Genomic DNA, 70,825 nt, shown 5'->3' with positions numbered 1-70,825 from the left:
ATGGGGGAAGGTGTCCTCACCTCTGTTCCCAAGTACACATCCAGGGAAGGCAGTGCCTGGAGGTCAGGTGAGGCCAGGCCGGCCTGGAGAGGTGAACTAAGGCTGCCGAACTGAAGGCATCCTGGAGGTTTTTGGTGCACCATATGAATGCCCCGCCTACAGCCCCCTCTGAGAGAAACTGAGCTTCTCCCCGGCTCCCTGCTGCCCGTTCCTAGGGCGTGCATTTCCTGTCCTGACCCACATGGCCCTGTCCCCTCTGACCTCAGCTGATTGGCCCAGCATTGGGCACCCTGCCCAAGGGCAGCCCCATCATAGCTGACCAGGGGTCCCTGGGGGGCTTTGGTGTCTGAGCGATGTGATGAACTGGGCCTCCTGGTAGAGGGGGCAGAAGCAGGAAGACGCACAGAGAAAGCAGAAAAAGAGGTAGCCCACTGGAGAGATGGCCATTTCAGGCCTGGCGTGGGCGCCTGGGCGCCGTCTGCTCTCTGAATAGGAGGCTTGCTGTATGGCTCCTCCTGGGGCCCTGAACTCTTCCGTCCCTTTGTGCTGTCAATTCTGGACAAGAATCTCTTGTTTTTTAAATTTTTTTTTTTTTTTTTTTTTTTTTTTGAGACGGAGTCTCGCTCTGTCGCCCAGGCTGGAGTGCAGTGGCCGGATCTCAGCTCACTGCAAGCTCCGCCTCCCGGGTTCACGCCATTCTCCGGCCTCAGCCTCCCGAGTAGCTGGGACTACAGGCGCCCGCCACCTCGCCCGGCTAGTTTTTTGTATTTCTTAGTAGAGACGGGGTTTCACCGTGTTATCCAGGATGGTCTCGATCTCCTGACCTCGTGATCCACCCGTCTCGGCCTCCCAAAGTGCTGGGATTACAGGCTTGAGCCACCGCGCCCGGCCGTTTTTTAAATTTTTTATTATTTTTAAATTAATTTATTATTTTATTTTTTAAAATATTAACTTCCCATATAACTTCCCATACCACACTGATGTATATTTTTAAGTTTATACTTTTTTTTTTTTTTGAGACAGGATCTTGCTCTGTCACTCAGGCTGAAGTGCAGTGGTGCCATCATAGCTCACTTAACTCCTGGGCTCAAGCAGTCCTCCTGCCTCGGCCTCCCCGGTAGCTGGGACTACACCTGTGCTCCACTGCCCTATTTTTATTTGTTTATTTATTTGAGATGAAGTTTTGCTCTTGTCACTCAAGCTTGAGTACAATGGTGCAGTTTCGGCTCACTGCAACCTCTGCCTCTCAGGTTCAAGCAATTCTCCCTGCCTCAGCCTCCTGAGTAGCTGGGATCACAGGCGTCCACCACCACGCCTGGCTAATTTCTGTAGTTTTTAGTAGAGATGAGGTTGGCCAGGCTGGTCTTGAACTCCTGACCTCAGGTGATGCATCCACCTCGGCCTCCCAAAGTGCTGGGATAACAGGCGTGAGCCACCGCGCCCGGCCTATTTTTGTTTTTTGTAGAGACAGGGTCATGCTATATGTTGCCCAGGGTGGTCTTGATCTACTGCTTAAGCAATCCTTCCACCTCAGCCTCCCGAAGTTCTGGGATTATAGGCATGAGCCACGGCACCTGGTCTCCCCTCTTTTTCAGTCTAGCTTGAGTGGGAGCAATTGTGATAACCCAGAGGCAGACAGGACAGTCTAGGCTGCAGAGCCTGACGTGGTCTGTCCCCTGTCATTCACGAGGATCGTGAAGCTGGGGCCTGTGGCCTCCCACATATGTGCCTAGGGCCACTGGTTCCTGTGGTTCATATGGATGCCTCAGGGCCAGAGCCTCAGGGAGGGGCAAGGATGTGGGCTGGAACCTGGAACCATGGGGAGGGAAAGGAGGGGCTTGGGGGAACGTGGTTTTCAGTCGTGACATCACAACATACCTTAGTCGTGGGTGTTTTAAGTAATTTGTTACTCATAATAGCCAAAGCACTTGCGTGTATTTTAAAGCACATATTTGCTTTTGTAACCATGTCAAATTTCCAAAGGCCCAGACGGGTACACACTGAAAAGTCCCCTTCCTTCCCTCTGGGCAGCTCCCTCCCTTGAGGCACCCATCCTTACCAGAGTTTGGGCATCCTTCCAGAAACATTCTGCGCACCTGTAAGCAAACACTCTTGTATGCATTCCTCCTTTCCCTTGTTTAGTACCCAAATGTTAGCATATTATTCCCATTACCCTGCACCTTGTTTTTTTCATTTGTGAATAATTAACTTTCCCTCCAGTGAGGGCAGACGCTGTCACCTGTAGGACAGCCTCACTTGGAAGACCTAGGTTTAGGTCTAAGGCCCCACAAACACGCCCAGGGCCTTAATCCCCCTTGGGTTCAGTTTCCTTCCCCCAAACAGGAATGAGGACGTGTTAAGAAATTGTCTTAGGCCAGTTCCCTGGGGCTGTTGAGGATGGAATGAGGACGTGTTAAAAAACTGTCTTGTGAACTGTCTAGTCCTAGGCAGTGAGCAGTTATTGTCAGCCGGACAGATTGAAAAGCTTCTCATCCATTTTCCCTTAAGGATGTGTCTGGCCTTCTCTGCTTACTCCCAGCCACCTCCCCATTCCCAGCTGAAGGCGTCATCTCCTCATGCAGCTTCCCTCCCACACAGACCTGCCTGTTTATGGGCATCCGCCACCCCCTCTTGGGCACCTGAAACTGCGTCTGCTGGAGTGCAGCGGCGCAAATAACAGCTCACTGCTGGCTTTTTTTTTTTTTTTTTGAGATGGAGTTATGTTCTGTCACCCAGGCTGGAGTGCAGTGGCGTGATATCCACTCACTGCAACCTCTGCCTCCCGGGTTCAAGTGATTCTTGTGCCTCAGCCTCTCCAGCAGCTGGGAGTACAGGCATGAGCCACCAAGCTCAGCTTTTTTTTTTTTTTTTTTTTTTGTAGAGACAAGGTTTCCCTATATTGCCCAGGCTGGTCGTGAACTCCTGGGCTCAAGTGATCTACCCACCTCAGCCTCCCAAAATGTTGGGATTATAGGCGTGAGCCCGTATGCCTGGCCCCTTCATATGTGCTTGCTTTTTTTTTTTTTTAAGACGGCATTTCACTCTTGTTGCTCAGGCTGGAGTGCAATGGCGCAGTCTTGTCTCACTGCAACCTCCACCTCCCAGGTTCAAGCAATTCTCCTGCCTCAGCCTCCCGAGTAGCTGGGATTACAGGCATGCACCACCACGCCTGGCTAATTTTGTGTTTTTAGTAGAGATGGGGTTTCACCATCTTGGCCAGGCTGGTCTCAAACTCCTAACCTTCGTTAATCTGCCCACCGTGGCCTCCCAAAGTGCTGAGATTATAGGTGTGAGCCACTGTGCCCAGCCTCTTCATATATTTTAATTGAACATTTAAGGAACCTTTTGTGTCAGATGTTGTTTTAAGCACTGGGATGTGCTAACTCCGTTTTCCCAACTACAACCCAAAGAGGTAGGTACTGTTACTATCCATTTTGTTGTGTTTTGTTTTGTCTATTTCTTTTTTAGAGATGGGGTCTCCCCAGGTTGTCCAGGCTGGTCTTGAACTCTTGGAGTCAAGTCATCCTCCTGCCTCAGTCTCCCAAAGGGCTGGGATTATAGGAGTGAGCGGGTTTACTAGTCATTTTACAGATGAGGAAACTGAGGCTGGAGGAGTTAAGTGCAGCTGCATTCAGTGCATCAGGCACAGGCAGGCAGTGCCGGTGCTGGTTTCAAAACCAGGCCACCTGCTCTAGAACCTGTGTGCCTGGCTCTCTCTCACCCCCTGCCCTTCCTTCCTTAGGTAACTCCTTTGTAGTATTAATACTTTGGTCTCAGCTTAAATGTCACTTTCTCAAGGAAGTGTTTCCTAAGGCCCCTCCTGCAGTGTAAGTGGCCTTCTGAGTGCTCTCGGGTCCTCTTGTGTATCTCTTGATCACTTCTTGTTTTGTACTGTCATTGCTTATGTATTTGTCTGTGCTTGGTCCCCTGGGTTTGGGCAGGTTTGGGTTCGTTTGTTTGTCCTTAGATCTAATCTGCCTTGCATACAGAAAGCATGCCATGAATGTGAGCTGAGTGACCTTTCCGTGATGCAGCGCTGCCTGGAGCTGTAGGGAGAAAAGAGTCCCCAGTGGTGATTTGGCCCAAGAGGGAGGAACGTGAAACTAGAAACAGACTGGGGGATGTAGCCGGGCCAATACATGTGTGCGCTTGGGTGTCTCTGCCTCCCTATAGAGTGGTGGTAAAGATAGCATGGGTTTCAAAGTGTGGTGAACCTGGTTCAAATCCCCACTCCACCACCTGCTGCAGTATGATCTACAGAAAGTTCTGGAACCTGTTTGTTTCTCATCGACCTAAGTTACCTGAAAGGGCTGGCACAACGCCAGTGGGCCCTGCTTCTGCTGCTGCCACCAATGTCCTTTTGCAAATGGCCTCCGCCTTCTGCACCTCTGTTCCCATCTGTAACACAGGAGCCTTGGCCAGGGCATTTCTAAGGCCGCTTCCCTGTTTAAGCCACTTTAGCTCGATGGAAGCATCTCAGGTTTTCTGCTCTGGAACATTTGGGTGTAGCTGGGAATGTCTCTCCTGGAGGAAGCAGAGCGTGATGTTTCACCCAGCAATCCTGCACCCATGGGAAAGCCTGTCCCTGGTCCGCAGAAGATCACTCAGAGAAGCTGCTTATGAAGATGGAGTAGCCCCTGCCACGGAGGTGCCTTTCTAAAGCTGCTTGAGAATCAGGTTACAGTGGTGCCCTCCTGCTAGCAGGGAGGCCAGAAGTGCTGATAAGACCTCACAGGTTTCTGTGCAAAGCTGATCTCCATTCAGCTTCACCGTGACTGTGAAGCTGGAGACAGTGACCTTGAGACAGTGACCTTGACTAACCATCTGCCAATGCTGGCCACAGAGAGGGGCTGTGTTCATCAGGGTTCTCCAGAGAACAGCCAAGAAGATACGCGTGCGCACGAGTGTAGACACATAGATGTATATATTCAGAGATTTACTTTAAGGAATTGGCTTGTGGGTTTTGGAGTCTTGGTGAGTTCCAAGTCCGTAGGGTAGGCTGTCAGGTGGGAGACCCAGGGAAGACCCCTTCTTGCAGTTCACCGCAGAATTCTCTCCCGCGGTGGGGAGTCAGTCTCGTTCTCTTCAGGCCCTTGACGAGTTGGATGAGGCCCATCCACATCATGGAGGACAATCCGCTTTACTCAAAGTCCATCACTGAAATATTTTTTTTTTTTAGACGGAGTCTTGCTCTGTCACCCAGGCTGGAGTGGTGCAATGGTGTGATCTAGTCTCACTTCAACCTCTGTCTCCTGGGTTCAAGCGATTTTCCTGCCTCAGCATTCTGAGTAGCTGGGACTACAGGTGCCCACCACCACACCCGGCTAATTTTTGTATTTTTTTTTTAGTGGAGACAGGTTTTCACCATGTTGGCCAGGCTGGTCTCAAACTCCTGACTTCAAGTGATCTGCCCGCCTCAGCCTCCCAAAGTGCTGGGATTACAGGCGTGAGGTACTGCACCCAGACTTAAATCTTATCATCCAAAATCACCTTCAGGGAAACATCCAGAATGTCAAACTAAATATCTGGTTACTGTGGCCCAGGCAAGTTGACACATAAAAGTAATCATCACGGGGACTTTCTCTTTAATCCCTAAGACCGGGAGTAGGTGCCAGATTCCCGTTTCCAATGAGGAAACTGAGGCTCCAAGGAGTGCAGAGGTATCTCAGGGCACGGAGCTGCGGTGGCATGCCATCAGAAGGCAGGGCATGAGAGTGCTGTCTGCGTGTCACCTGGGTGACCAGAGAAGAGGTGTGTGAGGTCACTGACCACTGGCAGGTGTACGTATGACTGTGTATGGAAAGGGAGTGATGGGCTGGGGTGTCCCCACCCTTCAAGATCTGAACAAGAGTGCTCAAATCTTCATCTCCCACATAGCAAGTCTAATGTCTTCCTAAGGTGCCTACGTTGTCTGGGATATGCTGGAATGCATCTTCTTGGTCATTCTGGCCCCTGAGTTCCTGCCTCTGCCCAGAGAGCCATCTTAGCCCATTTGTCCACTCAGCAAACTTCTTCCTTTATTTCAAAATCCGCCCACTCCCCCCACCAATCACGTTGCACCTGTGTTTGTGGCAAGCTTTGCTGATGGTCTGGAGAGATGGAGGGAAATTACAGAGCAGCAATGACAACTGCAAATGGGATAGTAGACAACGTGCTCTTATAAAACCAGCCTCTCTTGGCCATTTCTACAGCTCTGGTGCCCTGTTACTTGGTGCTCCACCCCTTTCTTCTTCCTTTCTCTGCCCTCTCTTATTGCTACCCTCTTCCTCTCAGAAATGCAATCAAATTCCTCCCATTTTATTTTGCAGTGAAGTTCTACCTTCTCTCATCCCAAGTCCTTATCTTGGCTCCAGGCTCCCGCTGGGCGTCCTGGGGGTGGATAGATGTTTTATGAGAGTTCTTTACACCAAGAGGCGGGCCTCCTCCTCCCCAGGTGCCCTTTCTTTTTTTTTTTTTGAGACGGAGTCTCGCTCTGTCGCCCAGGCTGGAGTGCAGTGGCCAGATTTCAGCTCACTGCAAGCTCCGCCTCCCGGGTTCACGCCATTCTCCTGCCTCAGCCTCCGGAGTAGCTGGGACTACAGGTGCCCGCCACCTCGCCCGGCTAATTTTTTGTGTTTTTAGTAGAGACGGGGTTTCACCGGGTTAGCCAGGATGGTCTCGATCTCCTGACCTTGTGATCCGCCCGTCTCGGCCTCCCAAAGTGCTGGGATTACAGGCTTGAGCCACCGCGCCCGGCCTCCCAGGTGCCCTTTCGAGGGTGGAGTCTGGTTCCTTCTCCCACAGGAGTGGGAATGGGGCAGTGTCTGAAGCCAACTGCAGCATCGCCCTTCCCAGGACTGGCCAGGTGAGGCCATCTCCATCTGTCTGGCCCGAGGCAGGTGCCTGTGTTGTGGGGACAGATCTCCAGTCACCTCAATGGCAGACTCCAGGCTCTGATGCCAAATAGCCCTGCGATTCATCCTGCTCTGTGACTTGTCCACAGGGAGCAGTGCCCTGGCCAGGGGCAGGAGGGTCTGGTCTGGAAATTGTACTTGACGCTGGTGTGTGTTAGTCTCTGAGCTCAGGTGCACTCAGACACCCATCCTGGAGTCCACGGCGTGGCCCTCCACTCGGGATGCTTTGGGTTCTTGGGTTCTCAGCCCCTCCTTTGCCTCTTAGGTATCTGTTCTCTATTCCCTCTAAGGGCCATTCAAGGCTGGAAATCAGGTGCCCTGGAGTTTGGATTTCCAGGTTCCAGAAACCTTTGGGCTCCCGAGAGTTTCATGGTATGAGAGGCTGGTCCTGTGGGCTTTGAAGGCAAACAGACAGGGTTTAAATCCTGACTCCACTCATTACTGTGGGATTTGGGTAAGTTACTTAACCTCTCTGAGACTTAGTTTCTTCATTTGTGAAAATGGAGATCATAACACCGTCCTCATGAGGGCTGCTGAGGGACAAACACTGAAGCACTTTGCATAACTCTACCTGTTGGGGTCAGAGTGCGGGGAGCAGAGGGGCCGGCCCTGCCCTCCATAACCTTTGGCCTCCAAGGGAAGTGGGGCCTCCCCTGGTGCCCCCACCGTTCTCAGCCTGGCCTCCACAAGGGCTTGAAAGCCCCTCTGGATGCCACTGGGAGATGTGACCTGTGGCTTTAGCCAAGATCACTAATGGAGGCAGTGGGGACTGTATCATCGCATAAATAGTTGTAGGCTGACAACCTGAGTCTCAGGTCCAGAAAGCCTATTCATGGAAGTGGAGCTGCTCCAATTCCCTGAATGATATCATTAAAAGACTCAGGCTGGGTATGGGCAGGTGCCCCCTCTGTTGCTCTCTGCCTCTCTCCACCCTCCCTGTGAGCTGGCAAGCTGCACCCAGCGGTGGGAACGTTTGTTTGGGTAAATGCTTCAGGTCTTTCAGCCAGAGAGTTTGGATAAAAGAGGGAGGAAGGGAAAAAAACCCAGCTCAGTGCATTCATTCCATTATCTGTAACGAGTGTCTTCCATGTGCTAGGTAGTGGCAGTTTTAGACTTGGGTCCCTGTCCCCACTTCCCCACTCCAGCAAGCTCTCCCACCATCCATCCGTGTGTGGACCTGACCCCCACGGAGCTCTGAGATTCACACCCAAGCCTCTGTTCCAGGAGACAGCTCACTTCTGCTGGCTGGTGTAGGACCACACAGGATAGAGTTGCCAGATGGGGTTGATGTGCTGGCTGTGTGAGACTCAAATTGTTTATATAGATGGGGTGCAGAAAAGCAACAGGCATAGATTTCTCACAGCCCTGGAGATTGGAAGTCTGAGATCAGGGCACCAGCATGGCTGGTTCCAGTGAGAGCCCTCTTCCAGGTTGCACACAGCAGACTCTCATGTGTCCTCACATGGCAGAAAGAGGGTGAGAGAGCTCTGTGGGGTCCCTTTTGTAAAGGCGCCAGTCCCATTCATGAAAGCTTCACTCTCGTGACCTAATTACTTCCCAAAGGCCCCACCTCCTAATACAATCACACTGGGGGCGAAGACTCCAAAATATGAATTTTGGGGGAATACAAACATTTGGTCCATTGCAATTATCAAGCCATTTGGTACAGGAGGCTCATTTCGATACAGTAATCGGCTCTTTTTTTTTGAGACGGAGTCTCCCTCTGCCGCCCAGGCGGGAGTGCAGTGGCCGGATCTCAGCTCACTGCAAGCTCCGCCTCCCGGGTTCACGCCATTCTCCTGCCTCAGCCTCCCGAGTAGCTGGGATTACAGGCGCCCGCCACCGCGCCCGGCTAGTTTTTTGTATTTTTTAGTAGAGACGGGGTTTCACCGTGTTAGCCAGGATGGTCTCGATCTCCTGACCTCGTGATCCGCCCGTCTCAGCCTCCCAAAGTGCTGGGATTACAGGCTTGAGCCACCGCACCCGGCCAGTAATCGGCTCTTTTGTATGTGGCTAGTAGAAGTGTAAATAGGTACAATCATTTTGGAAAAGAATTGGTATTTTTTAGATGACATTACAAGATGTCATACAACCCAGTGATCCCTCTCCTAGGTATCTACCTAACAAATGCTTGCAGGCGGCACCAGGAGACATGTATGACAATGTCCTTAACAGTGTGGTTTATTATCGCAAAGAGCTGGACAGCTTGAGAGCTCATTGACAGAACAGTGGTTATATTTTCTTCACACAGTGAAATATTACACAGCATTGAACATAAATGAATCTCAGAGTCATGCTTGTAAAAATAGAAGTCAGGCTGGGCACAGTGGCTTATGCCTGTAATCCCAGCACTTTAGGAGGCCAAGGCAGGCAGATCATGAGGTCAGGGGTTCAAGACCAGCCTGGCCAACATTGTGAAACCCCATCTCTACAAAAATACAAAAATTAGCTGGGCGTAGTGGCGGGCGCCTGTAGTCCCAGCTACTCGGGAGACTGAGGCAGGAGAATTGCTTGAACCCGGGATGTGGAGGTTGCAGTGAGCTGAGATCGTGCCACTGCACTCTAGCCTGGGCGACAAGAGTGAAAGTGTATCTCAAAAAAAAGAAAAAAAAGATTAAGATTAACCTCCATCCTCACTGAACTTGACCCCACCCACAGCATTTGACCTGGGTCCTCACTCCCGCCTTTGAGAAACCCTTTCTTGCGTCTCTGGAGCTTTCATTCCTAATTCTCTGCTCACCCCAGCGACTACTCTCTACTGGTCTCCTTTGACCTCGTTCTCCTGTTTCACTTGTTCCCTAGGTCTTTCTTCCAGTCTCATGGCTTTACTATCAAGCATATGCTAGTATCTTCCATTTCATAGCTCCTTCACCGAAGCCTCTGCCTGAACTTCATATATTTAACTTCCGATTCCATATTTCTCAACTTGGATAGCTAACTTGATATGGCTGAAATTCAACTTCTGATTCCCTCACCCCCATACTTCCTCTTGAAGTCTCCCCGTATCTGAAAAAGGCAACTCCCTACTTTCTGCTGCTCAGGCCCAAAACCTTGAAGTAATCCTTAAGTCTGTCCCACTAAAGCTAGTAAGTCCCACTAGCTTTATCTTCAAAATTTCATCCAGATCATACCACTTCCTCCTCCTTCTCCCCTGCTAGCTTGGTCCAAGCCACTATCATATCATCTCTCATCCAGATTAATCCAACAGTATCTTAACTGGTATCCTCCTCTGTGACCCTACAATGTATTCTCCAGACAGAGAGCCTTTTAAGACATAAACCAGATCAAGACACTCCTTCTGTTCAAACCCTGCAATGAATGACTGCCATCTCGTTCAGAGCAAAACCCAAAGTTTCTTGGAATGGCCTATGAAATCATCTTGTCTGTTGCTTCCCTTCTGCTCTCCTCTTGATTATTCTCTGTCATATATATACACACACACACACATATATGCACATACACACATATATACACATATACATATGTCTGTGTGCTGTATGTCTATATATATATATATTTTTTTTTTGAGATAGCATCTCACTCTGTCACCCAGGCTAGAGTGCAGTGGCATGATCATGGCTCACTGTAGCCTCGTCTTCCTGGGCTCAAGCAATCCTCCCACCTTAGTGTTCTGAGTACCTGGGACTACAGGTGAGAGCCACCACATCCAAGTAATTTTAAATTTTTTGTAGAGACAGGGTCTCACTATGTTGCCCAGGCTGGTCTTGAACTGCTGGCCTCAAGTCATCCTCCTGCTTCAGCCTCCCAAAATGCTGGGAATACAGGCATGAGCAGTGTGTCTGGCCTACTCTTCCTCCTGCTCACTCTATTTCAGCCTATTTGGTCTCTGTGCTGTGCCTGGGACCTGCAGGCACCCTCCAGCCTCAGGGTTTTACATTGGCTGTTATGAGCACACCTCATTTTATTGCGTTTTGCTTTTTTGTACTTTGCAGATACTGCTGTTTTTTTTTTTTTTTTTTTTTTCCTGAGATGGAGTCTCGCTCTGTCGCCCAGGCTAGAGTGCAGTGGTGTGATCTTGGTTCACTGCAAGCTCTGCCTCCCAGGTTCACGCCATTCTCCTGCCTCAGCCTCCTGAGTAGCTGGGACTACAGGCGCCCGCCACCGCGCCCGGTTAATTTTTTTGTATTTTTAGTAGAAACGGGGTTTCACCGTGTTGGCCAGGATGGTCTCGATCTCCTGACCTCATGATCCGCCCGCCTCAGCCTCCCAAAGTGCTGGGATTACAGGTGTGAGCCACTGCACCTGGCCTTTTCTTTTCTTTTTCTTTCTTCTTTTTTTTTTTTACAAATTGAAGGTTTGTGACAATCTTGTGTCTAGCAAGTCTACTGGCACAATTTTTCCAACAGCCTGTGCTCACTTCATGTCTCTGTCACATTTTGGTAATTCTTGCCGTATTTCAGGCTTTTTCGTTATTAATATATCTGTGACGGTGGCCCGTGACTGGTGATCTTTGATGTGACTAATGGTTTTAGGGCACCACGAATGGTGCCCAGATAAGATGGTGAACTTAATACATGTGCGTGTTCTGACTGCCCCACTGACCTGGCCCTCCATTTCCTGTCTCTCTTCCTCTCCTCTGGCCTCCCTATCCCCTAAAACACAACAACATTGAAATGAGCCCATTAATAACCCTACAGTGGCCTCTAAGTGTTCAAGTGAAAGGAAGAGTCACACGTTTCACACTTTAAATCAAAAGCTAGAAATGATTAAGCTTAGCAAAGAAGGCTGAAAGCTAGGCCTCTTGTGCCAAAAAGCCAATTAGTGTATTAAAAATAAAAGTTCTTGAGGGAAATTAAAATGTGCTACTCCAGTAAATACACAGATGATAAGGAAGCAACACAGCCTATTGCTGATAAGGAGAAAGTTTGAGTGGTCTGGATTGACGATCAAATCAGCTACATTTCCTTAAACCAAAGCCTAATCCCTAACAAGGCTCCAACTCTCTTCAATTCAATTCAGTGAGGCTGAGTGAGGTAAGGAAGCTGCAGAAAAGTTGGCAGCTAGCGGAGGTTGGTTCATGAGGTTTAAGGAAATAAGCCATCTCTGTAACCTAAACATACAATGTAAAGTAGCAAGTACTGATGTAGAAGCTGCAAGTTATCCAGAAGATCTTGCTAAGATAACTGATGAGGTGGCAACACTAAACAACAGGTTTTAAATGTAAACAAAACAGGCATCTACTGGGAGAAGATGCCATCTAGGACTTTTGTGGCTGGAGAGAGGTCAACACCTGGCTTCAAAACTTCAAAGGAAAGGATGACTCTCTTGTTAAGGGCTAAGGCAGCTGGTGACTTTAAGTTGAAACCAGGCCGGGCGCGGTGGCTCACGCCTGTAATCCCAGCACTTTGGGAGGCCGAGGCAGGCGGATCATGAGGTCAGGAGATAGAGACCATTCTGGCTAATACGGTAAAACCCCATCTCTACTAAAAAAAAAAAAATACAAAAAACTAGTCGGGTGAGGTGGCGGGTGTCTGTAGTCCCAGCTACTCGGGAGGCTGAGGCAGGAGAATGGCGTAATCCCGGGAGGCGGAGCTTGCAGTGAGCTGAGATCCGGCCACTACACTCCAGCCTGGGCGACAGAGCGAGACTCCGTCTCAAAAAAAAAAAAAAAAAAAAGGCCGGGTGCGGTGGCTCAAGCCTGTAATCCCAGCACTTTGGGAGGCCGAGACGGGCAGATCACAAGGTCAGGAGATCGAGACCATCCTGGCTAACACGGTGGAACCCCGTCTCTACTAAAAAAAAATACAAAAAAAACTAGCTGTGCGTGGTGGCGGGCGCCTGTAGTCCCAGCTACTTGGGAGGCTGAGGAAGGAGAATGGCGTAAACCTAGGAGGCGGAGCTTGCAGTGAGCTGAGATCCGGCCACTGCACTCCAGCCTGGGCGACAGAGTGAGACTCCATCTCAAAAAATAAGTTGAAACCAATGCTCATTGACAATTCTTAAAACTGCAGGGCCCTTAAGAATTGTGCTAACTCTACTCTGCTGTGCACTATAAATGGAACAATGAATCCTGGATAACAGCATGTCTGTTAACCATTCTAATACGGTTTACTGAACATTTTAAGCCGTCTGTTGAGACGTACTGCTTAGAAAAAAATATTTCAAAATATTACTGCTCATGGACAGGCACTTGGTCACCCAAGAGATGTGATGAAAACATACAAGGAGATTAATGCTGTTTCCATGCCTGCTAACACATTGATTCTGCAGCCCATGGATCAAGGAGTAATTTGGACTTTCAAGTCTTATTATTTAAGAAATACATCTTACAAAGCTATAGCTGCCATAGATAGTGATTTCTGTGATGAATCTGGGCAAAGTAAACTGAAAACCTTCTGGAAAGGATTCACCATCCTAGATGCCATTAAGGACAGTTCATGATTCATGGGGGGAGGCCAAAATAGCAACACTAATAGGAGTTTGGAAGAAGTTGACTCCAACCCTCATAGATGTCTTTGAGAGGTTCAAGACTCCAGTGGAGGAAGTACCTGCAGATGTGTTGGAAATAGCAAGAGAACTAGAATTAGAAGTGAAGCCTGAATATGTGCCTGAACTGCTGCAATCTCATGAGAAGACTTTAATGTTAATATTAAACCATTCAAGGTAATGGCAAAACACAATTACTTTTGCACTAACCTAATAGATGAGGAGTTACTTCTTTTTTTTTTTTTTTTTTTTTTTTTTGAGACGGAGTCTCCCTCTGTCACCCAGGCTGGAGTGCAGTGGCCAGATCTCAGCTCACTGCAAGCTCCGCCTCCCAGGTTTACGCCGTTCTCCTGCCTCAACCTCCCGAGTAGCTGGGACTACAGGCGCCCACTACCTTGCCCGGCTAGTTTTTTGTATTTTTTAGTAGAGACGGGGTTTCACCGTATTAGCCAGGATGGTCTCGATCTCCTGACCTCATGATCCGCCCGTCTCGGCCTCCCAAAGTGCTGGGATTACAGGCTTGAGCCACCGCGCCCGGCCGAGGAGTTACTTCTTACGGATGAGCAAAGAGAGTGGTTTCTTGAGATGGAATCTACTTCTGGCGAAGATGCTATGAACATTGTTAAAATGACAACAAAGAATTTACACATATTACACAAACTTCGTTGATAAAACAGTGGCAGGGTTTGAAAGGACTCCAATTTTGAAAGAAGTTCTTCTATGGGTAAAATGCTATCAAACACCATTGCAGGCTACAGAGAAATATTTTACGAAAGGAAGAGTCAATCAGTGCAGAAAACTTCATGTTGCCTTATTTGAAGACATTGCCACAGTCACCCCAAACTTCAGCAACCATCATTCCGGTCCGTCAGCAGCCATCCATTAAGACAGAAAGATATGACTTGCTGAGGGCTCAGATGATTGTTAGCATAATTTTTTTTTAGCAATAAAGCGTTTTTAAATTAAGGTATGCACATATTTTTTAGACATAATGCTATTGCACATTTAATAGACTACAGTGTAGTATAAACATAACTTTCTTTTTTTTTTTTTTTGAGACGGAGTCTCACTCTGTCGCCCAGGCTGGAGTGCAGTGGCCAGATTTCTGCTCACTGCAAGCGCCGCCTCCCAGGTTCACGCCATTGTCCTGCCTCAGCCTCCAGAGTAGCTAGGACTACAGGCGCCCGCCACCTCGCCTGGCTATTTTTTTGTATTTTTTAGTAGAGACAGGGTTTCACCGTGTTAGCCAGGATGGTCTCGATCTCCTGACCTCGTGATCCACCCGTCTCGGCCTCCCAAAGTGCTGGGATTACAGGCTTGAGCCACCGTGCCCGGCCAAACATAACTTTCATATGCACTGGGAAACCAAAAATTTGTGTGACTCACTTTATTGCAATATTTGTTTTAATGCAGTGATCTGGAACCGAACCTGCAATGTTCTCTGAGGTATGTCTGTACACTGAAATAGTTTAAACGTTCTTGTTTATTTTTCTTTTTTTCTTCTTTTTTTTGAGGCAGAGTTTTGCTCTTGTTGAACAGGCTGGAGTGCAATGGCGCGATCTTGGCTCACCGCAACCTCCACCTCCTGGGTTTAAGCGATTCTCCTGCCTCAGCCTCCTGAGTTGCTGGGATTACAGGCATGCGCCACCACAGCTGGCTAATTTTGTATTTTTAGTAGAGACAGAGTTTCTCCATGTTGGTCAGGCTGGTCTCGAACTCCCAACCTCAGGTGATCCTCCCGCCTCAGCCTCCCAAAGTGCTGGGATTACAGGCGTGAGCCACTGCGCCTGACCCTTGTTTATTTTCTTAATGTCTGTTTCCTTCCAATAAAAACACATTCACAGGCCAGTCTTTTGTTCACTCCTATATCTTCAGTACCTTAGAACAGTGCTTGCCACAGAGTGGGTCCTCAGTAACTATTTTTTATGTTTGTTTTTTTGAGACAGAGTTTCACTCTATTACCCAGCCCGGAGTACAATAGTGTGATCTCTGCTCACTGCAACCTCCACCTCCTGGGTTCAAGCGATTCTCCTGCCCCAGCCTCCCTGGTAGCTGAGATTATAGGCGCCCACCACGACACCCAGCTAGTTTTTTTGCATTTTTAGTAGAGACGGGGTTTCGCTATGTTTTCCAGGCTAGTCTTGAACTCCTGACCTCAGGTGATCCACCCACCTTGGTCTCCCAAAGTGCTCGGATTACAGGCATGAGCCACCACACCCGGCCAGTAACTATTTATTAAACAAATCAAGTAATGGATTATTATTATTATTTTTTTTTTTTTTTTGAGATGAAGTCTCGCTCTTGTCCCCCAGGCTGGAGTGCGATGGCGCAATCTTGGCTCACTGCAACCTCCGCCTCCTGGGTTCAAGCGATTCTCCTGCCTCAGCCTCCTGAATAGCTGGGATTACAGGCGCCTGCCACCAAGCCCGGCTAACTTTTATATTTTTAGTAGAGACAGGGTTTCACCATGTTGACCAGGCTGGTCTCGAACTCCTGATCTCAGGTGATCCACCCACCTTGGCCTCCCAAAGTGCTAGGATTATAGATGTGAGCCACCACGCCCAGCTGAAGTAATAGATTATTATGCCATATGTAATCTAAAACAGATAAAGAGGAAGTGACATGAGGAGGATGTGAGAGACAAGGAGAAGGTGGTAAGGTCAGTGGATCAGAGGTTCTGGGTAGGGCTGGAGTCAGTCCGAATGACAGAAAGGGATTGGAGACTATGATGCTTGGGTTGACCTTATGGAGGGTCTCTTTGTTCTACTTTATTAGCTACTTCATCTCAGCCTTCATTGCTGGTTTCTCCTCAACATTTAAAAATATTTAAAAAGTTTAAATTTAGAGATGGGGTCTCAAACTCAAGGGTTCAAGTGGCCCTCCTGCCTCAGCCTCCTGAGGGTCTGGGACTACAAGTGCACCCTTGTAGTATACACCACTGCACCTGGCTCTCCTCAACATCTTGATCTCTAAAACTGGAGTGAGGTAATAATAAAAAAAAAAAAGTCTGGGGCAGTGTTTTTCAAATTGAGATACACAGCCCATTAGTGGATCATAAAATTAAGTTAGTGGGTTGCAACCAGCATCTATAAAAATGAAATAGAATAGAATAGAATAGAAAAGAGCAGAGCACACTGCATGCAGCAAGGATATGTATCATATCATAGAACTTTCATTTCAGTTTTATATGTGTAGATGTGGGTGTTTTTTGTTTTTGTTTGTTTCTTTTGAAATGGAATCTTGATCTGTCGTTCAGGCTGGAGTGCAGTAGTGCGATCTCGGCTCACTGCAACCTCCGCCTCCCAGGTTCAAGCGATTCTCCTGCCTCAGTCTCCCAAGTAGCTGCGACTACAGGCACCCGCCACCACACCCGGCTAATTTTTTGTATTTTTAGTAGAGATGGGGTTTCACTGTGTTAGCCAGGATGGTCTCGATCTCCTGACCTCATGATCTGCCCGCCTCGGCCTCCTAAAGTGCTGGGATTACAGGCGTGAGCCACTGTGCCCGGCCAGATGTGGGTATTTCTATATGGTGCCTGTGTGTACTGAGTCACACATATGGTTGGGTCATGGACAATCTAGTTTGAAAGCCCCTGGCCACCAGAGTGAGTTAAGAGGTCAAAAAACCAAGAGGCCAGGTTATTGGAGAGATTTTATCGTAAAATCTGAAATGACCAAGACTTTCTAGGCGTAGTGCTCAAATACAGAAATTTTACTGGGGTTGAAAATCTTCAATAAATGTCCCAGTGAGTCTGTAGATGGTTGCAACGGCCGGTACTTACTCCCTTTCCCAAGATCTCTAATTCTAACCCTTTCCTGCCTGTTCCTGGACTTCAGCCTGCTGCTGGCTCTTTCCTCACTAGCACACCCTAAGCTGCCTTAGTAGCCTGAGCAACCCACCTCCAACACTCTGGGTCTAGCCCCAGTGCCGAGTTTCCTCATTCATACCTCCTGCTGTCTCCAAGGGAACCTTGTGATCACAGCAGCATAATGACAAGGTCAGCCATCATTTACCGGGTCCCTCCATATGCTCTGTTTGCCCCTTATTTTATTTAATTAATTAATTTTTTTGAGATAGAGTTTCGCTCTTGTCACCCAAGCTAGAGTGCAGTGGCACAATCTTGGCTCACTGCAACCTCTGCCTCCCAGGTTCAAGTGATTCTCCTGCCTCAGCCTCCCAAGTAGCTGGGATTACAGGTGCCCACCACCATGCCTGGCTAATTTTGTATTTTTAGTAGAGTCGGGGTTTCACAATGGGATCAGGCTGGTCTCAAACTCCTGACCTCAAGTGATCCACCCGCCTTGGCCTCCCAGTGCTGGGATTACAGGCGTGAGCCACTGCCCTTCATTTTATAGAGGAGAGCCAGGATTTTAGAGGTTAAGTGACTTGTCCAAGGTGACTCAGTAAGTGGCAGAGCCAGAGTTTGAGCTCAAGTCTGTCTCCTTCCCTATAAGGCCTTTGCAATGCATGCCACAGCCTCCCTCACCAGCTATCTGAGTCACTCTTGACCATTCTCACAGCATGAAATTCAGATTTCATGCTTCAATAACAGCTACGAATCACTCCATTTCATGAACAGTGGGGTCTCTCACGGAGTTGAAAACGTTAAAATTCTTTTTTTTTCTTCCCCCAAGACGGAGTCTTGCTCTGACACCCAGGCTGGAGTGTAGTGGAGCGATCTCGGCTCACTGCAACCTCCACCTCCTGGGTTCAAGCAATTCTCCTGCCTCAGCCTCTCGAATTAGCGGGGATTATGCCCGGCTAATTTTTGTATTTTCATAGTAGAGACGGGGTTTCACCATGTTGGCCAGGCTGGTCGCGATCTGCCTGCCTCGGCCTCCCAAAGTGTTGGGATTACAGGCATGAGCCACTGTGCCCAGCCTGAAAACGTTAAAACTCTTGAATGGCTACTGTCCACACTGCATGTCAACCCTGCCCCCAGAGCTGTGCTGGGGACATAGAGAGAAAGTGAAGACCTGAAGACCCAGCTCCTGGCCTCAGGAGATTACAACCAGAGGACTGGAGACCTTAGAGATCAGATAGGTTATCTGCATTTCACAAATGCCAACACTGAGTCCTGCGTCACAATGCACAGACGTCTTGGAGCACGAAGTAAGAATCAGCTTGTTGCAATTATTTATTGACTCCTGGGTCACTCCTCATCATTTCTTGAAGGTTTTAGTGCCTGGTAAAATACCGCTCACTTTCCAACCCTCCCCCTATAAAATCTTCAAAATACAGATCTCCTGGAGGCCCCGCAGTCTATACCTTTCACAGGTTGAGATGATAAAAGGACAATGTGGGAGACAGATGAGTCTGGTTCACAGTGTTAGGGCCACTAAGTTGCTATGTCCCACTTGACTCCGGGTGTCTGGAGGCCACGTGCTCCAGGTGAGGCAGGACCCTCCCAACCCTGGGCGTGGGGGAATGAGTGCTGCTTCGCCTGACCTGCTGTGGTAATTCCTTCCACACTACTTGCCTTGGTTTAAGAATGGCATGTGATCATATCTGGCCAATGGGATGTAAGGAGATGTCTTCTGCGGGAATTCTGGGGATGTTTTTCATATTCTTTTCTTTTTTTGACAGAGTCTCACTCTGCCGCCTGGGCTGGAGTGCAGTGGTGTGATCTTAGCTCACTGCAACCTCTGCCTCCCAGGTTCAAGCCATTCTCCTGCCTCAGCCTCCCAAGTAGCTGGGATTATAGGCATGTGCCACGATGCCTGGCTAATTTTTGTATTTTTAGTAGAGACGGGGTTTCACCATGTTGGCCAGGCTGGTCTTGAACACCTGACCTCAGGTGATCTGCCTCAGCCTCCCAAAGTGCTGGAATTACAGGTGTGAACCACCGCGCCCGGCTCATGTTCTTAAAAAAGAGACACACTGAAGGAACATTTTCTCTTCCAGCCTTAGACATAGATACCGTGATGACATGAAGCCTTGAGTTGTGGTAGCCACCTTGTGTCTTTGAAGGGATAAACACAAGGGCAAAGGCCAATGTGCTGAGGATGATTAACCATGGAACTTCCCCTCCTGTGACCTTCCTGCATGTGATAGAAGTTCCTTATTGCTTAAAAATGTTTGGGCTGGGTGCAGTGGCTCATGCCAGTAATCCCAGCACTTTGGAAGGCCAAGGTGGGTGGATCACTTGAGCCCAAGAGTTCAAGATGAGCCTGGGCAACACGGTGAAACTCCACCTCTACAAAAAAATACCCACACACAAGAAAACTACCCGGACATGGTGGCACACGCCTGTAGTCCCAACTACTCAGGAGGGTGAAGTGGGAGGATCACTTGAGTCTGGGAGGAGGAGGCAGCAGTGAGCTGTGATTTTGCCACTGCACTCCAGCCTGGGTGACAGAGCCAGACCCTGTCTCAAAAAAAAAAGAAGTCTGACTTTGGGCTTCTGATGCTTGTAATCCAAAGCATCCTCATGTAACGTGCAGCATCAGATGGCCATAGAAGGCCAAGCAAAGTAGCAATGGGTTGCAATGAGGGGTGCAATGCCAGCTGCTGAGCAGATAAGCCCAGGAGTCCTAGTGTTTAATACAAGATATCCTGGCTGGGCACAGTGGCTCATGCCTGTAGTCACAGCACTTTGGGTGGGCAGATCACGAGGTCAGGAGATTGAGACCATTCTGGCTAACATGGTGAAACCTCATCTCTATTAAAAATACAAAAAATCAGCTGGGCGTGGTGGTGGGCGCCTGTAGTACCAGCTACTCAGGAGACTGAGGCAGGAGAATTGCTTGAACCCAGGAGGCGGAGGTTGCAGTGAGCAGAGATCGCACCACTGTACTCCAGCCTGGGTGACAGGGCGAGACCCCATCTCAAAAAAAAAAGAGCTGATTCAAAGGAAATCCAGTTGGGGTAGGGTCTGCATTTGGTGTGAAGGGGTCTATAAATTTGGGTAGAAAGAGACCCAAATACAGGGGCCTTGGGTGTCTGAGTCAATCTACCCTTGTCACGTGTTCCTCAGAGTTAACTTGGAACCGTTGTGCAAGACGGGCTCTATCTAGGTCACCACCTGTAAAGCATTAGGGATGAGGATAAATACCACGATGTTCAATGGCATGGGTAAAAGAAGACCTTGTGTTTATTTCTGAGGAGGTGCAGTAAGAGGAGGGAAAATTTCCAGGTCCAGCAAGGGTCGGCAAGACAGTTGGCATGTTCCAGAGAAGGGGCCCTGGCATTTATTTGCAGGGCGAATATGCAAGTAGCCTTATTAAGGGAAGGGCCCACAGACTGCTTGGGGCCAGGCAGTCTGGATTTGAGTGCTAACTGGTGACAGTTGCCAGAACAAGCCCAGGCGCTGGAGACTCCAGGACCAGGAAATGCTGCGATTCCCTGTTAAGCTACCAGTTGTGGGAAGCTGAGCTTGGGGTGGCTCCTCCCACTCCCGGAGAAGGGGAATCCGGATCCCAATGAGCTCTTTGTGCGTGCAACCCAGAGTGAGCTCCCAGAATCACTTTCGGACAACCGGGCTCCCGGCACACTGGAACCTGAGGATTTTGTAATCTTTTGGTGAGGTGGAGTTCAACACTTACGTTTCAGTCAGTAGGATTCCATAGGAAAAATGCCATGTATTGTGTGTTTCCTATGTGCCAAGCACGCTGTATTTGCACCCAGTAGGTGGAACAAGCAGGGTTGGTGGGTTGCAATCTTGAAGCACCTTTCTTTTGTCTCTCGTTATTCCTAAATTGTGGTCAATGGGGGTAGTTGTTCCTGGCTCAAGACAGACGCGTGACCAGTCCCAGACTTTCCTGATCCCTTTTAGGGTGAAGTCCCACAGTGACTTCAAACTGCAAAACACAGTCTTAATTCTAGAATGATGATGCTCGATTGTAGGTAACTGTCAAAGATTCCGATTATATTCAAGTTATGACAACTTTCCCTCTGCTGGGAGGAGCCAGGCTGTGGGGAAGAGGGGGTGGCCAGCTTTTCCTTTCTTGCTTGCTCACCTCGGGAAAGTTTTTTTTTTTTTTTTTTTTTTTTTTTTTTTTTGAGACGGAGTCTCGCTCTGTCGCCCAGGCTGGAGTGCAGTGGCCGGATCTCAGCTCACTGCAAGCTCCGCCTCCCGGGTTCCCGCCATTCTCCTGCCTCAGCCTCCCGAGTAGCTGGGACTACAGGCGCCCACTACGTCGCCCGGCTAGTTTTTTGTATTTTTTAGTAGAGATGGGGTTTCACCGTGTTAGCCAGGATGGTATCGATCTCCTGACCTCATGATCCGCCCGTCTCGGCCTCCCAAAGTGCTGGGATTACAGGCTTGAGCCACTGCGCCCGGCCTGGGAAAATTTTTTAAGAGTCGCCTCTCCACAGCCCCCAGAGTCACCAGTAACAGCTGGGACATAACCCCTCCTCCGGTCTGAGCCCCAACTCTGCAGAGCCCCTCCTCTGGGCTTCTAGGATCAGATAATCCCATCTCTTCCTTCTGTCCCGCTGCCCTAGGGCTGGCAGCTGTTTTCCCTGGCTATGATTTCTGCCTTACTTCTTCGTTTTCTTAGTGATTTTTTCAATACTTGCTTAACCAGTTTCCTACATTAAATTCTCTCTGATAAAATACCTGTTTTGGATTCTGTTTTCTTGGCTTACACTGTGTTTATACACTGGTTATTCAACAATTTCCAGCCTACTACAATTGAAAGGAGATATAAATTATACTAGATATAATAGCTAACTCTTATTGTAGAGAAAATGATGAAATATTTGCTTGTGTCAACCAGAGCTGAAAGCATACTTCTTCTCTTGGGAGAGAGATCTGAAATAACTGAAGTGCTGTTACCTTCTTTCTCTGTACTTGCTTTAAACCCGGAGAGTAGTCAAGATGTCATTCATGACCAAATGACTATTACACCTTCCAACACTTTAGTATCTGCAGGAGGATCTGGGAACATGGGAGGTGATGGGGGGCTCCATGCTGGTCCAGAAGGAAACGAAGCGGGGGGAAATGAAGGGCAGCATGATATAAAATGGTGGTGGCCACTGAATTTGGGTCTCGGTTTTTCTTTTTTTTTTTTTTTTTTTTGAGACGGAGTCTCGCTGTGCTCCCAGGCTGGAGTGCAGTGGCGTGATCTCGGCTCACTGCAAGCTCCGCCTCCCGGGTTCACGCCATTCTCCCACCTCAGCCTCCCAAGTAGCTGAGACTACAGGCGCCCGCCACCACGCCCGGCTAGTTTTTTGTATTTTTAGTAGAGACGGGGTTTCACCATGTTAGCCAGGATAGTCTCGATCTCCTGACCTCGTGATCCACCCGCCTCGGCCTCCCAAAGTGCTGGGATTACAGGCTTGAGCCACCGCGCCCGGCCGGGTTTCGGTTTTTCTAGGTCTGGCTGGGGCAGGGTCCATGGCAGAAGAGTTAGAAGTTCCCTTGAGTCTCTTTCAACATCAGGGCATTGTGATGGAGAAGTATCCATGCCAATGAGGGCTCCTGGAGAAGCTAGAGATAAGGTGTTGCTGATTCCAGCACCAATGGGGACTTGAACTCCTATGTGCTTTCCATCTCCAAGAGCTTAGAGAAATGTGGGTCTCCAAGCAAATACTCAGGAAACCAGCACTCTTGTTTCCAAGAGATTCAGGGGATTCCTAACTTTAATTTGCTGAATACCATCTTTGCATTTAATCTTCATTCTCCTGCTCATTTGCTTCATCACTGATAACTCTTTTAAGAAAATATTAAGTGGATCAGGGTCGGGTGCAGTGGCTTATGTCTGTAATTCCAGCACTTTGGGCTGAGGTGGGTGGATCACTTGAGGTCAGGAGTTCAAGATCAGCCTGGCCAACACGGCAAAACCCTGTCTCTACCAAAAATACAAAAAAATTAGCTGGGTGTGGTGGCGCACACCTGTAATCTCAGCTATGCAGGAGACTGAGGCAGGAGAATTGCTTGAACCTGGGAGGCAGAGGTTGTGGTGAGCCAAGATTGTGCCACTGTGCTCCAGGGTGATAGAACGAGACTCCGTCTCAAAAAAAAAAAAAAAAAAAAAAAAGTTGGGATTACAGGTGTGAGCCGCTGCGCCTGACTCTAATGCTTCTTAACCTTAACTGACTTTCTTTTATGTGCTCCACATTTTTGGTCAGAAGCTTCAGAAATGTCATCAGTTTTAGTGCAGTCTTAAACAAAGCTGTGACTTCATCATAAACCTTAATCAAAGTTGTATCATCTCGGCCGGGCGCGGTGGCTCACGCCTGTAATCCCTGTACTTTGGGAGGCCGAGGCGGGCGGATCACGAGGTCAGGAGATCGAGACCATCCTGGCTAACACAGTGAAACCCTGTCTCTACTAAAAATACAAAAAATTAGCCGGGCGTAGTGGCACATGCCTGTAATCCCAACTACTCGGGAGGCTGAGGCAGGAGAATCCCTTGAACCTGGGAGGTGGAGGTTGCAGTGAGCCAAGATTGTGCCATTGCACTCTAGCCTAGAGGACAGAGCAAGACTCCGTCTCAAAAAAAAAAAAAAAAAAAAGGCCGGTGCAGTGGCTTATGCCTGTAATCCTAGCACTATGGGAGGCTGAGGCAGGAGAATTGTTTGAACCCAGGAGGCGGAGGTTGCAGTGAGCTGAGATCACGCCACTGCACTCCAGCCTGGGCGACAGAGCAAGACTCCGTTTCGGGCGTGGGGGGAAGCTAATCCTGCCTGCATTTCCACAGTGGAAGCAGATGGTTTGGGGAAATCTAATTTAAAAGGAAAGAAATCAAATTAGCTCTCCAGGGGTCTGATGGCCAAGGCTTGAGCGAAGACAATTACATTAGATGCTCTGGCCTCACCAAGGCAGCCCGAAGACTGAAGGTGGGTAGGGTGGAAGCCGCCCCGGGCCCCCTTATCCCTGGGTGGGTTCAAATCATGGCTGAAGGGGACAGGAGAGAGCTCAGATTGGTAGAATGAAGTCCTTCGACTCTAATGATGCCTGGCTTGGGATCCGTGAACCTGCAGCTGATTCTGCCACTTGACTTTCTACGGGTCTGGCTCACAGACCCTCTTGTAACCTCTGTTTCTCAAAGAGCCTCACACACCGTCTTACCTCTTTTGGAGTGTGGTCAATTTAAGGAGAACCATTAAGAAAAACACCTCTCATCAGGTGCTGTTTGACAAGAATGTCAGGACTATTTACTCTGAGACACCAAAGACCCTTAGGGTATAGAAACTACCGTGTGGGGGCCTGCGCAGTGGCTCACGCCTGGAGGCCAAGGTGGGTGGATCACAAGGTCAGGAGATCAAGACCATCCTGGCTAACACGGTGAAACCCCGTATCTACTAAAAATACAAAATATTAGCTGGGCATGGTGGCGGGCGCCTGTAGTCCCAGCTACTGGGGAGGCTGAGGCAGGAGAATAGCGTGAACCTGGGAGGCGGAGCTTGCACTGAGCTGAGATTGCGCCACTGCACTCCAGCCGGGGCGACAGAGTGAGACATGGTCTCAAAAAAAATAAATAAATAAACAACTACCGTGTGGGCCGACATGGTGGCTCACGCTTGTAATCCCAGCACTTTGGGAGGCTGAGGCAGGTGGATCACCTGAGGTTAGGAGTTCAAGACCAGCCTCACCAACATGGAGAAACCCCATCTCTACTAAAAATACTGTCAGGCCTCTGAGCCCAAGCCAAGCCATCCCATCCCCTGTGACTTGCACGTATATGCCCAGATGGCCTGAAGTAACTGAAGAATCACAAAAGAAGTGCAAATGTCCTGCCCCGCCTTAACCAATGACATTCCACCACAAAAGAAGTGAAAATGGCCAGTCCTTGCCTTAAGCGATGACATTATCTTGTGAAATTCCTTTTCCTGGCTCATCCTGGCTCAAAAAGCTCCCCCACTGAGCACCTTGTGACCCCCACTCCTGTCCGCCAGAGAACAGCCCCCCTTTGACTAATTTTCCTTTACCTACCCAAATCCTATAAAACGGCCCCACCCTTCTCTCCCTTCGCTGACTCCTTTTTCGGACTCAGCCCGCCTGCACGCAGGTGAAATGAACAGCCATGTTGCTCACACAAAGCCTGTTTGGTGGTCTCTTCACACAGACGCGCATGACAAATACAAAATTAGCCGGGCGTGGTGACGGGTGCCTATAATCCCAGCTACTCCAGAGGCTGAGGCAGGAGAATTGCTTGAACCCAGGAAGCGGGTTGCAGTGAGCCGAGATCATGCCATTGCACTCCAGCCTGGGCAACAAGAGCGAAACTCTGTCTCAAAAGACACACACACACACACACACACACACACACACACACACTACCTTGTGAGCTCAGTGAGGATAGCCGTCCCAGGCAGTCCTTGAGCCAGTCAGCTTGAACCAGAAAGGTGTCCCAGGGCGTTCCTTCTGCCTACATTTTTGTGCTTGGAAGGTCATGGAGCATCACAAACATCAATGCCATTCCCTGGCCACAGGCAATTCCACCAGGGATTGGTAGTGTTCTGGCAAGGGGTGCCAACAAGGCTGCGTCTTACTGGATGGGAGCAAACTACCTGCTTAGATCCTTCCTGCTAAAGGAGCTTGCCTGTGAGATGCAGAGAGAAGCGGAGGTGCTGGGGCAGATGCCAGATGCAGGTTTGCCATGAGCTACTGTCTCAGGCCTCTGCAGAGTCCAGCTTAGAAAATGCAGAAGTGGTAGCATGGCTGTTGAGATGATGAATATCCTTCCACCAACCTCATTTAAGGGTTTGAATGCTCTCTTTCTTGCATCTCAAAAGAGCCCAACCATGGCGCAAAAAAAAAAAAAAGCAACAATTTCAGAGATAAAATATTGTTTTGAAATATTTTGGGGTTGCCCATAAAAATGTTCACTGTTCCTATTACTTAACTTTTACTAGAGGTCCTTCCCTCATGCCCACCCCATAAATGGATATAGAGGAGGAGAGAGCTGCTTCCCTGGGTATTTGCTTGCAGACCCACATTTTTATAAGCTCCTAGAGATGGAGGGCATCAAGTTCCAATGGATGCAGGACATCTCTGTAGCTTCTCCTGGATCCCCCTCTGTGTCCTGGGGCTCTCCACTCATGGGGAGCCTTTTTTTCTGCTGGACAGCCCTGGTTTAAAGGGGATTCCTTTATGTTCAGCCAAAATCTTACCCGAGAGTTTCTGCCCATCAGTTGAAACTATGGGACAACATACGTTCTGGTTCATCTTATGGCCCTTAAGATATTTGAAAACAAAGAGGGTTGTGTTGTTGGATGATCCCTCCCCCAGGCTACAATCCCCTGGTGCTTCACTCTCCTCTTGGGTGACAAGGTTTTTAGGCAGGCCCCCCCCCAAAAAAAAGTTCTGTCCTCTCCAGGTCTCTGTAGATGGCCACCTTTCTTCTTGAGGAATGGCCCCAGAACACAGCACCATATTCCTCTAGGGCCTGACTGTCACATCTGTGGCTCAATTGTCTCCATCTGGACACCTCTCTGGATGCATCCTCTCTTCACAGTTTTGGCTTCTATTAAGTTTGTGAGGCCGGGCGCGGTGGCTCAAGCCTGTAATCCCAGCACTTTGGGAGGCCGAGATGGGCGGATCACGAGGTCAGGAGATCGAGACCATCCTGGCGAACACAGTGAAACCCCGTCTCTACTAAGAAATACAAAAAATAGCCGGGCGAGATGGCGGGCGCCTGTAGTCCCAGCTACTCGGGAGGCTGAGGCCGGAGAATGGCGTGAACCCGGGAGGCGGAGCTTGCAGTGAGCTGAGATCCGGCCATTGCACTCCAGCCTGGGCTACAGAGCGAGACTTCGTCTCAAAAAAAAAAAAAAAAAAAAAAAAAAGTTTGTGGTAAGCTCAATTTCCACATCTTTTTTCAAATGAAATTTTTTCTTCATCCTGCATTTATGTAATGGGTTCTTCCACTCAAAAGATGTTCCAGGATGTTCCTGTCAAGTTTCCTCCTGTGATAGTAATCCTGGAAGGCAGCCCTGTGTGAAATATGCAATGAAACTGAGAGAGAGTCCTGGATTCAAGCCTGTATCCAGCCTATTAATTATATGATATTGGGGCAAATATTTAACCTCTCTCAACCGTGTGTTTTCTCCAAATGTAAAATGGAATACAATATCTTTAACTCACTTGTCATTTTCCAAACTTCACTATAGACTGAAAAGAAATCTAAATGCTCATATATTCTGTCTCCCTTAGAGCTATGAGTAGCCACGTGACAGATTTCTAGTCAGTGATGTACAAATGTGAGTTGACTTCCAGTTTGCCAGGGGAAGCTTTTGCATTTTAGATAGAAGAGATCACTGCGGCTAGCAGTTGTTTTTCCCCTACCTCTAGCTGTGAATGTAGAAATGGCTGGAGCTGCAGCAGCTACCTTATGACGGTGGGGTACAAGCCAAGAGAATCACAGAGATGCCATCTTCCACAGAGCGGAGCTGCTAAATCAACACTTCTAATTCCCTCCAGACTTAACATATGAGAAAAACCCTGTTATCTAACCAGTCAAATATATGCTTGCCCAGCTAACTTAAAGTGCTGTGGTAAGGACCAAGGGCTGCTAAACATATTGTATGGATTGCTTGATTTTGTTTACTTATTCCTGTTGAGATATATCCTTTGGGTGTCATATTCTATTATTCCAGTCTCGGAGATCTCTTTGAACTATACTTCTGTTACTCAAATTACTGGGTATTTCTCAGAGCCTTGTGAAATATACATATAACAATACAGTATTTAGTAAAAGTCTTTTATTTTTTCTTTTTGAGACTGAGTCTCTCTGTCACCAGGCTAAAGTGCCGTGGTGTGATCTCGGCTCACTGCAACCTCCACCTCCCTGGTTTTAAGCAATTCTCCTGCCTCAGCTTCCTGAGTAGCTGGGATTACGGACACGCGCCACCACGCTCAGCTAATTTTTGTATTTTTAGCAGAGATGGGGTTTCACCATGTTGGCCAGGATGATCTCCATCTCCTGACTTCATGATCCGCCCACCTCGGCCTCCCAAAGTGTTGGGATTACGGGTGTGAGCCTGTTTTTTTTTTTTCTTTTTTCTTTTCCTTTTTTTTTTTTTTTTTTTTTTGAGATGGAGTCTCACTCTGTTGCCCATGCTGGAGTGCAGTGGTGGTGCGATCTTGGCCCCCTGCAACCTCCACCTCCCGGGTACAAGCGATTCTCCTGCTTCAGCCTCCCGAGTAGCTGGGATTACAGGTGCCCGCCACCATGCCTGGCTAATTTTTTGTACTTTTAGTAGAGATGGTGCTTCACTATGTTGGCCAGGCTGGTCTTGAACTCCTGACCTCAAGTGATCCACCCACCTCAGCCTCGCAAAGTGCTGGGATTACAGGCGTGATCCTGCACCTGGCTGTATTTAGTAGTATTCCAAGTTATCATTTAAAACGTTGACCAGGAAGGAACATGGCAGGGCTGCACAGGTAGAGACCTCTCCCCCTTGTATGATTGTGTTCACCCAACCATGGATATGCCTAATTGTGCTGGAATTCCACCTACACTGCTCCATCTTGTGCCCAAGAAGCTTATGAGATATCCTGGTCTACCTGTCAGTGAAAAGATTCCCTGTACACCTGGAGGACTCTAGGAAATGACAACATCATGGAATGAGCCCCTGGATCCATGTGGAGTCTTGGTCCCACCCTTGGCCACTCAACTCCATCCAGAGGACATAGGTTTGGAGAGTAGGGCCTTGGGAGGACAGGGGGTTTATGGCTATTAAAGCACTTTCAGTCCTTGAGGACACTGGTAATGTCCTTTTACTAAATCCAGCTGCTTTGATTCAAATTTGTTGCCCCTGGGCTGCTTTTTACAGTTGAGTCAAGAGGCCAACACCTCCATACAACTGCTTCTCTTATGCTCAAGGAGATTCTTTCTGGACCCAAAGCACTTGTTACTTTTGGCAGTGTCTGTTGCCTTTTTGTGACCTAAACTTCCAAAAGGCCTTTGTTCCAAGGCCCTTCAGGAGCCGAGAGCAGCAGGCCGTCCTGGTTTTCCCTTAACTGCAGAGCTACACCTGGCCCTGTCCACCAAGAGTCAGGGGAGGCTCGTTTAGGCCTGATTGAGGGTGTGGACAGCCCGCTCCTTTTGGGATGTCTGCCAGCTTGCAATGATCCCTTGTCTTCTGGTGCCAGGCCCGGTAATAGGTCACAGAGGGAGTCTTTACTCCACACACCCCTCCCTGCCCGCTGCTAGCTGAAGGGACAGAGGTAGACATTTGACTCAAACTGGGTCAAATTTTTCTCTCCTAAAACTTCAAGTGGGGCTAATGGAGGTTGTCTCTGTGTAAGCTGGGGAGCTGGGGGGGCAGCCCTTTCCCAACCCCATGAGGACTGAGTAGCAAAGTTGGTCTCCTCGGAGAACAAAATGTAGCAGCACAGAAATGGAGAGCTGTAGGAGTTCCTAGTCCATGTTTCCAGAATCTTCCTAAGGCTCAACCGCGCCCGGCTGGTGTTCCGGAATTTAACGAGCCGAGGTCTATTCCATACTAACCCACCCTTCAGCAAAGCAGCAGCGTGGAAAGTGCGTGTAGCCTCTGAGACCTGCTTTCTCTAGAAGAAGCTGGCGACTACAAGCAGGGCTGATGTTAGAACTCCTCAGGGGTCTCCTCCACTCCTACATAAAATGAATGGTTGGCCAGGCGTGGTGGCTCATGCCTGTAATCCCAGCACTTTGGGAGGCTGAGGCGGGTGGATCATGAGGTCAGGAGTTCGAGACCAGCCTGGCCAACATGGCAAAACCCGTCTCTACTAAAAATAGGAAAGTTAGCTGGGCGTAGTGGTGAGTGCCTGTAGTCCCGGCTACTCGGGAAGCTGAGGCATGAGAATGGCTTGAACCCGGGAGGCGGAGGTTGCAGTGAGCCGAGATCGTGCCACTGCACTCCAGCCTCGGCAACAGAGTGAGACTACATCTCCCAAAAATAATAAAATAAAATAAAACGAATGGTTGACCTGTTATTTCCACAACCGGAACAGTAGTCAGCCCTCAGATTAACAAGGGACTTAGGGCCACAGAGCAGCAAGGACACTCAACAATGCCAACCCAGCTATTTTTTTGTGTGTAGTAAAATATATATAATAATCAATTTACCACTTTGACCCTTTTTTTGTTCCTTTTTTGAGACAGCGTCTGGCTCTGTTGCTTCAGCTGGAGTGCAGTGGTGAGATCATGGTTCACTGCAGCCTTGACCTCTCAGGCTCAGGTGATCCTCCCAACTCAGCATCCCAAGTAGCTGGGACCACAGGTGTGCACCACCATGCCCAGCCAGTTGTGTGTGTGTGTGTGTGTGTGTTTTAAGAGATGGGGTCTCACTATTTTGCCCAGGTTGGTCTTGAACTGGGCTCAAATAATCCTCCCACCTAAACCTCCCAAAGTGCTGGGATTACAGGTGTGAGCCGCCGTGCTCAGCTCATATTAACAATTTTTAAGCATACAATGTAGTGGCACTAAGTATATTCACAAAGTTTTGCAACAATCACCACCATCTATTTCTAGAACTTCTTCATTATCCCAAACAGAAACTCTGTACTCATTATACCATAACTCCCTATTTTCCCTTCTCTCTAGCCTCTGGTTACTTTTAATCTATTTTCTTTATAAATTTACCAATTCTAGGTACCTCCTATCAAGGGAATTGTAGAATATTTGTTCTTTTGTGTCTAGCTTATTTCAATGAGCATAGCGTACTCAAGGTTCATCCATGTTGCAGCATTTAAGGTGGAATTCTATTCTATCATATGGCTATGCCATGTATTGTTTGTCCATTTATCTGTTGATGGACATTTGAGTTGGCACCTTTTGGCTATTGTGAATAACACTGCTATCAACTTTGGTGTTCTGATGTTTGAATGTAATGGCATTCAGGGACATTTTGATCCTTCTTTCCTGTTTTTCTTTTTGTAGTGTTAAGGAGGAACCCAAATGGAATTAAGGAATGGAAAATAAAAATCGGTTTCTTTTTTTTTTTTTTTTTTTGAGACGGAGTCTCGCTCTGTCGCCCAGGCTGGAGTGCAGTGGCCGGATCTCAGCTCACTGCAAGCTCCGCCTCCCGGGTTTACGCCATTCTCCTGCCTCAGCCTCCCGAGTAGCTGGGACTACAGGCGCCTGCCACCTCGCCCGGCTAGTTTTTTGTATTTTTAGTAGAGACGGGGTTTCACCATGTTAGCCAGGATGGTCTCGATCTCCTGACCTCGTGATCCGCCCGTCTCGGCCTCCCAAAGTGCTGGGATTACAGGCTTGAGCCACCGCGCCCGGCCCGGTTTCTTATGCCTCTGCACTTCACCTTTCTCCTGTTCATCCCACCCTGCCATTATTGCCTGCTTGCCTCTGAATTGCCCACGACAGTGCAGTCTGAGCACGGACCACACCTCCCATGCAGCGGTGGCTTTGTGATCTGTCCACCTGGGTAAGCTGAACCACACTTCCCAGAATTCTCTTCCTGTGTGTTTCCGGTTAAGAGTAGAGCACAGAGGAGAAACTTGTGGAAGGTTTGGAGGTGGGAAGTGAAGCAGCAGTCATTTCACAGCTCATACAAATTGTGACTTCTCTGCTGGCTCACCTCAGCAAAGGCAGGAACTGACAGGGCCGGGTGCAGTGGCTCACGCCTGTAATCCCAGCACTTTGAGAGGCCAAGGCGGGTGGATAGCTTGAGACCAGCAGTTCAAGACCAGGCTGGGCAACATGGCAAAACCCTTCTCTACAAAAATTACAAACATTAACTGGGTGTGGTGGCTCATGCCTGTAGTCCCAGCTACTTGGGAGGCTACAGGGAGCTGAGATTGGGCCATGACATTCCAGCCTGGGCAACAGAGTGAGACCCTGTCTCAAAAAAAAAAAAAAAAAAAAAAAAACCTGACACAGACGGATGTGTCTGCCTTCAAGGGCTCCCGCTTGCGCCTGTCCTCCCTTACATTACGTCCGTCTGTCCTTCCCAGTTGTCTGCAGAGCCTGCTTAAGCAGCCCCAGTGCCAGTGACTGTGTAAGGTCAAATTCCCACAACAAATCTCTTCAAACAAGTACCTCTTAGTGGTTCTGCTTCTCTGATGAAACCCTGATGGGTACACACTCATTTATTCATTCAACCAACAAATATTAACTGATAAAACAATACTGAGCACTACTATGCACCAGAAACTAGGGGCTAGGCAGCGAATAAAACAAAGTTCCTGCCACCATGGCGTGACGTGTAGTGTCATGTCCCCAAGATATACGTGTCACACTGCTGAATGAGCGTCTGGGGACCAGCTGCTGGTGCTGACTCCTCTGTTAACACCTGTGTGACTCTGGATCAGAATCCCTTAATCTTTCCACATCTAGATTTCTTCATTAGTAAACAAACTGGGGTGAGCAACTTCCCAAACTACTTCCCATATAAATGCAGATGGAGTTAATAGCAGCTGAAAGACATTTGCAAACCAAACAGCTCTCAAAATAATTAAAGGAAACCAAAACCAGTCCAGGACATTGTCATAATTTTTTATTATGTATCAAATTGTCTTCAATATAAGTTACAACTTGATTAAAGTCGATAGACATTTGTATCTATTTAAAGACAAAAAAATTCTTTATGTACAATATCTTGTCTAGAGTCTAGCAAATATAGTACCTTTCATTGCAGGATTTCTCCTTAATATAACAAGCAAAAACAAACAACTGAAAAAATATAAACCAAAGCAAACCAAACCCCCCACTCAACTACAAATGTCAATATTGAATGAAGCATTAAAAGACAAACATAAAATAACTTTAGCTTTTATCTAGAAGTGCAGAATGAATACTAAAATTAGTGGCAAAAAAAAAAAACGAAACCAAAAACCAAACAACAAACAAAACAAACAAATCCCAACAATCTTCATGGGTAAACTTTCCTGCTCAGGGATGTAAGCTGACTCTAGACCATCTCGCGGTTCCTGCGGATAGCACAGCACAGGATCATACTGAAGATCATGCCAAATATCTGGGAGATAGGAAGAAACATGAGGATCAGGGTGGTTTGATGTGAAGGCAGGCTGAGGGAAAGGGAGAGACACGGGTCACCCAGTCCAAGACAAATGACAAGGAGAATGGCATCCAGGAGGCCAAACGAGTCAGAAGGTACCGAAGCAGGAGAGATGCAGGCCAGATAACGAGAGGGACGCGGGACGTGAGGAATCTGGGGGGTTGGCAGTCACGTGCACAAGCAGCTTCCTTGGGAACTTTCAGGGTGGGACAAGGAAGCTCAGAGCCAAATTAAATGCTCAAATTCCAGGTTTTCCTACAGTTCATACAGGTTAGTACTTTTGCGCTTGTCTTTGTGTGTATTTAATATTCTTTTTTTTTTTTTTTTGAGACGGAGTCTTGTTCTGTTGCTTAGGCTAGAATGCAGTGGTGCGATCTGCCTGCCTCGGCCTCCCAAAGTGTTAATATTTTATTTTATTAGTATTATTATTTTATTTATTTATTTTTTTGAGATGGAGTCTCGCTCTGTCGCCCAGGCTGGAGTGCAGTGGTGCAATCTCCACTCACTGCAAGCTCCGCCTCCCGGGTTCACGCCATTCTCCTGCCTCAGCCTCCCGTGTAGCTGGGACTGCAGGCGCCCACCACTGCGCCCGGCTAATTTTTGTATTTTTAGTAGAGACGGGGTTTCACCGTGTTATCCAGGATGGTCTCGATCTCCTGACCTCGTGATCCGCCTGTCTCGGCCTCCCAAAGTGCTGGGATTACAGGCGTGAGCCACTGCGCCCGGCCTTATTTTTATTTTTTATTTTTGAGACGGAGTCTCGCTTTGTCCCCCAGGCTGGAGTGCAGTGGCGCGATCTCGGCTCACTGCAAGCTCGCCCTCCCGGGTTTACGCCATTCTCCTGCCTCAGCCTACCGAGTAGCTGGGACTACAGGCGCCTGCCATCACGCCCAGCTAATTTTTTGTATTTTTAGTAGAGACAGGGTTTCACCATGTTAGCCAGGATGGTCTCAATCTCCTGACCTTGTGATCTGCCCGCCTTGGCCTCCCAAAGTGCTGGGATTACAGGCATGAGCCACTGCGTCCGGCCTAATATTCTGTTTTAAAAGTTATTGTGATATCTTGGCTGGGTACAGTGGCTCACGCCTGTAATCCCAGCACTTTGGGAGGCCAAGGTGGGCAGATCTCCTGAAATCAGGAGGTCAAGACCAGCCTGACCAACATGGTGAAACCCCATCTTTACTAAAAATAATTAGCTGGGTGTGGTGGCACACGTCTGCAGTCCCAGCTACTCGGGAGGCTGAGGCTGGGGCTGGATAATTGCTTGAACCTGGGAGGTGGAGGTTGCAGTGAGTCGAGATCGCACCATTGCATTCCAGCCTGGGCGACAAGAGTGAAACTTCATCTCAAAAAAAGAAAAAAAGAAAAGAAAGAAGGTATTATTGTATCTTTTGCTGAAAGGTACTTCATGCCTTTCTTAGATGCCGGAGAAAGGAGGTCATTCTCTCTTTGGAGGAAGTCTGGCAAGGGGGCAGAAGCGGGCGGGGGTGGGGGAAGACTCAGGGAGCCAAGGCCATCCCAGCGAGGACCATGTTCCGTCTGGCGCTTTCCCTCACGGGGAGAGAGGACATGACCCCAAGGAACCTGATTGGCCCTTGTGGGTTTTTAGGGGCTGATTAGCAGGAGACCTCCTTCTGGCTGCCCATTTTCAGAGGCTCTTCAGGAAATAATTCCCATGCCGGTAGCCTCTAGTGAACTACTTTCTTAGGGAGAAGAACAGCAGGTGCGTGAGGAGACATGCTCTGAGGACTAGCAGCGCCAGCACTGCTGCCCATGTGCCCTGAACCTTAATGGCTAAGAGAGTCGACGCTGAAGAAACCCAGGGAAACCTCATACTCCATTCAGGAGGTGAGAGGCTTTGATCAGAATGGCGGCCTCTCTGTCTCTCCATTCCCTAGTGGTAAAATGGAAATACTAAGGGCACGAGGACAAAGTGAGCTGACAAATGCACAGACTGCGGCAGTGTCTGGGCAGAGCATGGGCTGAATCAATGTGAATTCCTCAGTCCCCCTCCTGGGACGACGTCCCGCCACTCACCATGACCACGGCAATGCCGATGCCCACTGCGCCGATGATGTGGAATTTATTGTCGAAGACCTCTTTGATGGCAGCAGGACAGGGCTTGGGGAGACAAACCAAGACCTGGGTCACACACAATCCTTGCTCCCGGGGCACCTCCTTCCTCCCATGGCACCCGCCTCACCCGGGAGAACTGGTGGGCAGAGGGTGGGCTGGGGACAGGGGTGTTCGGGGATAAGAGAAGTTCTGGCTGGTGGATGGAAAGGGGAACAAAGGGATGGCTATGCTAATGGATGCTAAACATTTGGGCAGGACATCAGGGAAGGAGGAGGGACAGGCCCTGCTTGGGGGCCTATTTCTGATACGGTTGTAAGGTCACTTTTTACTATTCTGGAGCTGGACATTAACTCTGGCTTACAGACAGGAGCCACTGACAAAGTCAGAGCGGGAGTCCAAGACTCAGAAGCACGCCTGCCCTCGACAGCTTCCAGGCTGGCAGCAGTGGGCGGTGCCAGAGCACTTGTCGTTCCCCTGGTCTGGCCTTTGTTTTACTGCCCTTCAGTAAACAGAGGGCCCAAAGTAGGGGAGAAAGAGATGGGTGCCCTGGGACCCTTTCACAGGCAGACCGGGTCTTTCTGAAGCAGCACTTGGCTGCTGTCACTTTTATGTTTACAGGGTTTGCCCACAGTAATGGTGCAGGGGCACCAGGATCTTGCTCTGAGTTTACCTTTATGGTGAAGGTTTCGAGGACATCCTTCTTGGGGCAGATGTCTGAGATAAACTGTTCCACGGCCCCAGCCAAACCACAGCAGTCCAACTACAGCGAGAAGGCAGGGATGGGGATGAGAGAAACACATTTTAAAAAGATGATTAGAATGTTTGCACTGGTCTGGTACAGTCAGCACCGCTGTGTGCAGACACGGTCCGGAGTGAGCGCAGGAGGGTGTCTCTGCCAAGGCGACATACCGCATAGTGAATGGCTTTCAGCGTTTCCCGCTGGGGCTCATCCTTGGTTTTCAGCTTGTTGTAGGTGTCCTTGTAAAACTCCTGAACTTCCTTAATCACCTACAATGGGCAGACAAGAGAGGGGCAGAGGCGGCATTTTCACACCTTTCTCCACGAACAAATGTTACGTGTTCCATCTTGTTCTCTCTCTTTAAGCTCTCGGCCATGTGCTTGGACATCACTGGGCAGATGGCAGCCACTAGCACTGCCTTCTCTCGGGGCCTTTGGGCACTTCCCATCTCCTCCCACATCCTCCAGAAACCCGCTCTGGCCGTTTCTCCCTGTCTCTTATACTTTGGTCAGTTCTTCAGCTCTGCTTCCCTCCTAAATTGAATCTCTACGCTCTAAAGGATAATAATATTTTAAAAACTACTACTCCTGACTTGACTATTTCCTCAGGCTTCCATCTTCTTTTTCTCTTCACTTAGGTATGAGTTTTGGCAAATTACTAAACCTCTCTGTACGGAGTTTCCACATTTGTCCCTATAGCTCATAGGTTATTGTGAGAATTTAAATGAGATATTGCACATTAAGCCCTTTGCCACTATGTCCAGTACAGAGTAAATCTGGAGGACGTGTCAGCTATTGTATTATAATATAGGGGATATATTATTATGTGCCTGCATCTGGTACATCCCAATTTAATGCATATCTGTCCCTTTGATGCTCACCCACATCCAGTTAACAGACCAACAGCCAGCATTTTTCCTTCAGCATCTTTCTGACATTTTTCACAATGATCCCTTCCTATTTCTATGGCTGTAGCTGTTATTGCTTGGATACTTTTTTTTTTTTTTGAGACGGAGTCTCGTTCTGTTGCCCAGGCTGGAGTGCAGTGGCCGGATCTCAGCTCACTGCAAGCTCCGCCTCCCGGGTTTACGCCATTCTCCTGCCTCAGCCTCCTGAGTAGCTGGGACTACAGGTGCCCGCCACCTCACCTGGCTAGTTTTTTGTATTTTTTTAGTAGAGACGGGGTTTCACCGTGTTAGCCAGGATGGTCTCGATCTCCTGACCTCGTGATCCGCCCGTCTCGGCCTCCCAAAGTGCTGGGATTACAGGCTTGAGCCACCGGGCCCGGCCTACTTTTTTTTTTAAACAGAGTTCCCTTGGCTGGTCTAAAAGTGGTGAGTTATCTCAATGGATTGCTCACGTCAGTTACAGATGGAAGTCCTTGTTCCATTTTTCCCTGCTTCCCACTACCGTACTTGACTAGTCTCAAGAACAAAACAAAACAATAGGGTTCCTGCCTCCAGCATCTCTCTTCCTTCCCCCTTCCTGCTGAACATGACAAGGTAGCCCTTCCAAAAACACTACTCTGATATGGCCCATCCTGGTCCAAAAGTCTGCAGGGCTCCCCACGTAAGCCCAAGCCCAGCCATGCTCAACCCCTTTGACTGGAAGTCCCCTGCCTCCACTAACTTTCCTCCTGAACACATCTCTCATTCAAGGTTTCACGGCTTCCTTGTCTATGAAGCCAAAAGAGATTCCCTTCCCCACCCCACCTTTTCAAATCCCATAGTACTTTGGATATAAATCACCTCTATGACCCTTGTCGATTTCATGTCTTTTTCCCATACTAGATGGCCAAGTCTCCGGAAGTGGGGCCCATAGTTCAAACATCTGTGGACCTTGCACAGGCTTGGGGGCAGCACTTGGCTCATGGGGGCAGCACTTGAACGTGTTATTTATAGATCAGAGGAGGAGGCAAGGGTGTCCAGCCCACAGAAAGCCTGTATTTTTTGAGTAATCTTTCTAAAAGTTGGGGGAGAGGGCTGCTGAGGTGTGAGACGGACAGACACACACACGCACAGGCCCAACGGGTAGTTCCTGAACATCTACTATAAGCTAACACCATGACTGACACAATCTCGCACAGGACAGTAAGCGCGCTGACATTCCCTGCCCCGAGGAGGGCATGTTCGCTGGCACACAGGCACGCGATGAGATAAGGGGCCTGGTCAACAGCTGAAAGCGGAACAAAGTGCCCAGCCAGGACTTGCCCTCTGCTTCACTGTCCCCCATCCCCCAACTCCCAAACCCAAGAGATCTCATGGGAAAAACCTACCTCATCCTTGTGGGAATATCCCCAGATGGCCGCAGCTATTTCAATGGCGAATATCACCAGGAGGAAGCCAAAGAACTGGAAGGCAGCGAGGGGACGGGGTGAGAACAGTCCCAGCCAACCAGCCAGGAAAATCGAAGGGTATTTTGGGACAAGGAAGGACAACTCCCTGGGGAACAGGCATCTGGTGGCACAAATGAATAGCCTAGAAGGGGCAGGGAAGAAGTTCACAGAACAGGCAGTTAACCAAGCCCAGGACAGAGGCCACAGTGAAGCAAGGTGCCCGGACATGAGGAAAGAGCTGAGCACAGCCGAGCCCAGAACTAGCATTTACAAGGCGTTAGTTAAGAGTCAGTGAGCAGGAAACTACCATTGCTCACAAAAGACGCAGAGATTTGGGGAAGTAAAGGGAGTGAATCTACTCCATAGAGTTTGGAAAAGATCAAAACAGATTTTGAAACAAGAAGAAGGCAAAGGTACCTGTGGATTCAGGGAAAAAAAGCAAACGTGGTCCTCGAGAAAAGGGGGAAACAAAGTCCTTTTAGTTGCCTAGGGGAAGCGATAAGACAGGCTCCAGAAAGGAAGAGGGGCTATGCCTCACACTGGGGAGGGGCCCAGGCTGAGGACAGCTCGTGCCCTTTGGGTACCTTCTCGACCCCATCCCCCTCCATCTGTTCTGTGGGTCTGGGTCTGGGCCTGCTGAGGTTTTGGCGGTGGGAGTCAGGGTGGCCACGGGGATGCCGAGGGGAGACTCACCAGTCCCAGCATGCACTGGGACTCCTGCACAGCCCCACAGCAGCCCAGGAAGCCCACCAGCATCATGAGGGCGCCGGCTCCGATCAGAATATAGACTCCTGCGGGAGGACAGAGGAAGCACACACGTGTGGAGACATCAGTTCAGAGGCTCAGGCATCTTCGGCAATTTGTTTCCCTCTGCCTAACTCCTGCCTCCCCGACTCCTTATTCCCCTCCTCTCGGGGAAGAAGTTCCCTTTCCTTAAACTACAGCCTCCTCTTCCACCTCTGCCCCTAGGTCTCCTTCCCACCAGCCTCTCTTCCATGACTCTACTTCATCAAGTCTATGTGCCTACCTTACCCTCAGCCCTTCTGGAAGGTGCCCATTAGCCCTCAATCCAGGACAGAGAATACCCACGGGCATCCCCACATTGGGAATGCAAGCTGCTCCAGTCTCTCAGCTCTTTCCAGCAAGATGAGTCCACTCAAGCTAGTTAGCATACACCCTCCACACTTTGGCTAACTTCTGGGACCCTGCCTTACAGAGGATGCTGTCAGAGCAGATTTCCAGCAGGAAGGGGCCGTGCACACCTAGGCACCCCCCTACCCTACCCAGGGGTGGGGGGAACCAACTCTGCCTGTTCCCAGAAGGCGGGCCTCCCTGCCCTGTTGCTGGGTGGTGGTGAGGCACACACAGTTAGGAACGCCCCAAGGCACCTCTTGGCAAAGGTCCAATACCTGACTCTAGTGCAAAGGACACAGATCTGGGTGTCAGAAGACCCTTCTTTGGCCCTAACACTGATGCTGATTGCTGTGTGACCTGGGGTAAGACATTTTCCCTCTCTGGGCCTCAATTTCCTTACGAGTAAAATTAAAGAGGTATATTGCTGGAAATTTCAAAAGATCTCTATTATTTTATTCCAGTTATTCCAGGTTCAGGGTGAAGAGGCTCCTCCTTGCTAAGGAGAGGATGAGTGACACCATCACTAAGCCCTTGATTTGAGTGGCTGATGGGAAGGAGGTGAGAGAAGGGCAGCGACCTCTATAACTTTTGCCCAAACCCAGAACAATGCAACCCCCTGGGACAGAAATACAGTGAAGCAGCACTGGCCCCATTCGCTCCACAGCCCACCAAAGGCATGAATGTCCAGAGGGGCCACCCCGCAGTTCTATTCTTGAGAAGCCACAGCTGTCCTGCAGGGACTACTCCCTTAATCAGCACCCCAGCCCTACATGGGCCCCCTGGGAAAACCAGCAGAGAAGTCTCTGCCGCCCTGTCTTGCAGGCATGTTCTGTTTAGCCTTGGGAGAGGCTACTGTCACGTGTCGAGAGCACCAGCTCTGTGACTCTGGGGAAGCCACTTCACCTCTCTGTGCAATAGTTTTTTAGTCTGTAAAACAGGAGTAGCAATAATGCCCACTTCCAGGACTGCCGTGAGGATTAAGTGATATAATCCACATGTGCACAACAAATGCTAGCTGTTGTTAATTATAACATGAGTAATAGTCATTCATAACCACCGTGGCGAATGTTAACCTGCTGCTGTCTCCCTGCGGTCCTGTCATTGGGACCAGAGACATCCTTGAAGTAGGGGCTGAAAACGCACACGCGAGAGAAAGTCTGTGATGTTTCCCCACGATGCACAGCAGGACACTCGATGAGACCCCTCGGCAGGTGACACACTGACTTCACTGTCCCACATCTGCACCCGAGCAGGGCTGAGGCTTTGCAGGCAACAAACCACGTAGTCTGCCCACAGCTGAGGCTCACGGGCAGCACAGAGCAGAATGCACACAGAGAGCGTTTGTTCCTCCCCCTTCTCCCCCACATCCGTCGTGAGGTCAAGTCACGTGGGGTTACTGGTTACTGGCAAACCCCACGGTGCAAGAATATGGGTATTGTTCTTGTGCATGCCTGGCCCAGACTGGGCACGGGGACAAATGTAGCTTGTCCTCAAGTCAGGTCGCATCTTCCTGGGCAGTCAAACGCTGTGAGGCCACAGGCTGGGCTGGGGGAGGCCGTGCAGCCCCACGCATGGGGCACTGGGTAAGAGGGCAGCCTCCTTTGGTTCTCTCACATGGGGACAGAGAAAAGGCCCCAGTTTCTCCCCATCTCATGGGGGCAAGTCAAGGAAGGATGAGGTCACTCCTTTGAGCTCCATAGCAGGGGCTGAATAAACAGGAGGTATTAAGAGATCAAAAGGATTTACAAGCACATGAAATACAGTAGAGTGGGAACCAACAGGCAGACATGTTTTCTCTAAGTCCAGATCCCAGTGCATGAACCTGGTGGTCCTGGCAGAGGCCAAGGGAGTTGGATTAGCTGCAATGAGCTACTAAAGGGAAAAGTATTTCCCACGCAAAGAAAGAGACCATTCTCCTAATGCGGCTTGTGGTTAATATTAAATATTCATGCTAGGGCTCAGCAGAGGAAGATTTTAAGATCAAGGGTTTTGTGGGCTTTAAATCTTGCGTGGATGGCCACAGATCTGCAGTGCCTAGCTTTAGCCCTCTCTAGTCAGGGGAAAAGGGAAGCGATTCCCTGGCAGCTGTGTTTGGGGACTCAGCAGCAGCCAGCAAGCTCTAGGGCAGCTCATCTGGAAGCAGGCCCCATGGAAGTCACGGAACCACTGCAGGGCTTGGGCTGCGTTTTCACAAGGGCTGTTCAGTGCTTCCCTTTGGAAAGGCTACTCATCGCTTACACCCCAAGCTTGTGAGCCAGGGCTGCTGATGACAAATGACAAAGTGTTCCTCCTTATACAACAAGTGAATGTTAGCTTGCTGTCTGACTCATGGAAAAACTTATCCATCACAGAGCCTTCTCTAGGATTACGGTATGAATTTGCTTAAGGGTTGTTTATTCTGCTTTTTTCAGGCTGACATTACAGGCCTAGGGGAAAAAAAAAAAAGGCTGGTGTAGCAGCAGTAGCATAAGCCAGGGTGTCCTTTACACAAGAAATGGAACAGTGTTTTTCACTGTTCATCAGGGCTCTCAGCTTAGGCCAGGGAGAGGACACAGCAGGCGCCTGTCCCCACACCAGCTCTGTCTTGCAAAGAGCATTCACCACGCCCATTTGTGTAAAGAAGAACAAAATCCCGTAGGGCGTCTGGCCTGTAATAAAAGTTTATTATATCCAAATAACTCCATCAGGTGTTCAGAGGAACCCCACCTCTGCCCCCACTGGTTCCGTCTTTGTTCCCCACCCTCCCGAGTTCACAGGAATAAGTGCCACCATGGAATTCCATTTGCCACACACTGTACTTCTTTGCCTCAGAGGGGAGTGGGTGTGTAAGCCGTGCTGGTTTCAGGAGGGAGAAAAATGAAGCCCAGAGCAACAAAACGAACTGCCCCAGGTCACAAGCCAGGATGGGGACACCAGCTCACTGAGGCCAAGTGTCGCTCACTGAGGCCAAGTGTCGCATGTCCTGAAAATCACCAGGCACTTCGTGATGGATAGGGGGCTGGCCGAGGAAGTGGGGGGCATTCGCGGCCTCTGGCTGGAGCCCTCCTAGAAGCCCTCATTCAGCAGCCATGGATCTGGAGGGACACCAGGGAGCTGGGAAAGGCTGCTGGCCTAGGACCAAGAAAACGAAGTTCCCCAACATGCTTGCAGCCTGGGATTAGGGATCTTGCTGACGGGCTGCATCTCCAGGCCTGGACTGGAGAGAAGGCCCATATAAGGCCGTCAGCCGTTCTGGACTCACCACGGACTGTCTGCATGTTGGGAAGATTTTCACTTGCTTTTCTGCCTGGTGATACACTTTTTCTCTACTTGGTAAGCAGTGGCCCCACTGGAGAAAAGACACCCCTGGGCTGTTCGGGTTTCCTGAAAAGTCAGCCGCACGGTCAGGATGGCCTGTGGGTTGCTCTGCAGACAGCTGGTGGCCCAGTGCAAGGGGTGGTCACCCCATGACTCTCCCTTGGAAAAGCAGCCAGGGTGTGGCTGGCACTCCAAGCTCATCTGCTAGGAGAAGGACTCTTCCTCCCAGTTCCATCCTCTTACCCATGAGATTCTTACCTCCCACATCTGAAACTATAAAGAATCAGCCATAGACGCTTTGGGTAACAGAAAAGAAAAAGTGGTTTGTTAGAAGCAGCCAGGACAAGGGAGGGCCGAGTCTCTCTTTGGAGACACAGGCACCGGCCACAGGGCTTTTGCTTAGGAAAGCGGGCCTGACTGTGCCTGCTCCTGCTGGCAGACCTGCTCCCCCAACGCAGGGCTCTCTTCTGGAACACGGTGGAACATGGTGTGGAGCGTGGAGTCTTCCCCAGCTCCCGCACTCGGCTCCTCCCTCCCGCTCTGCATTCTAAGCCTGTTCCAGACTCGCAAAAAATGTTCTGTTGCTAAAACAAGTCAGGGCGCTATAGAAACCTTTTCCCTAAAACCTCTGTGTGTATGTGTAGTTTCTTTTTAAACATACGTTGTGCTTTCTGTCACTTTCTTTCCGACAATAGAGAGACACACCCCAAAAAACTCCAGCTAACAATAAAAGGCAGTAAACCCAGCAAAACTATCCACAGGGCTCAAATGTTACGCAACCAATGAGCTGTTTTTAAAGACTCTCCCTACCCGGTTCAAGAGGTGGGAAAGGGAAGGTCTACACGGCTGGCCAGCCTGGCTTCTCCCTGAGGGACTGGGAGATAACTGTTTTCTCCCTCCTTTGTAAAAATAACTTTTTTGGTGGGTGGGAAGGAAGTGACCAAACTTACACTTTGAGCCTGACAACATGTCAGTGTCATCCTAAAAATAGGAGGTTTCCTTTGTTTCTCACAAATGAAAAGTTTCCTACCTCCAAGCCAGGCAGAATACAGCCACAGAGTCTGAATTCATGCAGACGCAGGCAACTGCGCTTGGCAAGCCCCAGGATCCCCCTCCTCTGAAGGGAGCTGTGACGTGGTGATACGGCAACCAGAGGGACGGAATGGTGCTAGCAAGGCTGCCTGAGTGTAGAAAAAAAAACCCTGCCAAGTCTGTTCATGTTCAGAGGATCCCAGGCAGGTTTAAACTGGAAGCCTTTCTCCCAAAGCAAAAGTCGTTTCAAAAACAAACAAATAAAACGAAACACCACAGCATTTACCCCAGTACCAGGGGGTCCAAAGGGCTGGGCAGAGTCCATTCTAGTCCCTCCTGTTGTTGCTGTGTTTTCCAGGAGGCTGATGTTTTTCTGAGTCTCAGAGTCCCTATCTGAACAGTGAAGAGGAAACCCATCTATATCTTCCTCCAGCACTGCAGATCCCCAGGACAAGGAATTGGATTAAGGAAATTATGCAGGATAAGAAGACATAATTAGGAGAGAGCATCAGAGATGAGAACGGAGGTTTGTAAACCCTCAAGAATGAGTTCAACTGGCCGGGAGTGGTGGTGCACACCTGTAATCCCAGCACTTTGGGAGGCCAAGGTGGGTGGATCACGAGGTCAGGAGTTCGAGACCAGCCTGACCAACATGGTGAAACCCTGTCTCTACCAAAAATACAAATAAAAATACAAAATTAGCCAGGTGTGGTGGCATGCGCCTGTAATCCCAGCTACCCAGGAGGCTGAGGCAGGAGAATCGCTGGAACCTGGGATGCAGAGGCTGCAGTGAGCCGAGATCATGCCACTGCACTCCAGCCTGGGTGACAGAGCAAGACTCTATCTCAAAAAAAGAAAAAAAGAAAAAAAAAGAATGGGTGCAACTTTGGCAGACGCAATATCACATCAGAAAACCATCAACATGCCCAAGTTGGCCATCAGGAAAAGAAACCACATCAGTTAAGTGCAAATTCACAGGCACAATGACACACACAAAAACTGCACAACTTGAAAGGGACATGACTGGCCAGTGTGGCCAGAGCAAAAGTCCTTCCCAAGCCCAAGTCCCTGGGTCAACTGGGGCCTCCAAGTTGGAGGAACTCCGTTGGAGCCAGAGTCTGAATTCACGCAGTCTGAATTCACCGAGCCTTCCCCGTCCCTCACCTGTGTAGAAGCTGGAATTATTATTATTAGTTTCTTGCTCGAAGATGCTCTTGGTCTGAGAGTCGAATCGCAGCCATAGTCCAATGGCAAGGACAGCAATCCCGGCAAGCTGCAAGACACACAGGACGTCAGCATTAATTCTGGCTGCTGGCAAAACGCAGTCCCCGCGCGCTGAAGGGTGAGACTTGCAAAGGACTCTGTGACCACTCTTGGTCTCTGCCCCTCATAGACGCCTGGTAGTTGCAGATGTCATTACAGGGTGTGTTTGATTAATTCAGGTACTAAAAATACCAGCAAGGGAGGAATAAACAGTCACCTACCTGCCGCCCATTGGCCGCAGGGGTATTTTATAGGCAACAGAACACTATACAGCAGTGAAAACGAATAACTCCAGCTACACACAACACTGTGAGTGCATCTCACAATGCTAAACCAAAGAAGCCAGAGCCACAGGAACATACACAATACGATTCCATGTAGTGAAAAACCGCTGTGCTGTTTAGGGATGCACACAGAGCGAGATGCTTACATGTGGCTATAAATGATAAAGGAAAAGCATTGTCGTCTTGCGAGCGGTGATGCTTAGGTGGAGGAGGAAATTACGCTCAGGGAGGTGCCACGTGGCTGGGGGTGTCGTATTCTAACGGTTGACTTGAGTGATGGTTACGCAGTTACAGACACACATGCACCAGGGAGGGCAGCTGCAACGTCCCTGGAGACCTGCTGCTCAGTAAATGACATGTCAGGGCCTCCCCTCGCTGGCACTGCTGAACTAGATGCTGGGCAGGAGGCCTCCTGCCAAGTCCACTCAGCGCCAGCTGAGCTCCCTCGTCGTCGCCCGTACCAGGGCTTGCCGGGGGAGTGACTCACAGGCCTCCAGTGTGGTAGCCGGCTGGACGCAGGAGTGGGTGGGCTCAGGTTTTGCTGGCCCACTCTCCTCCACAGAGGCACTCTTAGGCCAGAGCCCGCTCATCAGGGACCTTGGTTCTCAGCTATAGGAGCTGGTGATAGCCCACGGTGTGGATAGGCCTCTCTTTCCTTCCTTTTTTTTTTTTTTTTTTTAGACGGAGTCTTGCTCTGTCGCCCAGGCTGGAGTGCAGTGGCCGGATCTCAGCTCACTGCAAGCTCCGCCTCCCGGGTTCACGCCATTCTCCTGCCTCAGCCTCCCGAGTAGCTGGGACTACAGGCGCCCGCCACCTCGCCCGGCTAGTTTTTTGTATTTCTTAATAGAGACGGGGTTTCACCGTGTTAGCCAGGATGGTCTCGATCTCCTGACCTCGTGATCCGCCCGTCTCGGCCTCCCAAAGTGCTGGGATTACAGGCTTGAGCCACCGCGCCCGGCCTCCTTCCTTCTTTTCTCCTCTCCTTTCCCTCAAGATATGGCAGTGAGTGCGGGCGTGCTGGGTGGACAGCGGAGGTGGAAACACTGGGAAGGGCCACCCAGACCTCCGCCTGCAGCAGTCACAACCTCACCTACCCCCAGGAACATAAGCAGATTTGCTTCTGCCAGGGAGGTGTGCTTCCACCACGAGGGGCTGCAGAGTCTGGCTTCATATTCTATTGCTTCCGTGTTCCCATCTGTAAAGCAGGGACTGTAAGATGCGGCCCTTCCCTGCCTTTTAAGTATGGCTAAAGAATAAAGGAGTTAATATCAGAAGTGCATCTGAAGAGGAAGGTACCAAATGGGCTCCGGGAGAACAACCTCACTTTACCAGCACGAAGCCCCACCAGCCCTTCACTCCCCAGCCTGTGGACTGTCGCTCAGCATCTTCTCAGCCTCTCAGCCCCACCTTAGGGCAGGCAGCTCCAAACACTGGTAAGGACTGTACAACGCCACATGCCCCGCGGCTGGACAAGGCAGAGGATAAAAACTCACACAGGCACAGGAACTTTAGTGTTAAAATGAACTTGAGAGCTCTGAGTTCAAACACAGGTCCGGTTTTCCTTCTTAATAAAAGACAGGCCAGTGAGGGAGGGTCTCCTGGCCTAATCCAAAGGCAGCAAGCAGATCACTGCTTGGTTGGGGAGAAGCGTGAGTCTCCACTGTCCTGGACCAAACAGGGTACTCGCATTCAGACTGTGGGCTCCCTGACCGTCAGGAGCACTGCAGTCAGCTTAGGCGGGGAGGCGGGCCCTGCTGGGAGCATTCTGGGCTAGAAGAGTTATGTGGCTTGAATCTACATACACAAGGGACTACACAAACACACACTGGGTGGGTCTTGACTCTGTAGGTGGCAAGTCCTGGCCTGGGTCCCCGAGTCCCTGAGCATTAAAAGTACAAAGGTGATACCTTCCCTCCTTCCACCCCAACCCCATGGAGGCCCAGTCAGACCCCTGGGAATGGAAGACTGAGGCTGCTGGCCACCTTCTGGACATGAAAGTGTTAACCTGAAAACTGTAGGCTGGAGCTCAATTTTGGTCCACGGAGCTCAATTTTGGTCCACATTTAGCCACAACCTGTTTGTCATTCCTGGTCCTCCCCTCTCGCCCTGGTTTTGTGATGCTCTTGCCGCACAGGGAGATAGTGAGACAGTGCTCATTACTGTCCTTTTTGCTCTAGGCTTCTGCTTATCAAGCAATTATCTCCAAGTCATCTTACCTTCCCTGATGAGTGAAGTTATGACCCCACCCCTTATCTGCTGGGAAAACTCCTAAGTGAGTTGCAGAAAAGAATGAAAACAATCCCAGGCCTGCCAAGGAACTAAGCTGTAAGATGAGGTACAGCTACGCTCTGCACAGCAGCCTCTCACGGGCAGGAGCTGCGTCTCTCTGGGAATGTTCCATGCTCGGATGATGACAGGGTACCCCAGTGGAAGCTCCAGGGGTAAGGCCCCTTCCATCTTATAGAAAGCCCCAGTGTCAAGGACCCTGAGTCAATAGGTTAAGTTGAGTCATTGATCTGGTGTCTGTGCACAGGTGGTAAGAAGGATGCTGGGCTGGAGAACTAGAACCAGGAGGGAAAAGGAGCTCTCAGGTCTTATCTTGGCCAGAGGCCAGGCCAAGCTGGGAGTCAGGAGTCCCCTGCATTCGGACCCTACCTTAAACCTTACATCACGCTGCTTGGTTGTCAAAGCTACAACATTTCACTACAACCAGGAAGGAAGAGCAGCTGGCTCTGGAAAAATGGGAAAAGCTGTCATAGGTCTTGGTCTCATAGGCTTAACAACTCACAGTAAGAGAGGAGAAAGGTTCAAGTAACCCAGAGAAAAGGGCGGGCCAGGGGCATGACTGGGAGCACTTGGCTCACGAAAATCAGGAGTGAACCCTGCTGCCTTTTCTGATAGAATGACTGAGTTAACTGGCTGGAGGGGATGCTGTGTGAACCATTAGCTGCCCCATTTTCTGTAACGCTGTTGGAGAAATTGCTCCAGTTGGCTGAGTCACAATGGCTTGGGGTCACAGGGTCACAAAACTTGTATAATCAGTGCCACCCAATAATGGCTTTCACGGTTGTCAGGCAGCGCTAAGGCGCTCTAAAGTACTTTCCAGGAGAACTCACTTTCTGGTGTGGCATAGAGGGGCTCCCCTCCCCCCATCTGGCTTTCACCCCAGCTGCTTTATTGTTTGAGACAGGGTCTTGCTCTGTCACCCAGGCTGGAGTGCAGTGGTGCAATCATAGCTCACTGTAGCCTTGGACTCCTGGGCTCAAGCCATCCTCCCACCTCAGCCTCCTGAGTAGCTGGGATTACAGGTGCATGCCCTTAATCCTGGCTAATATTTTAAACCTATTTTTTTTTTTTTTGTAGAGCCAGGGGTCTCACTATGTTTCTCAGGCTGGTCTCAAATTCCTGGCCTCAAGCAATCCTCCTGCCTCAGCCTCCCGAAGCACTGGGATTACAGGTGTGAGCCCCTGCACCTAGCTTCAGCTACTTTAATAACAGGAGAAACTAAATGGGAGTGGCCAGCGGCAAGAAACAAAGACAGCTTTAACCCTGAAAAGATGGTGCCAAGTCAATTATTCAGGGACTCCCTAAATGAGAATATAGGGGTCCGGGAGGCCAAGGGATCGATGGCTTCCTCCCAGGTTAATTAACAGACATATGGCGGCATGCTGACCACGCAATCTCCTCGATGGCTGCCCCACTCCAGCCCACCATCGCGGGAGCACAGCAGGTTTGACGCAGATGCTCAGAGAGACAGGGCCCTGTTCCCAGGGCTGTGGAGAGAGGATGGCAACCTACAGTATCCCCCGCTGGTCGGGCGGGGATGCAGGAGAGAGCCCAGAGCTTCCACTCCCAGCCCACGGCCCTGCCCATGGTTTCCTCTTTTGTTTCCAAGAAAAGCCAAATGGAAACATTCTGGTTTTGCTGGGAAAAGCTCCTTTGCTATCTGGCCAAAAAACGGTTCCATCCCTTTGAGAGGGCTGAGAGGAAAAGGGTCACTTTTTCCCATTGTTTTACTGGAAATTTCTTCATTTCTTCACTGGTGCTAGGCCCTGAGAAAACATGAGCCAAACCTCAACTGAGCCCAGTCTACAAAATACTTGCCCAGTACTTCTCCAAACTGTCAAGGTCATGGAAAACAAGGAAAGACAGAAACTGTCACAGCCCAGAGAAGACTGAGGAGGCATGACAACTGTCCTGTGGTGTCCTGGATAGGACCCTGGAATAGAAACAGGACGTTACATGAAAAACTAGTGAAATCCGAGTAAGTCCGGAGCTCAGTTAACAGAGTGCACTAAGGGTGGTTTCCTAGTTGTGACAAATGAAACATGGTAATATGAGACAGTACAATGGGGGGCACTGGGGAGGAGGGTGAGCGAATTGGCTACACTATCTCTGCCACTTTTCTGTAGATCTGAAATTATTCTAAAGCAAAGTGTATAAAACAATAAAGAAGCAGAGGCGTCTCTCTTTCCAAGCTTCCTGTCTCCTTCAAGAACCTGCTCCATTAATTAACCTCTTTCCTGACCGTGCAGGTCTGCCTCTGCCACTTTTGTGAGCTTTGCGAAGACACAGGCAGGTCTCCCTAACCTCAAAATCCAAACAGAACAAAACCAAAAATAGAACCCTCTTTTTCTTCAACCTCGCAGCTCCTTCAGGGTGCTCTCTGCTTTCCTTTCACCCCTGAGCGGGCGGCTTAACTACCTCCAAGTTCTCACTGGCTCGTCACCGCCTCTCTCCCAACCCGAAAGAGGCCGCAAGTCTTAAGACTTTTGCTGAATCCTCATGTTTCGGGATCCCGCAGCAGCTGACACCACTGAACCCTGCGTCCTCCTTGTCTGCTCCTTAGATGAACCTCTCCAAGTTTCCTGAGTTAAGCCTCATGCATTGTGCCTCTGCTAGTACAAGTCCCTCCTCCTCTCGGAATGCTATTGTGGTCACCTAAGCCAAGCCTGCTGCTTCCCCACCCATTTTCCCCCATTCCTCCAAGCAAAAGGCAAATGCAATCCCTGAGCAAGCCAAGCACATGGGCAGGCCAGTGTCACCTCCGTCCTGTCCTCTCCAGCATCCGCGCTTCGCACTCTCTGCCCTTCCTCTATCTGGGGCTTGCCTCCTGTCTCAGCAGAGCACAAGCTCCCTGAGGTCCAGGGGACCTCTGAGTCATTCTTTTATCTCCTCTGCCCCATACATGCTTTGAACGGATGGTCATTAGTAAATAATTACTCCATAAATGAATGACTACTTCAGTGAAAAATTATCTGAAACCCACCCAGATCTTCTCTCCTGTATCCTCTTCATTTGGACCAGATTCCTTTCCCACCAGGCCTTTTATCCAGATCCATCTTCTAATGTCTCATAAGAGTCAGAAACCACAAAGAGGCCGGGCACGGTGGCTCACGCCTGTAAACCCAACACTTTGGGAGGCCGAGGTGGGTGGATCGCCTGAGGTCAGGAGATTGAGACCATCTTGGCTAACATGGTGAAACCCCGTCTCTAATAAAAATACAAAAAATTAGCTGGGCGTGGTGGCGGGCGCCTGTAGTCCCAGCTACTTGGGAGACTGAGGCAGGAGAATGGCATGAACCCAGGAGGCAGAGCTTACAATGAGCTGAGATCACGCCACTGTACTCCAGCCTGGGTGACAGAGTGAGACTCTGTCTCAAAAATAAAATAAAATAAAATAAAATAAAATAAAATAAAAATAAAAGAAACCACAAAGAACAATTATTTGCCCAGAGAAAATACTAAGGAAGACCCATGAAGGTTGGTTGGGGAATATTTGGGGAATGACAACGATTTCTCTTTCTGTTGGTGAAGCATGTCCCAATGTGACTTATGGGCAAATTCTTATACAGACTTTTGAAAACCAAGTTTATAAAAAGCCCATGCAGGCTGGGTGCAGTGGCTCATGCCTGTAATCCCAGCACTTTGGGAGGCCAAGGCGGGCGGATTGCTTGAGGTCAGGAGTTTGAGACAAGCCTGGCCAACATGGTGAAACCCCGTCTCTACTAAAAATACAAAAATTAGCTGGGTGTGACAGTGTGTGCCTGTAATTCCAGCTACTTGGAGGCTGAGGCAGGAGAATCACTTGAACCCGGGAGCCAGAGGTTGCAGTGAGCCGAGATCGAGCCATTGCACTCCGGGCTGGGTGACAGAGCGACACTCCGTCTCCAAAAACAACAACAACAACAACAACAAACAACCCATGCATTGCTGTCCTCAGTCTTTATCTGCAACTCTGCCAGCACCCCTATCCCTCAAAGGAGTCCAGTCCAACACTGTTCTGGTCATCCCTTGCCACACCCACTCACCACTGAAAGCACAATTCACCAAAGGCTCCCACGCAAAGATGAGAATTTCAGTGACTCACACTGCAAAATCTTGCTGCAGGGACAGGTTCAGAAATCTTACACCGAAACACACACCTGGAGTCGAAGGAAACATTTCCAATTTCAAAGGAGGATTAAACAAAAAACATCGAAGTGTAATGGAGCTTAGGGGCACCTGGCTGCTCTGGGGACCCTATGCCAAGTGTGCAAAACCAGTTCCAGTTAGAACCTGGGGAGGTTCGTATGTACAGCCTAGCTTCCTGAAGGAAATTCTTGAAGTAAGCACGCTGAAAAGGAGAAGGTAAGCCAGAGGAAGAGGAAGAGAGCAGTGGGTTGAATGAAGAAGGTGGTTTCAGTGAGGGGGAGGGCGTACTGCATACCACTTCCCCAGGTGGGAGAAGCCAAGTTTGCCTATGGGACAAATCCTACTTGAAAGAAAAATCCTTTGTAGGCAAACAAACTGGGTGCTCTTGGCATGGGCCCCCTTTTCCTCCAGGTCCCCTCTTCTGTAATATGACCTGACTGGCCATACGCTTTGTTTTTTTTTTGAGACAGGGTCTCACTCTGTCACCCAGGCTGGAGTACAGTGGTGTGACCATGGCTCACTGTAGCCTCGACCTCTCTAGGCTCAGGTGATCCTCCCACCTCAGCCTCCTGAGTTGCTGGGACTACAGGTGTGCACTACCATGCCCGGCTAATTTTTAAAATTATTTGTAGAGATGAAGTTTCCCCATGTTGTCCAGGCTGGTCTCGAACTCCTGGGCTCAGCAGATCCACCCACCTTGGCCTCTCAAAGTGCTGGGATTACAAGCATGAGCCACTGTACCCAGCCCATTTTTTAAAAAGGATACAATATTTGTTACGTTTCCTCTATTCAGCTGTCTTGGAAAGCCCAGAAAGTGGGGAGCAGATCATTGTTCACAGTGGTTTCTCGATGAGGACTGCCTCAGCCTTGAGGTGGCCACATCTACCACTTTGGCAGGGGTTGGAGGTGGGCAGTGGTGAGTGGATAGAGTCCAGGAAGGAGGGATAACTTTCTTCCCAACTTCCCATTGTCCTCCTGGAAAAGCAGTGGCTACTTGGTTACTCTGCTGAGCCCATGGTCAAAATGATACACAATTTTCAGCAAGGGACAGGTGGCTTAATAGAAAGAATAGTGAGCTGTTACCTGCACAGCTGTACCACCTAGGGCCTGGTTCTGTATGGGGTGGGCATCAGAATTATCTGGGGAAATACTTTATTTTGAGACAGGTCTCAATCTGTCACCCAGGCTGGAGTACAGTGGCACAATCTCGGCTCACTGCAACCTCTGCTTCCCGGACTCAAGCGATCCTCCTACTTCAGTCTCTCAAATAGCTGGGAACACAGGTGGAAGCCACCATACATGGCTAATTTTTCTTTTTTTTCATATTTTTTTTGTAGAGACAGGGTTTCACCATGTTGCTCAGGTTGGTCTCGAACTCCTGAGCTCAAACAATCCACCCACCTTGGCCTCCCAAAGCACTGGGATTACAGGTGTGAGCCACGGCGCCCAGCCTACCTGGGGGATTTCTAAACATGCACCTGCCTCAGCAATCCCAGGGGACTCTTTGTGCTCCCCGGGATTCTACTGCACACCTCTGTTGAGAATGACTGGACGGTGACGGATGTAAACTTGGGCTCTAATTCTGGCACTGCTACCTAGGAGTGCTCTGACACTACACACTTTCCTCAGCTTCTCTGAACGTTACAGTCCTCATTTGCGAAAAAATACACTATGATACCTGTCCTGCCTTCAACACAGGTTGAGGGCGAGGATTAAATAAAGTGATGCATGTAAAACATTCTGAAAACTGTGAAGTGTTACAGCCAGCTGGATTCCATAGGGGAAAAAAAATGACAATAATAATAAACCTTGAGAAAGACGTGAGGTGACAGTGGGGCAATTCATGGGCCTTCTGTGGATGGCTGTTGTGTCCTCCTGTGATCGGAGAAGGCGGCTGGGTGGCAGCGGGGGAATTTAGGACACTGGGGTTCTGTTTTCTGGTTTCTGTGGGAGTCTGTGTGAGCGCTGGGTAGTGGAGGAAAATGGATAAATTTATCCGCTTCACACCCGCAAACTGCCATCCAGAGCTCCACTAAGACTGGATGGGAATGGCCAAAGAAAAGTGGGGAAGGAAGGCTTAAGGGAAACTGTTGGCTCAGATTTTAGGCTTCTGCCCTTCCTCGGATCACAAACTGCTTCCGTGGGCAAATTAACCCTGCTGAAAGGAGTTATTACAGCAGCAGATAACAGAGAGGGAGCGGATTTTCCTGGGTTGGGCAGGAAAGAAAACCTTGGCCTCTTTATTACCCTCCTTCAGTCAGATGCTTGTCAGCCCTAGTTTTCGTTTTTGTAATCTACTCAACTTGGGAGACCATTAGTCATAGTTGTCCATGGCACCCAGGAAGTAAGTAACACACCAAATATTGGGGATGCAAGCTTCCCCCAGTAGCAGTTTTCCAGATCCCAAAATACCAGTCACGCTTTAAGAAAGCCACAGAAGTGGAGATAGCCCTCTGTGTTCGCACAGACTTCAACATTTAAAAACAAGTCAGGCCACCCAGACCTGTGGGCTCTGGGCCTCGCCCATCTCCATGGCAACCTTGGCTCACTACTGCATGCCAAGCCTTGGATGGGCTGATTCACTCCTCAGGAAGCCGGGCCAGGCAGTGCCAGCAAGAACAAACAGGATCCCGATGCCCACAACCTCCTCCAACCCTGTGTCCTCCTCCCCCACCTCCAAATGAAGGCTGGGGCTGTTGTCTTTGGAATGGCAAAGCCACTTGGGCAGGACTAGAGGCCTTGGGGTGCTCCCTTATTCAGCCCCACAACACAGTAAACACCAGCAACAAGAAAACCGAACTCCGCTGTAATCAGCAGAAAAAACCGCTACGACTTGCTCTCCTTAAGCATCACAAGTAAACTACTGTGACAGTTCATGGTGGAATTTCTACATGACAACAGGGCATATTACTAACTTTAGTTTTACTACAGCTAAGTTGAAAAGCTGCAGAGATCACAGCCCTAGAGAACCTGAGTTCCCTTTTGTATGTATGACTGGTTGGTCAGGCGCATCCTGAGGGGCCATCTCTCCTCTCTAGACAACTCTGCTCTTGGGACTTCTACCGAGCTCCTGTCTGAAGGCAGTGCTCAAATCTTCAGAAATTCTTATCCTCAAAGGCAACCCAGGAAACTCTTCTCTATGCCAGTCCAGCAGCTCTTAAAGTGACCCCAGACCAGCAGCAGGATGACCCAGGAACCCAGACAGGCAAATTCACAGTTCCCTCCTAGACCCACTCAGTGAAACGGGTGGGACTGGGCCTGCACTCTGTTTTCCAGCACCTCCCCAGGTGACTCTCATCAGGCTCAAGTTTACGAACCACTACTCTAGGCCTTCGTTTACACACCAACAATCAGGAAGGACAGAGAAAAGCTCTCTCTGGGGGTTCTGAACCCAGATAATAGCTTTCTAAATGCCAGTGCCGAAAAGCCTGAGGCATGGATGGGAGGTGTGAGCTTCCTCTGAGCTGGAGGTGCTTCGCGTGTGTAAGGGAGAGCTCACTGCCCAGCCCAACCAGGGAGCAGGACTGGACCCTGCGGCTTTACACTCCCATCTGGAGAGTGGAGGCTCAAATGCTCTAACCAGCACTGTGAAGCCACGGGGAGCGCACCTGGGGTCACCTAGGAACTGCGGCACGGTGACCATTAAGGGTAAGGATACAGGGAGGTGGGAAGGCAGGAAGAGTTAAGAAAGGAGAGATAGTGGCTGGACAGCTCTGTGCTGAAACTACTGGGCCAGGAAGTCATGGTAAAGGGCTCCAGTTGGAACCTGCATTTGGCTCCCAGTTCACCCAGGCCCTGCCTGTGTGAACTCTCCTCTGGTAACAGGCAGGCTCTGATGACTCAGTGGGCCCGTGAGAGGCTCCCACAGCCTGCAGCCGGGCACTCCTGGTAAGATCCTCCCCGCTGAATTCTGCAGCCGGCTGTGCTCCCTAGGCCAGCCCACTGTTATGCATGACACTGGACTTCTCCTCAAACCTTCCAGAACTCTAGAAAAACATTTGTTTTCAAAAGAATACACTCAGAGGCTGATGGTCAGGCCTGTAATCCTAGCACTTTGGGAGGCTGAGGGGGGTGGATTGATTGAGCTCAGGAGCTGGAGACCAGCTGGGCAATACGGTCAAATCCCATTTCTACTAAAAAATACAAAAAATTAGCTGGGCATGGTGGCACACGACTGTAGTTCCAGCTACTTGGGCGGGGGGGGGGGGGGGGGGGGGGGGTGGTGGCTGAGGCAGGAGGATGGCTTAAATCCAGGAGGTCGAGGCTGCAGAGAGCTGAGATGGCACCACTGTACTCCAGCCTGGGTGACAAAGTGAAACCCCCATCTCAAAAAAAAAAAAAAAAAAAAAAGAGGCTGATGGTCAAGTCTAGGTTTATCTAGCTTAGGGAAAATAAAGAACACCATAGTAGCAATTTCACAGTAGGAGTTACTATGTACAAGGACCCACGCGCCCGCCACATTACAGGAGGTGGTTTATGTACTGTCTCTCACTGAATCCTCTCATCGCCCTCATTTTATGGATGAATCAGGCTCAGAGATTTTAAGCAACTCACTCAAAAAGACACAGCCAAGAAGAGGCAGAGCTCAAATGGAACCAGCTCCATATACACAACTCAAAGCTATGCTCTTCTCAATGTGCGGTGCTTCCTCACTGGCCGGGGGTGACCGGGAAAGATGCCAATCCCTGAGAAATCTTCTTGGGGGACAAGTGGGAGGCTTGGACATATTGAATTTGGCAAAATGCTCTGACTTAAACCTTAACCTGGTGACAGGGTTTCCCTGCCTGCTGCAGCCTGACAACAGACGCTTTCGATTCAGGGTGTTGACCCTGGCCTAGGGGAGGGCCAAGAGGGAGGGAGGGAAGATGCCGACCAGTAGCTTCTCCCTTGGGTTTGTTCTTGTCTCCCTCCACTGAGGCTGGGAGAGGTGGTGGTCCCTGGGAAGCTGCACCCTCAGGTGCTACCTTCCTTCCACTTCCTACGCCTGGTGTCTACACAAGCAATGGTGACTGGCTCTGCATCTCTCTGGGACCTGGTTTCTGGGTGTGGGTGTTCTAGGTGTCCAGAAAACTCTACATGTGAAGAATGAACTTCCTTTTGGGAGGCACAAGGAGTGAACTGAAGGAGAAGCATTGAGGCCACCTTCTTGGTATGGATATGAAGTAGATTTTCCTTCAATTTCCATTGTAAATCAATTTCCAAGTTGAGCTCCACAAAGTGAGTCTCTGCCAATGGGGCATTCTTACAGGCGTTTCCAGCAAAGTGCAAAACGGATTCTCCTCTTTCTCCGTCTTCCCCAAACTGGGGACATCTCAGAAATGAGTGTTTTATAGACAGATGGAAAGATACGTCCTCCAATTCGTGTTTGAGAGGGAGAAAGACGGGAGGTAGATTTCAGCTTTGAGTCATCTTGTGTGATGTGGTTTCATGAACTGAAGTGAGAAAATATGGATGAATATGAACATTTAGACAACCTTAATCTGTGAAAAATGTTAAGGAGGGGTACCAGTAACAGCAACTACAGCAACAGCAGCAGAAGCTAACACAGGAGCTCTGCCTGTGAGCCAGGCCCATATAACAGCTTTCCATTACATATCCCATCAGTCCCAGTAATAAGCATAAGACGCTGGTTGTATTATTACCTTCATTACACAGATAAGGAAAGTGAGGCTTAAGGAGAGTCACTAATTTGCTGTCTCCCCACGGGAATCGGCGTTTCTATCACGACAACTCCCTGCCTGCTCCTGGCCCACTCCCCGCAACCCCAGCAATGTCCCTGGGTCATAAATGGCCCCTGCTATTGTATGTCGCTCTTTTACACCATAAGGGCAGGCTGGGGAGAGGGGTCCACCCACACACTTAAACCCAACATTTCATGACAAGCCAGGTCCCTGGGGAGGCCAACTTCTGCCTTCTGTGGCCATTTAGTGCTCTGGACACTTGGAAGATTACGGTCCCTACCCCACAACCCATACAATTCAACATAAAAAAAGTCGAACTTGTAAGATAAAGCTCAAAAAAGTGCCCATTTCCCTGGATTCCTTGAGCTACCTGCATTGTTGGTGTCCTAAGCACATGCTTAGTCTGCCTACTGACTCTGTGGCCTCCCTTTCCAGGGGTGCTAGTGCAGCTGGGGGGCTCCTGGGTGGAAGGGGGAAGGTGACCCTAGACAGTTACAGCCTGGGGGTGCCACCACCTTGCTATGCCTGGCTCAGTTGTGTGTAAATGTTCGAGCCTGGCCTCACGCTGGTACGGGGCATTACTTTACAGGAGAACATTCCCTATGGGAGCAACAGTAATGCAATGCATGAGAGTTTCCCCAGGGAGGAGGCTAGAATTACATTATAAGGCCCTGTTGCTCCTTCTGATTCTTAGTGGGCTGCTTTAGAGCCTGAAAGCTAGTTAGTATCATCCCTGTGAAAGATGAAGAAACAGACTCCGAGAGGTAAAGCGACTTGCCCATGGTCACAGAGCAGGCATGAGTGACCCAGCTGTCAGCACTATTGCTCTGTTCCGTGCACAGCACATGCCATGCAGAGATCAGTTACTTGCCGGCCTGTCTCCTCCCTGATAGAAGGGAGACAGTTTGGTCCCCTCTCCAGGGTGTGGCAGAGGATGAGGAACTCCGTAAGCTTTTTCTCAGCATACCTTTCTGGAAATTAGGCAGCTACCTGGTCTGAACAAGTTCAAGAGTTGAGAAATCTTCCCTCCTTTCAAGGACAAAGTCATTTAGAAATCTGGAGCCCTTCCTCTTCCCTGGAGAGGAGAAAAGCTTCAGCGAAGTGTGCTGGCGTTAGGATGTTGGGGCTGATTGGGAGGGAGGCCCCGGCCCAAGGTAACCTCTTTCTAAACAAGAAATCCCATTTCAAGTTTCCATTGCCTGCTTGCCAGACGCGTAGCATACGCTGGCCAGCCCATAAATCCCTTTTCCGCTGAAAGCAGGCATTCTGATCTTAACCAAAATCATCTGATGTGGGAGATTGTTTTGGATGTTTTGCTTTAAATTCCAGAATACCACACATTTGTTTTCCATTGTGTACGCCTCACCGAGCTGTCTGGTGATGACTGCACACACACTTGCTGACACACTCTAGCCACTTGCAGCAGCTTGCTCTCATTCCATCTGCAGAGTTGGCCACCATGTGCGTGCGTGGCCCTGAGTGGTGGGAGATGATCCTTCCTTGACAGTTTTCAAGCCATGCCATGTGGTGCCTGGAGTGGCAGGGTGGGTTAAAAGCACTTTCGGCCCCACTTGGTGGAACGGCCCTCCTTTTCCAACATGGGATCTTCCAAGCCCCAAGCCAGCAAGGGAGGCCAAGATCCCCAAACTCTTGTCTAACTTATCACCTGCCCTACCCCTCTGCCAGGAGCTCCTTCTTCATATGAGGTCATCTAATTACTAGCAGCAAACACTCAAATATTTGCTATCTATGTTCCACACCCCACCCTAAGTACTTTCCTGGAACTATTTAATTTTCACAATAGGCCCGCCAACTAGGTAATATTATCTTCTATTTTTTAGATGAAAAAAACCTGGGGCACAAAAGTTAAGCTCCTCAACTGAGATCACAGGGCAAGTAAGTGGCAGAGTTAGAACTTGAACCCAGAATGTAAGTGGCAGAGTTAGAACTTGAACCCAGAATGGTCTGACTGCAGAGCCCACATTCTTAATTACTTTGCTAAGCTGTTTGTGTTTTTGATCCATTTCTTCTATTCTGAAGCCAGAATTTTTTCCTTTTGCCCATTCTCCCCCCATTCATATCTAATCCCATTTCAAAGTGGTGTTTTCCATCTTTAAAGGCCCCAAGGGAGTCCATCTGCACAGGAAGGAAGGCAGCTTGCAGATGCCCGCCTCCTCCCCGATAGCAAGGCAGCTGCAGTGGCCACCTGGGCTGGAGGTGCCACCTACACCTGGCCTCACTCGGGGGTGGTGGGGGGAGTGGGCGCTCAACGAACAGGGTCTAAAAAAACAGCCGGTGCTTCCTCTCCCTGGCCTTTGGCCTGAGAGCTTCAGCCACACCCTTGGTTCTACTGGTCATATAGTCAGCATGGACAGAGGCAGCGCTCTGGGAAAGGATTCTCCAGGGCAACTCGCACACCCTCCTCTCCCGCTGGCTGCACTGTTGCAGCTGCCTATTGGCATTGTGTCCATAGACGGGGCCGCAGCCCGTTCAGTGGCCATGGTCCTTCCAAACCCCGTGGAAACAGCCCCAGAGTGGGACCCGGAGCCTCTGCCCTTCCCCAGAACCATCCTCAGCAAAGGGCAGAGGAACAAGATGACATCAGCACAGGCCTCTGTGTTATAGCCCTGAGCACGAGCTCTCAAGACACACCCCAGAGTCCTAGAGGAGAGTGACAGCTTCCCATGACAAAGAAGGCCAAAGTGTCCCTCCTCATCCTGGAAAAGAATCTCATTTCTATTTGAAATGAGCAGTCCCAGCTGGGCGCAGTGGCTCAGGCCTGTAATTCCAGCACTTTGGAAGGCCGAGGTGGGCATATCACCTGAGGTCAGCAGTTTGAGACCAGTCTGGTCAACGTGGCGAAACCCCATCTCTACTAAAAATACAAAAATTAACTAGGCATGGTGGTACATGCCTGTAATCCCAGCTACTCGAGAGGTTGAGCCTGGAAAATCGCTTGAACCCAGGAGGCAGAGGTTGCAGTGAGCCGAGATTGTGCCACTGCACTCCATCCAGCCTGCGCAACAGAACGAGACTCCGTCTCAAAAAAAAAAAAAAAAAAAAAAGAAAAGGAAAAAATTAGCAGTCTGGGTCTCTAAAGGGTTGTATGTCTTAGGGAGCCAGGGCTACACTTTGACTAGAGTGGAGGAAAGGAGAGTATGAAGAGATTTTCTCAGGCTTGTAGACAGGAAGCTTTAAAACATCTAAGCTTAACAGTAATAAACTTAAATCCATCGCGAGAAAGAAGATGTTTACATTGCACCATGGAGAGCAGGAGGAATATGTCTTAGTGGGAAGGGCCTCCTGTCTCTAGGAATGGGGCTGCTGAGGGAGGTATGGACGACTCCCCACCTGGAAAACATCCAATGGAGTTGGGCATGAATCTGGGGTGTGTATGCACACTAGTGCACCACAACTGCCCACCTAGAAGGGAAGACGTGACGTGGATTCAAACACCAGACTTCTATTGACTTGAAAAGCTACGATGAGCCTGGTGCGGTGGCTCACAAAGTCCTGTAATCCCAGCACTTTGGGAGGCAGAGGTGGGTGGATCACCTGAGGTGAGGAGTTCGAGACCAGCCTGGCCAACATGGTAAAACCCTGTCTCTACTAAAAATACAAAAATTAGCCGGGCGTGGTGGTTCATGCCTGTAGTCCCAGCTACTCAGGAGGCTGAGGCAGTAGAATCACTTGAACCTGGGAGGCGGAGGTTGCAGTGAGCCAAGATCATGCCACTGCACTCCAGCCTGGGTGACAGAGCGAGACTCTTGTCTCAAAACAAACAAAGAAACAGGCCGGGCGCGGTGGCTCAAGCCTGTAATCCCAGCACTTTGGGAGGCCGAGGCGGGTGGATCACGAGGTCAGGAGATCGAGACTATCCTGGCTAACATGGTGAAACCCCGTCTCTACTAAAAATACAAAAAACTAGCCGGGCGAGGTGGCGGGCGCCTGTAGTCCCAGCTACTCGGGAGGCTGAGGCAGGAGAATGGCGTAAACCCGGGAGGCGGAGCTTGCAGTGAGCTGAGATCCGGCCACTGCACTCCAGCCTGGGAGACACAGCGAGACTCCGTCTCAAAAACAAACAAACAAACAAACAAACAAATGACAAAAAAAACAAGGATGAGTTCACAAATACTATGATTTTGCTGATCTTTTCATCTAGAGTTTTAATAAATCAGTACACTATATTATTATACTATAGACTCAATCAACTTAGATTTAAAAGAAATTAAACTATGCGCCTGTAATCCCAGCACTTTGGGACGCCGAGGCGGGCGGATCACCTGAGGTCAGGAGTTCGAGACCAGCCTGATCAACATGGAGAAACCCTGTCTCTACCAAAAATACAAAAGTAGCTAGGTGTGGTGGTGGGCACCTGTAATCCCAGCTACTCAGGAGGCTGAGGCAGGAGAATCGCTTGAACCCAGGAGGCGGAGGTTGTGGTGAGCTGAGATGGCGCCATTACACTCCAGCCTGGGTGACAAGAGCGAACTCCATCTCAAAAAACAAAACAGGCTTGGTGCGGTGACTCACGCCTGTAATCCCAGCACTTTGGGAGGCCTAGGCAGGCAGATCATGAGGTCAGGAGATCAAGACCATCCTGGCTAACACGGTGAAACCCCGTTTCTACTAAAAACACAAAAAACTAGCTGGGCGCGGTGGCAGGCGCCTGTAGTCCCAGCTACTCGGGAGGCTGAGGCAGGAGAATGGCGTGAACCCGGGAGGCGGAGCTTGCAGTGAGCCGAGATTGCGCCACTGCACTCCAGCCTGCGTGACAGAGAGAAACTCCATCTCAAAAAAAAAAAAAAAAACCCTAAAATCCTAGAATAGGTTTTGAATTAATAAATTCATAATTAATAAAACTGCCTTATTATGGTATTTTTAGCCTCGGTCAAGGATCTTCTCCTATGCCCATGTGTTGTGTTGTTTCTGCACTTGGATAATAACACACAGCTCAGACTAGGAGTGTCAGCAAGGGACTGGCACTTGAAGCTGTGAAGCTCGGTTCCGAGGTGGGGGCTTGGCAGGAGCCACCAGCTGCTTAGTCTGCCCAGCGGTGTTCACTGGAAACTTGGATGTGCATTGGGTAAGCTCTGAAGGGTTTCTTTTCTTTTCTTTCTTCTTTTTTTTTTTTGAGATGGAATTTCGCTCTTGTCACCCAGGTTGGAGTGCAGTGGCACAATCTCAACTCACCGCAACCTCCACCTCCTGGGTTCAAGCGATTCTCCTGCCTCAGCCTCCCCAGGAGCTGGGACTATAGGCGCACGCCCCCACGCCTGGCTAATTTTGTATTTTTAGTAGAGACAGGGTTTCTCCATGTTGGCCAGGCTGGTCTCAAACTCCAGACCTCAGGTGATCCACCTGCCGCGGCCTCCCAAAGTGCTGGGATTACAGGCTTGAGCCACCGCGCCCGGCCCGAGTTACTTCTCTAACAGAGCTAACAAGAGCCACCATTTCTTCCCGCGGGCACAATGCCTGGCAAAAGGATTGAATAGGAAGGGCCCTGAAGACCCTGGTTTCTGATTTTTCTCCAAGTCAGTAGTCCCCAAACTTCTCTCCATGGGGACCTTCTCTGGAATCACATTAATCCGGGCCCTTTTCCAAGTCAGGCTGCTTTGCCTCTCCCAGTTACTCAACCAGGCTGCTTCTCAACTCCTCGGGAGTCTAGCTCCCCAATTGATCCCTCCTGAGACATGCCTCCTTTCTTAAAGTCCTCAGAGGACAAGCCTTTCCATCTGCACTCGGAGGGAAGGAGAAGAGAGACAGACCTCCACGCTTCCTGAACAAAGACGAAGCACCAAGCTATGGGAAAAGCTAAGCGAAGAGGCCTAACCTGGCTGGAAGATCATAAAGTTGCATTTTTTGTGTGGACTGGAAATACAGAGCACTCATTAAACTAACCGAGAGTGAAAACCACTCCTTGGGCAATGATTAAGCTGAGAGTCAGAGGGATGGGTGGGAGGCCAGTTGTCCCATCTGAGCTGCACTGGATTACCAGGGAATTTAGGGTTTCTCATGCCTTCCACAAAGTCCCCTGTTATGCCCCTATTGCAGCCCCCGGGGAACGGTGAGGCAACCTGCTTCTTATGGCCGAAATACGGGACTCAGGACAGAGCCGGGGTTGTCTGGAAACTGAGGAAGAAAAACCAATACGGAGCGTTTATAGCGTGAGTTCAGGCTGGGCGTGGTGGCTCACATTTATGATCCCAGTGCTTTGGGAGTCCGAGGCTGAAGGGCTGCTTGAGACCAGGAGTTCAAGACCAGTTTGGGCGACAGAGACAGACCCTCTCTCTACAAAAAAAATTAGCCGGGTATAGTGGTGTGTAATGTAGCCCCAGCTACTTGAGAGGCTGAGGCTGGGATTGTGTAAAGCCCAGGAGTTTGAGGCTGCAGTGAGCTATGATGGTGCCACCATACTCCGGCCTGGGCAACAGAGAAAAAGAATTAAAAAAAAATATATATGTCTGTGGGCCTCCAGAAACAAACATAACATTTTTCTGGAGGCAGGTCGTACGGATTCCAAGGAATTCCCTAAAAAGGAATTTCCCTAAAAAGGTTAAGATGTACTAGTCTAGGATGACAGGATATAGTACTTAAAAACTATCCACAACTAAGTATTTTTGGAGGGGTGGGGGGAAGGAAATTACCAGATAGATATAATTATTATAAAATTATCTCAAAAAAATTATCTCATCTGGGGACAGGATGTTGCTTTCCACGGCTGCATGCCATCGCTTGATGGAAAATGAGAATGTCCCTGGACCAGCATGACTTTTTCCGTGGAATAAAACAGGCAAGTAATCTGTAGTCAGGCCTTAAAACATAAATTTAAGAAATGTAGGCCAGGCACAGTGGCTCATTCCTGTAATCCTAGCATTTTGGGAGGCCAAGGCGGGTGGATCGCTTGAGCCTAGGAGTTTGAGACCAGCCTGGGCAACATAGTGAGATCCTGTGTCTACAAAAAAATTAAAAAGTTAGGTGGGTGTGGTGGCACATGCCTGTAGTCCCAGCTACTCAGGAGCTCAGAAGGCTGAGGTGTGAGGATCGCCTGAGCTGGGAGGTTGAGGTTGCAGTGAACCATGACTGTTAACACTGCACTCCAGCCTGGGTGACAGAGTGAGAACTGTCTCCCAAAAAAAAAAAAAAAAAAAGAAAGAAAGAAAGAAATGTAGAAAGACCAGCCCCCGATCCCCAGCTCCCCCCCAACTTTTTTCGTCTTCTGAATTTTCTTCCTAGTTGCAAAGGATTTTTCCCACTCTCTGAGGCCATGGGTCTGACGAGCTCTCACCCAGATTTTCAGACTCTTAACAACGAAGTTGTTGCTCTTCTGTATGTACGGGGTAAAGCCTGTTTCTGCAAGGCTTTGGCTGAAAAGACCTGTGGTAGATCCAAATAAAGTCCCGCTGACCCCAACCTGGGGGAGGGAGCAACACAGAACATAAACATGCAGCTTCCTCAAACTTCTCCACTCTCCTTTCCCCAGCTCCACACACACAGGTCTGTCTAGAACATGCTGCCAGTAGGACCACAGAAGCTGTGGCTGGGGTGACCTCAGGCCCCCTACCCTCACAGCCGGGCTCACCCAGGTGAGAACCACACCCAGGCAAGAACCATCAAGGTTCGTGTTCTTTAGAAGAAAAGGCGCTTTTGTAAATCCAACGTATTATTAAGTTCCAAACCCAACCCTGCAACCAAGTCCAAAAGCTACGCCTCCTTATAAAATTGAACAGAACGGGAAAACAAAAACAAACAAACAAAAAAAGCAGACAAAACAAACACAGGACCCGTGTGTGTAAGGGGTGAGAAGGCTGATCTGCGAGCCCAGCAGCCCAGCAGCCGCAGAGAGCTCATCTCGAGTCAGTACTGGCAGGGCCCTGGGGAGCGCCGCTTATCAAAGCACTCCCAAATTCGGGCCGGAGCCAGCAGCTGCTTCCTCCGAACACAATAGAGCAGGGTCTGGAATGGTGCTGTGGGCCACGTTGAAAAGAAAGGGGTAGAAACCGTGAGTGTGAGCATGTGCAGAGGAATCCTTACCACCATCAAAAGATCGGGGCTTTGTTGTTCACACCCATTGTGGGTGCAGGGGAGAGACCATCAAAATTCTGGGCAAAGGATGCAGACACCGGGCCTCAGCTCACCTCTCCCCAAGCCTGCCAGCTTCGCGCCAGCGCAGGCTGTCTGGGCACTGGAGGTGGGAGCCATTTTATGCAACGGTCCCAGCAACTTGCTTCTGGGGGAAAAGGCAGACCGTGGGGAGGGGCTTTTGCCGCTGCCACCCAACTTGTCCAAGCCCTGCCCAGATCCAGAATCCTGATCCTGAGGGTTTCTCTGCCATGCGATTTTATTTTCAGAAGCGGGGCTCCCCCCGTAGCCAAATGAGCAGTAGCAACCCATGAAATGGAGTCGGGGTTTTGATGTACAGGATAAAAGCTGGCGCTGATACAGGAAGAGGCAGGGAGGCCGGTGTATGGATGGCGAGGGTCCTCCTGGCCACACTTGCGGTTTAGACTTCCACACTAGAGAACTGCTCCCACCCTCCCCAGGGCCCCAATCCACTCTCCACTAGTGAGTAACAAGAGCTACCATTGGAAGACGCGTCTAGTGCAATCTACTATGCTAAGTGCGCTACACACATTCCCCATTTAACTCTCACAGCAACCCTGTGGGGTGGTCACCAGTCCCATTTGGTGATGAGACACGTAACCCAGGATTGGTGCTTTGACCACTAGGCTAAGTACTAACGTATATGGGCAATGAACACAGAACTCCCTGAGAGAGACCCCAGCCAGGGTGAGGAGAGGGAACTGAGCGGTAACAGGAAAGAGAAGCAACAGCTGGGCTCTTGCTCCAGAGGTAAAGGCCAAGAAAAGCTGAATTCTGAGGACAAGCCTTGGTATCCATCTCCCATTTCCAATTCATGACTTGTATTTTGTTTATTATGTTATTATTTATAGATTTAGGGGACACGAATGTAGTATTGTTACATAGTGGTGAAGTCTGGGCTTTTAGTGTGACCATCACCAACATAGCATGCATTGTGCCCAACACTGGTTCCTATTTTGGGTGTGTGGGAAAGTCCTGTTATTGCATGTGGTGTGGGGAGGGGCGCTGGGTTCATAGACTGAGCCTGAAAGGACCTTTTGAGACCATCTGTTCCAAGCCATTGTTTTACAGATGAGGAAACTGAGGCCGAGAGCACAGAAGTGACCAGCCCAAGGTTTCAAAGTGAGTTGAGGACAGAGCTGGACTCACATCCAGGTCTCTGAATTCCCAGTTTAGATCTCTGTGTTTCGCACTAGCCTCCCCTAGGTCCAGGGAATACGGTGTCTTGGAAAGAGACCCCCCAGCCCCGCACTGCTATTTCCATTAGGGAGTGAGGGGTGAGCGACAGTAAGCAAAGGGGCTGAGGGAGGTGGGGAGGGGACTGGGCTCTCTCAGTACAGCCAAACCTTTCCCTCTTCTGCCCTAAGGAGTTCCTCCCCTTGTCTGACCAGAAAGAGGGCAGACATGCAAGTGTTAGACTGGACTGGCCCTAACCCTGGCTCCCATTTCAGCTGGAGATAAATACTTGCATTGTCTACCACATGGACATCAGCAAGATGTTTTCCCTCTCAACTGGTTTTTGGGGGGTGGGCGGGCGGGCAGGGAGGTCTGAAGGAAACATAGAAACCACCAAAATAGAGCTAGGAGGGCTGGTTCTGGAGGCGCTGGAAGAACAAACTGATTTGCTGGTTGGCTGTGGCCATCAGACCTGGGGAGGCCAGGCTGTGCAGAACGGGCCATCAGGGAGTGATCCACGGGGATGAGATCAGGCCAGGGAAGAGGCACAGCCCCCCAAGAACCATCCTACTCCACGGAGGCTGGCCTCTCTCTGGATGCCTGCTGGACACCCCCTCTCCGCATCCTCTGTGTGAAGCACTGCTGGGCACTGGCCTCACAATTCCTGCTTTCCAAGGCCCACATCAGGTTCCAAATGCCAAGTTTATAAATGTCTGGTCTCAAGAGAGAAACGGATGTGGTGACAACATAATCACCCAAGCAGTTCCCTTGGGTTACAGTTTTCCTTAAGAGAGTTTTGGGAGCTTCATTCCACCCTTCTCCCGTTCCCGCTCAGCAGCCAAACCCAGTTGGGTGAAGTAACCTAGTTCTAGGACCACCCTGCCCCGTCATCTTGGATAAGTCACCTAACCTCCCTGGGAAATAGTTTCCTGATCGTCCGTATAGTGGGGACAATGCGTCCTGCTCTTGGCTACATCATGGGGCTAGAACAAGAAAGGCTCTAAAGACTAAGACTCTGCACAAGTGGACCGACTACAGTCTTCCTTTTCATTACATCATCTCCTAGGGATGAGGGCTTCATCTCCATAGGGACCCAGATACCAGACAAATGAGCAGTAATTCAGGAAAGCATAGCTTCTGCCCACCTTCCTGCTTCTGATGAAGATGGAAGAGGACAGAAGTAAGGGCCCCAGGAGTTGTAATACTGGCTCTGTCTCTGTGATCCTGGGTATATCACCCCATCTCTCTTCCTCTGCTGCCTCACTATGGATAAGAGGGCTGGACTGCACGATCTTCAAAAGTCATTCCAAAGATTTCCAGTGCGAGTGATTTCTGTTTCAGACTACATAGCTCATCAGCTGCACCTAGGCCGGGGCCAGGGGTAGGGGGCTCTGAATACGAGCGGGGTGGCAGGCTGAGGACAGTACGGACAGATTGCAGGCCAGCAGGCCACAGACAGAGTAGATACCATTGGCCGTGGGAGCCTCGCATCAGCTTCCTGCATATGCCATGGGGCAGATGGGGGTAGGGAGGCACACGGTGGCAGTCTGTGTTTCCCTGCAGTCCCAAACCTGGATGCAGTCTAGGCAGACAGCTGGGGACTAACCAACACAGGCAGGGAGAGACTGTACCTGGGAGGGGAGAGGAAAACTCCCAAAGGTCAAGGGTGGGTGAGGCCAGCTGCCTTCCCACATACTTTTCTGCTGCCAGGGATTGGTAAAAGGAAGAAGCTAAGCGTGGCAGCTGGCTGGTTGCTGGGGTGGGTAGCAACACAGGAGGAGAGGGGTGCCCACGGCCGGCAGGGTCTTCTTAAAGCAAGTCAAGGGTTGGGCAGGAGCACACCTACATGTTGTCCTCACTAGGGCGTGTGTTATGGTGACTGATGCACTAGGGGAGGTCAATCTCTACAAACTGGAAAATCTGTTCGACCACCCCTTCAGCTCTGGGGAGGAGTAAATCTTAGGAGATTTCCCTAAGGAGGCTTGTGGGGACCCCAGTGACCAGGGGAATAAGTACACTTTCTTTTTTTTTCTTTTTGAGACTGGGCTCACTCTGTCACCCAGGCTAAGTGCAGTGGTGCAATCATGACTCACTGTAGCCTTGACTTCCCAGGTTCAAGTGATCCTCTCATCTCAGCCTCCTGAGTAGCTGGGACCACAGGTGCATGCCAACACGCCCAGCTAATTGTTTATTTTTTGTAGAGATGGGGTCTAATGCACTATGTTACTCAGGCTGGTCTTGAACCTGGATGAAAGCAATCCTCCTGCCTCAGCCTCCCAAAGTGCTGGGATTACAGGCATGAGCCACTGTGCCTGGCCAAGTGCACTTTTTCTGTTACAAGACTCTGGCGGCATGCACCTGTTTCTACATCCATCTTGAGAGTGGCACACAGACTATCTTCCTGCCTGCAGAGGGGCAAGTATTGTCATGCGTGTGTAGGGAATGTGGCTACAGAAACAAGGACACAAAGGTTTCCTATTCCTTGCTTCTGTCACCTCTCTGTCTTCCCATTTGTAGAGGCTGAGTGGCCTGCAGTGGATGTCCCTGGAGCTCCTGGCCCCGTTGGCCTCTCCGGATGAACGTCCGCTCTGCGCCCTGCCTGGCCTTGGGTGGGCCGCCTGGGCTGGCCGGGAGGGGAGGGGGCAAGGCCAAGGCGGTCCTGGGCGGGCAGCTGGCTGGCACCTGATCTCTCCCGGAAATGCACACACAGGACTCATCCCACTAGAGGCACAGATAGGTATCTGCCCTCTCCTCTCCTCTCCCCAGCTCCCAGAGTTCTCTCCAGTGAAGATACTTATCAGCCTTGAAAGAAATCAAGACAAGCTAGTCTTTCAGTAGCTGCCAGGGAGTTTGGCGCTCTCACGGTGCTTCAGAATCAAAGTCTGAGGGAACCGGGACCTGCGAGGTTCCTCCTCAAGGGTGGAGGAGCCCCCGACTCTCAGGGACTGGGTCCCGGGGCCGGACCCGCGGCCAAGGCACCCCTTCCGCTCCTGTGTAAAAGTGAGAGCAGCTCTTGGCTGAGCTCTCGCCGTGCCCGCACCCTCCCTTCCTCGCGCCCCCTACTACCTGGGAGACCCCACCCAGTCAGGAGCCGCACTGCTCACCACAGTCCTCCTTGGCCCTGGCCCAAAGAGAGGTGCTCCGCTTCTCCCTGCCTTCCCCTCTGGCAGTTGGAGGGGCTTGGGCTGGGAGCAGACACACAGCCCAGCTCAAATCCTAGGCGAGGGAAAGGGCTCAGGACCTGCCCGCACGCCCCATCCCAGGAGGGCCCGGCTCCCCACGCCCGCTGGGCGGTGGTGAGCCCCCACCCGAATGCGCCCGTCGCGGCCGTCCCGCCCGGCTCTGGACCCGGCCTTGGAGCCAGCTGGCAGCCGCAGGGCCCCCTCTCTTCCCGCCCGGTGCCTGCCCGGTGCGGGCAGTGCCAGCTGCCAGCACCCGCGGCCAGTGTCCGGGGTCCGCGAACAGGTGGCCCCTGAGTGGAGCATGCGGCAGTCGCGCTCACTCACCCAGAAGATGAAGTTAAATCCGAACAGCAGGTATTTGATGCACTTGGTGCCTCCTTTGACCGGCATGGTGAGGGCTAACCTAGCCTGGGTCGAACGGGTGCGGGACTGAGGGGCGCGCGCAGCTGGGACAGGCGGGACCCGGGCTGGACACAGATACAGGCGGCTGTGGGCTGGTCTCCGGCTGCACTTTTAAAAAGTGCCACTCCTTAGGGCGCGCGACCCGCTGCGGTGCGCATGTGCCGGGAAAAGCCGCCCCCACTCCCCCGCCGGCCACGCCTCCCGCCCCGTCGGCCCCTCCCCGTCGGCCCCGCCCGGGCCGCACCCCGCCCCCTGCCCCCGCCCAGGTCCGGGGTGCCTCGGCCCCAGCTGCCCCTCCGAGCCCGACCCTCTCCCTGTTTCCCCGCCTAGTCGCCCTAACCCCCACCCGCCACCCCCTCCTCCTTCCAGCCGTCTTGGGGTCTTTCCAGGCAGCCACTCCCTGCCACTTTTACCGCGGACTTCTGTGGAGGCCTCGCCCTTCCGGTTCCCCCGGTTTGGT

General features: G+C 50.1%; 1 protein-coding gene across 1 annotated transcript; it reads right to left on the bottom strand.

Moving 5' to 3' along the window:
- Positions 1-32,704: 32,704 nt before the first annotated feature.
- Positions 32,705-70,531, bottom strand: CD9 (CD9 molecule). Its single transcript, XM_003905840.3, has 8 exons — positions 70,288-70,531; positions 45,025-45,133; positions 39,091-39,188; positions 38,338-38,412; positions 36,234-36,332; positions 35,995-36,084; positions 35,286-35,369; positions 32,705-33,206 (listed from the first exon to the last, which is right to left on the bottom strand). Exons 1-8 carry the CDS (start codon positions 70,351-70,353, stop codon positions 33,141-33,143), a joined length of 687 nt encoding a protein of 228 aa, XP_003905889.1. The 5' UTR covers positions 70,354-70,531; the 3' UTR covers positions 32,705-33,140.
- Between the last annotated feature and the right edge of the window lie 294 nt (positions 70,532-70,825).

The sequence above is a fragment of the Papio anubis genome, chromosome 9 (assembly GCF_008728515.1).
Source record: "Papio anubis isolate 15944 chromosome 9, Panubis1.0, whole genome shotgun sequence".
In the NCBI taxonomy this organism is placed as follows: Eukaryota; Metazoa; Chordata; class Mammalia; order Primates; family Cercopithecidae; genus Papio; species Papio anubis.
Note: the sequence above shows the minus strand (reverse complement) of the source record. Positions and strands in the feature narration are given on the sequence as shown.

Coding starts and splice junctions, on each gene's coding strand:
- CD9 (XM_003905840.3), bottom strand. CDS start 70,353: ATGCCGGTCAAAGGAGGCACCAAGTGCATCAAATACCTGCTGTTCGGA. Junction 36,085..36,233: donor TGAAAGCCATTCACTATGCG/GTATGTCGCCTT, acceptor TTCTCGCTGTAG/TTGGACTGCTGTGGTTTGGC. Junction 33,207..35,285: donor TCGGCATTGCCGTGGTCATG/GTGAGTGGCGGG, acceptor CCTATCTCCCAG/ATATTTGGCATGATCTTCAG.